Source organism: Benincasa hispida, chromosome 5 (assembly GCF_009727055.1).
Source record: "Benincasa hispida cultivar B227 chromosome 5, ASM972705v1, whole genome shotgun sequence".
Taxonomy (NCBI): Eukaryota; Viridiplantae; Streptophyta; class Magnoliopsida; order Cucurbitales; family Cucurbitaceae; genus Benincasa; species Benincasa hispida.
Genome location: NC_052353.1, coordinates 1695868 through 1767956, shown reverse-complemented (window position 1 = coordinate 1767956; position 72089 = coordinate 1695868). Strand labels below are relative to the sequence as shown.

General features: G+C 34.3%; 5 protein-coding genes across 14 annotated transcripts; 4 read left to right on the top strand and 1 right to left on the bottom strand.

Moving 5' to 3' along the window:
* The first annotated feature begins 3660 nt into the window (after nt 1-3660).
* LOC120077939 (pentatricopeptide repeat-containing protein At2g15820, chloroplastic) lies at nt 3661-8782 on the top strand. Its single transcript, XM_039032062.1, has 3 exons — nt 3661-4271; nt 4635-7310; nt 7930-8782. Exons 1-2 carry the CDS (start codon nt 3762-3764, stop codon nt 6489-6491), a joined length of 2367 nt encoding a protein of 788 aa, XP_038887990.1. The 5' UTR covers nt 3661-3761; the 3' UTR covers nt 6492-7310; nt 7930-8782.
* Nucleotides 8783-42664: 33882 nt separating this feature from the next.
* Nucleotides 42665-48706, top strand: LOC120077940 (ribonuclease P protein subunit p25-like). 9 transcript variants are annotated; one of them, XM_039032063.1, is made up of 11 exons: nt 42665-42978; nt 43260-43316; nt 43520-43596; nt 44920-44981; nt 45918-45998; nt 46077-46165; nt 46391-46465; nt 46594-46697; nt 47619-47810; nt 47895-47957; nt 48252-48706. In XM_039032063.1, exons 1-11 carry the CDS (start codon nt 42911-42913, stop codon nt 48347-48349), a joined length of 966 nt encoding a protein of 321 aa, XP_038887991.1. In that variant the 5' UTR covers nt 42665-42910; the 3' UTR covers nt 48350-48706. The 9 variants fall into 9 exon arrangements, with proteins under 9 accessions (XP_038887991.1, XP_038887992.1, XP_038887994.1 ...); XM_039032064.1 differs by having other exon boundaries at nt 42666-42978; nt 43266-43316; XM_039032066.1 differs by lacking the exon at nt 44920-44981 and adding an exon at nt 43894-43943 and having other exon boundaries at nt 42666-42978; nt 43266-43316.
* A 6402-nt stretch (nt 48707-55108) lies between these two features.
* LOC120078269 (protein SULFUR DEFICIENCY-INDUCED 1) lies at nt 55109-59701 on the top strand. The gene is made up of 4 exons (XM_039032492.1): nt 55109-55299; nt 56723-56935; nt 57853-58008; nt 59044-59701. The coding sequence occupies exons 1-4, from the start codon at nt 55165-55167 to the stop codon at nt 59452-59454; spliced, it is 915 nt and encodes a 304-aa protein (XP_038888420.1). The 5' UTR covers nt 55109-55164; the 3' UTR covers nt 59455-59701.
* A 2998-nt stretch (nt 59702-62699) lies between these two features.
* On the top strand, nt 62700-65883 carry LOC120077076 (pantoate--beta-alanine ligase). 2 transcript variants are annotated; one of them, XM_039030930.1, is made up of 4 exons: nt 62700-63464; nt 64352-64465; nt 64609-64740; nt 64826-65514. In XM_039030930.1, exons 1-4 carry the CDS (start codon nt 62889-62891, stop codon nt 64835-64837), a joined length of 834 nt encoding a protein of 277 aa, XP_038886858.1. In that variant the 5' UTR covers nt 62700-62888; the 3' UTR covers nt 64838-65514. The 2 variants fall into 2 exon arrangements, with proteins under 2 accessions (XP_038886858.1, XP_038886857.1); XM_039030929.1 differs by lacking the exon at nt 64826-65514 and adding an exon at nt 65546-65883 and having other exon boundaries at nt 62705-63464.
* A 1997-nt stretch (nt 65884-67880) lies between these two features.
* LOC120077121 (vesicle-associated membrane protein 722-like) lies at nt 67881-70741 on the bottom strand. Its single transcript, XM_039031016.1, has 5 exons — nt 70422-70741; nt 69252-69393; nt 69001-69121; nt 68752-68814; nt 67881-68296 (listed from the first exon to the last, which is right to left on the bottom strand). Exons 1-5 carry the CDS (start codon nt 70609-70611, stop codon nt 68153-68155), a joined length of 660 nt encoding a protein of 219 aa, XP_038886944.1. The 5' UTR covers nt 70612-70741; the 3' UTR covers nt 67881-68152.
* Nucleotides 70742-72089: the final 1348 nt, after the last annotated feature.

Genomic DNA, 72089 nt, shown 5'->3' with positions numbered 1-72089 from the left:
GGTGGTCGTTGCGGAGAAGAATTGGGGAAGATTGGTATGTGGCCCGGCCTGACTCCCGGTCGGGTACTGGACCGGGTCAAAATCCTATAAACTTATGACATGAAGGCACGACTAGGACTGGGTAGGAGGAAGGGAAGGTTGGTATATGAACCGGTCATGAGCCCGACCGGATATTGGATCGGGCCGAAATCCAGACGCGAGGACTCCATGTGAAGGCTTGATAGGGATCGGGTAGGGGGAGGGGACCGAGTAGGTGTAGGGGGCACCCGACCGAGAATGGGAAGGGTACCGATCGGGCCGTGTCATTCACCCTTCACTTTTGGATTTGGGGTCCCGGCCCGACCGGGCCAAAATCCAGAAGCAAAGGGGCGGGGGACTAGATCGAGAAGGGGGCGGCGGGGACTGGGTACGGGGTATACTAGTTTTTCGCCCAGTACCATACCCGGCCGGGCCAATTTTTTTATTTATTATTTATATTTATATATAATTTTTATTCTTTTTAAATACTTACTAATGATCATGATGTGTTATCTTCTAATTTATCTATTTCATGAAAAATGTATGTCATAATGAAACTAGATATGAAGGTTCATCCTAATGACCATTTTTCGGTAGTCCTTTCACGTTGTTCCAAGCTATCCCTAAAATTAAGAAAAAAACTAATTTCGACACAATTAGTCATGTTTAGACAAACATATTTTGATCCTTTCCTTGACACAAACATCATCTTCAATGGACCACTAGTTCATTATATTTTTTTTCGAGAGGTAGAGGAACCTAGAAGAGATGTTATTAGCTTTAATCTTATGGGGAATAAGGTATTCTTCAGCTAAGTAGAGTTTAACCTTATCACAGGACTAAAATATCAAACTAGAACTGTGAAGGGAGAAAATTCTTTTGTTAGACTTAGAGCTAAGTATCTAAACAATAATGAGGGCATGAAGGCATACAAGTTGGACTCTATTTTTCCAAGTCTTGAGCTTCAAAACAATTTTGATGCAGTGAAAATTGCATTGTTTTATTTTATGTGATGGGTAGAGAGAAGAAAAAACAAATGGATTTTGAAAATTTAGTGATAATAGACGATTGGAATAGATTTTGCAATGAAGACTGGAGCAAGAAAATTTTTGTGAATACAATTAAATGATTCAAACAAGGATTAAAAGATAAAGCACGTTATAAGGGCAATGCAGATGGAAAACAACAGACGTACAGTCTTTACGGGTTTCCCCATGCTTTTCAGGTAACTTAATTAGTTTGATTTAATGAATATTCATAAAAGTACACTACTGTTACACATTTACATTTCATATAGGTATGGGCATATGAAATGATTTCATCATTATTCGGACGCATTGCAAACAGATTGAATGACAATGCGATATCACGCATTTTGAGATGGTCGTGCTTACATTTTCCTCCATATGGAGTGATTAGAGACGAAGTCTTTGAGTCAGATGCAATATGTTCATTTTTAAGTTTTTTGGGTTAGAATTATTTTGATGATTATCCATATGCAGCCATCAAAATGATCATCAGATTTTAACCCAAAAAACTGAAAAAGGAACATATTGCATCTGACTCAAAGACTTCGTCTCTAATCACTCTATATGGAGGAGAATGTGAGCATGACCATCTCAAAATATGTGGTATCGCATTGTCATTCAATCTGTTTGTAATGCATCCGAGTAATGATGAAATCGTTTCATATGCCCATACCTATATAAAATGTAAATGTGTAACAGTGGTGTACTTTTATGAATATTTATTAAATCAAACTAATTAAGTTACCTGAAAAGCATGGGAAACCCCGTAAAGACTGTACGTCTGTTGGCTGCATTGCCCGTATAAGCCTGTGGTTTATCTTTCAATCCTTGTTTGAATCGTTTAATTGTATTTGCAAAAATTTTCTTGCTCCAGTCCTCGTTACAAAATCTATTTCAATCATCTATGATCGCTAAATTTTCAAAATCTATTTTTTTTCTTCTCTCTACCCATCATAGAAAACTCAATAAAATAAAACAATGCAATTTTCACTGCATCAAAATCGTTTTCAAACTCAAGACTTGGAAAAATAGAGTCCAACTCATATGCCTTCACGCCCTCATTATCGTTTAGTTACTTAGCTTTAAGTCTAACAAAAGAATTTTCTCCCATCAGCTCTAGTTTGATATTTTAATCCTCTGATAAGGTTAAACTCTACTTAGTTGAAGGATACTTTATTCCCCATAAGATTAAAGCTAATAACATCTCTCCTAGGTTCCTCTACCTCCCGAAGAAAAATATAATGAATTAGTAGTCTATTAAAGATGATGTTTGTGCCAAGGAGAGGACCAAAACATGTTTGTCTAAACATGACTAATTGTGTCTGAGTTAGTTTTTTCTTAATTGTAGGGATAGTCTTTCTTATGTGGGAACAACATGAAAGAACTGCAGAAAAATGGTCATTAGGATGAACGTTCATATCTAGTTCCATTATAACCTATATTTTTCATGAAATAGATAAATTAAAAGACAATGAGTACTTAAAAGGAACAAAAATTACATATAAATATCTGTCTCTTATACACATCTAGATGTGTATAAGAGACAGCCCATACCCAGCCGAGCCCGAGACTGGGTCAAAATCCAGAAGCGAAGGATGAACGACACAGGTCGGTTGTACCCTTCCCATTCCCAGCCGGGTGCCCCCTACACCTATTCGGTCCCGGTCGAGCCTTCCCGGGGAGTCCCCACGTATGGATTTCATTCCGGTCCAATACCCGACCGGGCTCATGATCGGGCCATATACCAATCTTCCCCTCCACCTACCTGGTCCCAGTTGTGCCTTCATGACATAAGTTTATAGGATTTTGGCCCAATCCAATACCCGGTTGGGAGTCGGACCAGGCCACATACCGATCTTCCCCAATTCTTCTACGCCAGCCACCCAAGCCCGGCCGGGCGTCCTTTACCTTACCCGGTTTTTGTCCCCTCCCCCTCGTCCTTTCCTCTTTTTCCCGCCCATACCCGATTGAATTATACATGGGCCCTCCCAATCTACCATCCATGAAGCCCGGTCGGGTAAGATCGATTTTCGGAAACTCATTCTTAAGCCTAAACTTATTCAGAAAACGTCGAACATGATGTTTTTAGAAAAAAAATTAACATTCAACGTAGATCTAATATAGATTTCAAATAATCATTTTATAGCATCTAACATAAACTAACATTGAGTGAAAAAAATGAAAATTCATACCTTAGTTGAAAAATCCTAAATAATTTTCAATGAAAAGAAAATTGCAAGGAAAATGGAGATAAATGGAGTGAGATTGAGGAAATGGTAGGGATGACCGAAAATGGCAAGGGAAAATAGTGAGAGTGAAGGTTTGAAGGATTTGAGTAACTTTTGAAATGTGAAGGGTATTAGGATAATTTTACTTAATTTTCAAAATTTTGGGATAAAAAAAAACAAGTTTTTTAAAAATGGTTCAAGACTCAAAACTAAAACTTCAAAATGGCTATTTTTGTCAATTATCCAAAAACAAAATGAAGCTTCTAATCGGTCATTTTGCCCAAATTATTTATTTATTTTCTTGTAATGTTGGATTTGTTACATTTTCTGGTATAATGATTTCGTTTATTCTAATTGTGACATTTATTATTATTATTATTTGTAATAGTTGGTCGCTGGCTGATGATTTGAAGTCCTCGCAAATTCGGGTTTGTCGCTCCCAACTCTGTATTTTCTGTCTAACCGTAGTCCTCCCTCCGCTTTCTCCATGTCCATTCATACCTCTGCATTTTCCTCTGTGACCCTTCTCCGGTCTCCCAGTCTTTCCCTCTCTCCATACCATCACTACTTTCGTTGTCCTAATCACATAGTCCGTACTATCTTTATCCCAATATATTCTGTAAAGGGACAACAACAACTTCCGCGGATTCCTTCCTTTGCTTCCAGTTCTTCTGTTGAACAGCTGGTGTACGACCGAGATTCCCTGTTCGAGTCTGAAGAGCACTTATCTTCTCCATACAGTAACGGGGCTGATGGTTTTGCATCGGCGGATTTGAAACATTTAGAAATGCCTGCGCTTGAAGTCAAGGAGCTGGATGAGTTGCCGGATCAATGGCGAAGATCCAAATTGGCTTGGCTTTGTAAGGAATTGCCAGCACAAAAGCCGGGAACATTGATACGGCTGCTTAATGCTCAGAGGAAATGGATGAGGCAGGATGATGCAACCTATCTCACCGTGCATTGTTTGCGTATTCGCGAAAACGAGACTGCATTTAGGGTTAGTGTCTTTTCTCTTTCTTCTTTCTTTTATTATGTTCCAACACTCCTAAATGCTCATACGAACAGGTGTCACAACTCGCAATGCAATTATGGGTTTGTTAAATAATAGGGAATTATTTGGAAGTGTTCAATTTTGGCTATATTGTTGTGCTCTATATGTTTGGACTGTAATACTGTAAAAAAGTTTGGAATGTAACAGTAGGACTCTGAAGATAACTGTAGCATGAACACCATTTGGAATAGAACAAAATTTTCTGTATAAAAGTAAATTGATAGTTCTTTTCATTTGCTATTTTTTGTAATCTATGTTTGTGATATAATTTTCTTTCCATTTTTTAATTTTCTGTATTTTGGAGATTAGGTGTACAAGTGGATGATGCAACAACGTTGGTACCGATTTGATTATGCTTTAGCTACTAAGCTTGCTGATTACATGGGCAAGGAACGAAAGTTCTCAAAGTGTCGGGAAGTATTTGATGATATCATTAATCAGGGATGCGTGCCAAGTGAATCCACATTTCATATATTGATTGTTGCATATCTTAGTGCACCTGTTCAAGGATGCATAGAGGAAGCAAGTACCATTTACAATCGTATGATTCAGTTAGGAGGTTACCAACCACGTCTTAGCTTGCACAATTCTCTCTTTAGAGCTCTTACGAGCAAACCAGGGGATTTGTCAAAGCATCATCTTAAACAGGCTGAGTTTATATATCACAATTTGGTAACAAGTGGACTCGAGGTACATAAAGATATATGTGGTGGTCTAATTTGGCTACACAGTTATCAGGATACTATAGACAAAGAGAGGATAGTGTCACTAAGGAAAGAAATGCAACAAGCAGGAATCAAGGAGGAAAGAGAAGTCCTTTTGTCCATCTTGAGAGCGAGCTCAAAAATGGGGAATGTAATGGAAGCAGAAAGATCATGGCAAAAACTTAAAGATTTTGATGGTAACATGCCATCTCAGGCTTTTGTTTATAAAATGGAAGTCTATGCAAAGATGGGTAAACCGATGAAAGCTTTGGAGATATTTAGGGAGATGGAGCAGTTGAACTCTGCAAATGCTGCAGCATATCGGACAATTATTGGTATTTTATGTAAATTTCAAGATATAGAACTTGCAGAATCGATCATGAAAGGCTTCATAAAGAGTAATCTAAAACCCCTCATGCCAGCATATGTTGATTTGATGAATATGTTTTTCAATTTAAGCTTACACAATAAGTTAGAGTTAATCTTCTCTCAGTGCCTTGAGAAGTGTAAACCTGATCGTACTATCTATAGCATATATTTGGACTCTTTGGTAAAAGTTGGTAATCTCGACAGGGCTGAAGAAATATTTAGTCAGATGGAAACAAATGGAGAAATTGGTATAAATGCTCGTTCATGCAACATCATTTTAAGTGGGTATCTTTTATTTGGAAATTATTTGAAGGCTGAAAAAATATATGATTTGATGTGTCAGAAGAAGTATGACATTGATCCTCCATTAATGGAGAAACTTGATTATGTCCTAAGCTTGAGCAGGAAGGAGGTTAAGAAGCCAGTAAGCTTGAAGTTGAGCAAAGAACAGAGGGAGATTTTAGTAGGCCTGTTGTTAGGTGGCGTGGAGATAGAGTCTGATGAAGAGAGGAAAAATCATAGAATCCAGTTTGAATTCCAGCAAAACTGTAATACCCACTCTCTTTTGAGGAGACACATATACGAGCAATATCACGAGTGGTTGCATTCTGCTTCAAAGTTGAACGATGGTGATATAGATATACCATATAAATTCTGCACTGTTTCACATTCATATTTTGGTTTCTATGCAGATCAGTTTTGGCCACAAGGCCATCCTGCAATCCCTAATCTAATTCACCGGTGGCTTTCACCTCGTGTTCTTGCATACTGGTATATGTATGGAGGCTGCAGGACATCATCAGGGGATATTTTACTGAAGCTAAAAGGAAGTCGAGAGGGTGTTGAGAAGATTGTTAAATCTCTGAGAGAGAAGTCCATGCAGTGCAAAGTGAAAAGGAAGGGCAGCATGTATTGGATAGGTTTACTAGGAAACAACGCCACATGGTTCTGGAAACTAGTTGAACCTTTCATTCTGGATTACTTGAAAGATAGTCTAGAGGCAGACAGTCCTAACTTGGGGAGGGTTTTAAATGAAACTGAAAATATCAACTTTGATAGTCAATCTGATTCTGTTGAGGAGGCTTCTAATTAATTCAAGAGTTTTAGTTGTTAGTCCCATTATCAGTTGGATTCTTTAATTCGCCAAATGATGGAAGCCTTCAATGTTTCATAGTTTTGGGAGGTTTTTTTATTCAAATAGGATCTTCCCTGATCAATTCGGAAGATGTAAATACTTAAATGGATATGTGGTGTTTATGTTCTGATTCTGTGTATTGTTGTAGCATTTTTGTTCACTTTAATATAGGTTATATGTTAGTTTGGAAGTCGTTATGGCTTGTTGTATACATATACATATATATAAAAGGATAAGTTATTACTTCACAAGACTTACCAACTGATTGGTTAGGAGAAATCTTCTATCGATAACCATAAAGTTTGACTGGTAAGAAAGAGAGGAACAATGATATAAAAGAGAAGAGATTTTTTTTTTTCTTTTTTCCTAAAAGAAGATATTAACTGTTAAACTTTTAGTGGTGTTCTTGCGGAATTGGTGAGAGGAAAGTTTTGTTCATTTGATCTCTCAGAATGTTTATGTAAATATTATTTAGGGTACTGTACAGTTATTGTAATAATTTAAATTATTATTATTATTTTTAATAACTATTTTGTAACCTCAGCTGGTCCGAAATTAAAGTTCCCCTGAACTATGGGAAATCAAAGTACCAAAGAGACTCAAATTTTTCCGTAATACCCTGCATACAGGAGCTTAAAAGCACAGAGGAGACATCAGTAGAGACAGTGGGCTTCTCTCTCCCTCGGGTTGCTGTCTTTGTTTCCATGATGGGAAAATCCCAAATCATCTCTTCTGCCTTGGCCAAAGGATGGTTCCTTACTTTTGCGGACATTTTTGGTACGTCTCTTTGCTCCCCTAAAGTTTTGACGATTATTTTGATGAAGTTCTTTTGTTGATCAGTTGATGATGGAAAGCAAAGCTGTACTATGACTTTTGGTTAGAAAGAAACCAAGATTTTTTTTTTCATGGTCTTCTATAAATAATTTATTTTAATCGGTACATGGCTTTTATGGATTATACCTTAGAATCTTTTCTATGACGATACATGGTGCTATTTTCAATCTTGATCCATGGATCCTTGTAATAAATTTTGTTTGGTGGGGTTCCCTCTACCAAGCCCCTAAATGTGTGTGCGCTTGTGACTACAATCGCCCTTCTTTCCCTATCCCCGTCCTTGGATCTGCTGCAACCGCAACAGTCTAATGCATTGTTCGGCTTGTTCCTCAATCCCGCCCCCAATTGTGCTTGTTGCTGAGCTGTCAGGGATTATTTTTTTCCCTTGTTCATTTTCTTTCTTCCATTCAGCCAATTCGAAAATATGGTTAATTTGCAATGGGGTCGAATTTTATGTAAATTCATGCTTAATTCAACCTATTTTATTAGGGATTTATTTGAAGTGTCACTGGGTGTAGCTTGAAACTTTATTTTCTTCCTTCTCTCCCCTCTTTTTTGCCAGATAAAGCTACTGCTAGATCACAGGAGATAGTGGTCTCTGTTCATTGCTGGGGTTCTCAAAGATCAAAGGGATTTGAAGGAAGGAGGTTTGTTCTATAAAGATTGAAGTCGTTTGCTTTGTTATGCTGAAAGGATTTTCCCAACTCTTGCTTCTATAGTACCTCATTGATTTGAAGAGACCAAGAACTCAGTGCTTTGATTATATGCACCAGTATTGGATCTAAAAGATGAAAAAAGAAGATATTGCTGGGGGAATGTGAGAGATTGGTCAAGAGGCAGATTCTTCTTCTGTTCATGCAGGCACTGAAGTTGGCAAGACTTGTATCGATTTAACCCTTATTGAAACTTTCAAAGTTGGCAAGGCTTTCAAACATGTTCGTGTCTTGTGTCTGTGCTTCTTAGTTTGCCAATAACTTATGCCACTTTAGTAGAGTAATGCAGCAGTAAGCCTGAGAAGAAAGTTGTCTTGTGCCCAATGGGAGAGTAAAACCAAAGCCAAATCAAGATTGGAGGAGCTTCTGCGATGGGCTTGGCTTCGAGATCAGAAAAATGAGGCAAGTTCATCACTGGGAAGGTGATTTTCTTAACTTTAATAGCCCTCCCCTTGTTTGGACATCTTGAAATCCTCTGTACACGAAATCAACGATATTTCTATCACTTAGTCTATTGGTTTGAATCATTTACTCAAACCACTACAAAGTTCAATAGCTTAAGTTTATAAGTTGAGGTACATATACTCTTGATACCCTTTTTAAGTATTTTTTTTTAGAGAACCCTCTTTTTAAGTATTGGCTCGAGATTATTTTGACTTGTGGAAATTGAAATGTGAATTGTATCAACATCCGTGAAGCTAAGACCTTTTGTTCTGATACAATATTAAACTACAGCTAAATTCAAATAATCAAACTTTTAGGGATAAATATTCTTTTTTAAGGGGTATTTTCCGACGTTACTTAATCCAATATTGAATGTTGATTTCCATGCTGAATTGGAAAGAAGCAAAGCTCAAGCAATTGGTGTCATTATCACCATTATAGCCATCAGCAGACTAGATTTTTCAAGTGCTTAAATTTGTAACTTTGAAAAATCATTCTAATCAGCCCCGAAAACTATGTACAATATAATGAAGCGATACGTAATAATTCCCAAGACTGGTTTGACTTAAATCATACGACTTCTTTCAGGTTTCATAATTGCAAAATTGAGGAATTTTTAAAGCAAGCTTGGATGATAGATCGAGCAACGACTCTCTGAAATCAATTTGACATTGGAAGGTGTTGAAAACTTCTCCTCCATTTCCTCAGCCAACTCAGGTTTGGCTGTGTCCTCCTTTGAGAACTGTTTCATTACACTGAATTCCACTGCCATTCATGAAATCCATCAATATTATTCAACATAGGTCCAACAGACTCATGAGGTTAATCCAGGTGCGCGTAAATTAGTCTGCACATTCAAGATATATTACAAAAAGAAAAATCAATATTATCCAACAAGGGGAAGCTGGATCACAATAGATTCTGAATGTGTAAGATTGTAATCCCCATTTTCACCAAACTGATCACTTACGAGAATTTGTTATAAAACAAAAGTTTTGAGAACTGAATTGATTTTCATTCTCTTCCTTGAATGGACAGTTGTGCTAGAGCTTTGAAGAAGGAAGACAGATGATCTGCAATGGCTTCATCAATGATGGTATCTGCTTGCAATATGTGAATTGGTGATTCCATGCAAAACCAAAGGATTTGTTTGTAAAAGTGCTTCAAATATCTATACAAAACATGTAATCTGAATTAACATTTTGATGAATGCCCATAAATGTTCAGGCTTCAGGAGCTTAGGGAGTATTTTGATTGATGAGAGAAATCTCTTTAGATCCTTATTGATGAGAGAATTCTCTTTAGATCCTTTGGAGTCTTTAGATGAAGAACTCTTTTATTTATAAAGTCCTCATTGCAGCATGTGGACTTGAACTTAGTTGATTTATTGACTTGGCACTTTGGCCCAATAATTGGAATTTTTTGGACTCAATTGAACTAGGGCTCAAATATTAATATTAAATTGGATGAAATTAGCTTATTTGATCTAATGGTCATGATAACAACCCATGACATCATGGGATTTACTCACTTTAGTCCTTAATTTCAATTTGGGACACATGACAACTTTTAATTTATTTCAAATTTGATAATTTGTAATTTTGTAATTAATTTGATTGATCCAACATTTCTCATACAATAAATGCCATTTTTTGAATTTATGCAAATGTATGGGTGAGAGATTATTGGAAAAAAATAAAGTTGGAATCAAAGTATAAATTATATGTTCTTGATTTTGATTCTATTCAATGTGTCAATTTAATCAAAATATGAATTTGGAACTTAAGTTTGATTTGAATTTTATATTTAATACATACCTTTTTAATTATGTTAACTTGTCAAGACTGCATTTTGGGTTAAAAGTGTTAGGTTGTATTTGGTTCAACTTTTCAAGAATTTTTTAAAATAAGTCATTTTGGAAAAAATGGAAGTATTTGGTAATCATTCAAAATAGTTTTTGAAACACTCCCAAAGTGTATTTTAAATAAATTTTACTAAAAGAGTTTAAATAAAAATGACTTTTTTAAAAAAAAAAAAAAAAATCTCTAATCAATCAAGCGAGCCCTTAATTTTCTTTCATGACATATTCTTTGATTTGAATTTTAGTAGAATTTATGCTCCACTGAATTCAAGATTGAATTTTCTGTAGGGTTGAACGTCTAGTAAAAATGTTTGGAATGATATTAGAATAGAATCTAAAGGGAAAATTTGAATTTCACTCAATTCTGTTTTGGATAAAGTCTTTTGGATTATGCCCAAATTTTATTATTTGGGGTAAAAATTAGATGTAACACAAATTTATTTGGCATGAAATTTTGAATATATCCAAAATTTATTTGAGAAAAAATTGAGGACTTATCCCCCAATTTAATTTACCAAGGATAAATGTCCAAATTGGAATAATTTGAAGTAAATTTGTAATATGCCCCAATTTTTTTTCATTAATGAATTTTCACATGGCAATGGAAGATGATCATGAACCAAATTTCACGATTCCAAACCTTCGTTGATTTATTAAAAAAAATAGAACGATTTAAATTAGGTTCCAAAAATCAATTGGAATGAAAAGATTTAGCCCCAACTTGAATTAAATTAAATTATTTTTAATCTAATTTAATCAAATTCGGATATTTTCTCTAATTTGATTCCAAAGTCTAAATTTAAAAAGATTTTGAGATATGATTTGATTTAAACCTCAATTTTTAAAAAGTGTATCATTTTACATACTTGGCTACATTTATGTTTCAATCATCATTAGAAAGATTCCACACGTGCCCAAAGCCATCATATAATTTTTTTTTTTTTTTAAAAAAGAAAAATCTTATAATAGGAACTTGATAACTCTCCTTCCAAGTGTGTTATCTAGGGGCATTTGATAAAAGGGATAGTTGGGGATTAGGTGAGCAAAAAAAGTTCACTCGAGCCACTGGTAAAACAAAAAGAGTGAGTTATTAAATTCACCATTTTACGTACAATGTAATTCCCCTAATTCGGTGGATTTGAAATTACTCTCCTTTGTCATTTCTCTCTTTCACTCATCATCTCTTCATATTACTCTCGTTCATATATCTTTCATCTTCTCTTTTCTTCATCCATCTGGTTCGTTCTCTTCGTCTCCTCAATTTCTCTTCCTTAGATTTTCTCTTCTTACATCTTTTCTTATTGAATCACTCTTTGCTCTTCTCTATATATTTTTCTAGGGTTGTTTTCATGATTTTTTTCAAAGTTATAATATGTATGTGGTTATTATTGTAAACCTGACCAAGTTTCTTCTTCCTCTTTCGTTTGGTTTTTTTTTTTTTTTTTTTATTCAAATCTACTTTTTTCTGGGAGTTTTTGTCATGGGTTTTGGATTTGTCTTCCCTATGTTTTATTGTTGCACATTCGATGTTCCCACGATTTTCTGAAGCGGGTTTATCTACACAGCGTTTGGCCCCCAATCAGATTTATCTACATGTTAGATCTATAAGATTTTTTTCAATAGCCTTTTTGGTTCTGATGTCCCTAGTAGGTTTTTTCCTTAGATTTTTTGGGTTTCAATTTTCTAAGAATCGGTTAGATCCGTAGGTTTTTTTTTTTTTGTTCAATGAATTTTTGAGTTCGATGTTTTGAAGGTTTTTTTCCTTAGATTTGTAGGTTTTGATTTTTCGAGAATGTGTTATGTAGAGTTTTATAACAGGTTTTTTGGTTTCAATTTTCTTATTAAGGTTCCTTATTAACTTTTTTTTCCCTTTCTACTATGATTTCACAGTCTTTGTTGGTTCAGTTCAACCCACTGTTTCCTTCATTTTTTACAAGCCTCCTATCGCTGCTTCAATAACAAATTCGTCCCTCAAATTTGTTTGCAATTAAATTTGTAGTAGGGGCTACTTACCATATTATTGGAGATTGGTGGGGGAGTTCTTTAATCGTCCCTACAACAGGTTTATCTTCTATTCTTTTTTCCAAAGGCCGATGATGATTATTTTATTTTTTTCATTATGTCACTTGTGTTATAAAATTCATATTGAAATATCTGAATTTGGATTAAAATTCATGTTTTCTCATTTTTTTCACTTTAGCTAATTCATTATATTGTTTATGTTTTGTGCGTTGATATGTATTATTAAAATATATATATATACATCTAAATCATCATGTTTTTGTTTCGGCTTATTGGTGATTTTTTTGTTTTGATTTAGATTGTCTTCCGTTAATGGATCCTCTTTTTTTTTTTTTTTTTTCTTAATCATATATTGAATTTGATGTTGAATTTGTTTGTTGGAGTTGGAAATTCCTGTTTTTGTTCTTCTTTTTTTTTTTTTAGTTTTGATATTGAAATATGCTTTGTTTTGATTTATTTGCCTTCAATATGTTGATTTTGTTTATTGGAGTTGAATTTCTTCAAATGAAAGAGCAAAATCATATCCTTGAGGCCTCTGTTTTTTTTTTTTTTCAATTTTGTGTGATATATTATATTTTAATTAATTCAATATTCATGGAATAATATTTAATAATATGCTAAATAACCCATTTAATATTGACTTGACCCTACTTGCTTTATATCGATTCTACTCTATCTAGTTTATGTGTAAGTGCACCCAACTCCCCCAACCAATTGCCCCTCAATATCCTTTCTATTTATACATGTCTTCCTTCTCCATATTATCTTGAGAAATATCCACTGCCTCCTCTGATACACTTTGTTTGTGAGTCATTCTTTTCATATTCCCTTCTGTTTTTTTCCTCCTCATTTCTAACTTCAATCATTCGGATGCTTTGCCTTTTCTAATATTTTTGCCCCCACCCTTGTTTTTACCTCAATGTTTTTACCTTCATACAAGGATGGTTACGAATCGAATGATTGTGCTAAAAGAGGTACACTTTCATTTCATTCTTTTATAATAAATAAGATATTTCATTGACGTGGTTTAATACTTTTGTTGGATTACATCTCTTGTCTGCCTCCATCTATTCTCGATGTTTATGAAAGAAATCAAATACAAGGATTTTCATGAGCAGCGGAAGGATCATTCCAAATTACAATGGTATATGAACTTTACAATTACAATCACAAACGGAAACATATGGTTATGCTAAAAAACCGAAATTACAGCATGTTATACAAAAGATCAAGAACAAGAGTAACAAACTTTTGCAGACTCATCTTCAAGCTCCTTGATCACGAACGCTCGATCACAGCAACACACGAACGCTTGTCTAACAAGACCACTACACTGCACGAACACCGCGCACTCAAACTAAGTGATCGCCAAGGTCACGAACACCACGAACAGCCTTCACAGAACCTCACCAGTGTCAAATTGAGTATGACACCACCAAGAAGGCTACCTTGGTATTCTCGGTGTGAGAATCCAGAGGGTGGGCTCTGTGTGGACTTGGTTTGAGGCAGAAAAGCAAGAAAGGAAACACAATCGTGTAAACGATTGAGCAAGTGGGCGATGGAAAGACCTATCGTATAGGTCGATGCCCAATCGTTTAGGAAAATCTAAGCAATCGTCTAGCAAAAGCTATGCGATTATTTAGCTCATCGCTTAGCTGAGTGTCTATCACTTAAGAACACTCCACGATTGTTTAGCTAACTCCAAGAATGTCGCTTAGTAAATCTTATTTACTTGACAACTCTCCATGAGTATTTTTTGAGATTGGAAGTCTTAAATCTTTGCTTATTAAAATTAGGAAAACATTTTTTCTTTTCTCTCATGGTTGCCATGAAACTACCATAACCTCCCACTCAATTGGTTATTAGAGAAAAAGAAATAATTATCCAATAATTAATATTATTATAAATATAAATGATAACCAACTTATCATACTATATTTATAACTTATAGTTTTAATATTTTCATCTCATGAAACATATAAACCATAGCTTCTTTTTTCTATTTCATGGCACTTAATGTAAATCTCATTTACATTAATCCTCCACGTGACGTATCTCATACACCATACCGATCATATCATATATAATCGAATTACCTCTTGTCAATTTGAACATTTCAAATCAACACCAAGAACTGATCCTCAACTTAAATCCATTGAGCTATCAAGGGGACCTAATGGACCTATAGCTCGAGCTCCAACGGTATGTGAATAACTAACTAAACTCTTTAGTCACGGGATCTACCATCCGTTAACTGTCAGGCACTCCACTAAAGACCGACAGTTGAACTCTCCTTACCACAGATATATTATGTGTCCATCTTAACAAATCAGCAGTGCGACAACCCTTCACAGATCACTCGTAAGTACAACTCGGCCAATAACCATTATGCCCCTATAGTTACATCTAACTCCTTAAGTACCACTGAATCCTCTAATAAACATAAGTCATAGTTCTACTATGACTGAGTCCTCTCTTCCAAAGAGAAGTTGTGGCCACTATGCTCAAGTCCCGGAATCAGCCCTTAAGGGAGCAATCTCTCTATTTATCCCTACTTCGAGAAATGAGTGAATTTCATCTTGTATATTGAGTTCCCAGCTCCCAAATCAGACAAGTCCCCAAAAAGGTAGGCATGTTGAGTTGGCAATCTGGCCACTTACACCCATACTAATCAAATGACCGCCATCAAAGGTTGGAGTTTCCAAAACACTCAGGATTGAGGTCGTGTCACCTATGATTATTTAGGTGAGATGTAAGACTCCAGTATCAATGACATTATATACAAAGTATAGTCATCTCGTGGTCTGGTCTAATGCAAACTCTTTATATAGGACACCCTGCTCGCATGTCTCCACATGAATGGTCAAGATCTACCATCTGTAGCAGTTACAACACTTGCAAACCTCTACAAAGTGGGTCGTATCCGTAGTGTCACCAGGATTAGGTATCCCACCTTAATCCTTATACTACAGACCTATTTAGGTTATTACTTAAGACATGATTCATTTGTATATCACATATACATGCTTAAGTTCATATAAGATAACCATGATGCTTTGTTTATTGGATATGAATAAATACCAGAATGAAATAACAGTTATTTTATTCATAAAACAATGTGTATCATTACAAATAACAAGACTACGGGAGAATTAGGATACCAATCCCAATAATCTCCCACTTGTCCTAATGCCTCGGGAGACTAATGTACAATACAATATAATACATGTACAATATACAACAAACTAGGGCATACCCCAATATCATCTTCCACTTGCCCTAGACAAGGTGCCGCATGTCCCGCAGACCCAGACTCTCCAGGTGACCTTCGAACACTTTAGTTGTGAGAGCCTTTATAAAGGGATCAACAATGTTGTGCTCCGATGCGATCTTCGTGACTATCACATCACCGTGATGCATAATCTCCTTCATCAAGTGGTATTTTCGTTCTATATGCTTACCCCGACGATGAGTCCAAGGCTCCTTCGAATTTGCCACAGCCCCGCTGTTATCACAATAAAGTGTGATAGGCAAATCCATATTTGGAACAACTTCCAAATCTAAAAGGAATTTCCTCAGCCAAACAGCATTTTTAGCTGCTTCACAAGCAGCTACCTTTTCGGCATCCATAGTGGAGTCCGTGATGTATTCTTTCTTGATGCTTAGCCACACTACAACCCTCCATTCAGAGTGAACACTGACCCCTATGTTGATTTACGAAAATCTCTATCGGTCTGAAAGTCAGAGTCCATGTATCCTGTAAGGATTAGATCCTTATCTCCATACATAAGCATGCGGTCCCTCGTTCTTCGAAGATACTTGAGGATCATCTTGACTGCTGTCTAGTGATCAAATCTTGGATTGGACTGATACCGACTGACAATCCCTACTGCATAGAAAATGTTGGGTCTGGTATACAACATTGCATACATCAAGCTTTCTACAGCTAAAGAATAGGAATCCGTCTTATCTCCTCAACCTCTTGAGGTGTCTTAGGACATTGATCCTTAGATAAAAACGATTCCATACCTAAAGGGTAATAAACCCCTCTTGGAATCCTGCATCCTATACCTGATCAACATTTGATTGATGTACGATGCTTGAGACAGGGCTAACTGTTTGTTCTTACAATCCCGAATGATCTGGATCCCTAGAACATACTGTGTCTCACCCAAATATTTCATTTGGAACTGGGCAGCTAGCCATTTCTTAATGTCAGTCAGATACCCTACATCATTCCCAATGAGTAGGATATCATCTACATACAGTGCCAGGAAAGCTACTAAGCTATTGATGATCTTCTTGTAAACACAAGGCTCATCAACGTTCTAATCAAAGGCAAACGACTGACTGCAGTGTCAAATCTGATGTTCCATGATTTAGATGTTGTTTCAACCCATAAATGGACCTATTAAGCTTGCAAACTTTTGGCTCTTGATCAGGAACAATGAACCCCTCTGGTTAAGTTATAAATGGTCACCTCAAGATTACCATTAAGAAAGGCAGTCTTACATCCATTTACCATGTTTCATAATCATAAAATATGGCTATGGATAGGAGAATCCTGATAGACTTGAGCATGATAACATGTGAGAAAATTTCCTCATAATCAACTCCCTTAACTTGGGTATGACCCTTTTCCACAAATCTAGCTTTAAAGGTCTGCACCTTTCCATCTACACCTCTCTTTCGCTTATAGATCCACTTACACCCAATAGGTCTTACCCCATCAGGTGGATCAACAAGCTTCCAAACGTTATTGAAGTACATAGACTTCATTTCCTGGTTCATGGCCTTTCCATTCATCTTTTTCAACATCTTCCATTACTTTCTTAAAAGACAACGAATCCTCGACCCTATCATTTGAAATGAGGTTTTGGGCTTCAGCCAAACTCATGTAATGATCTGGTGGGTTCATAACCCTCCCCCTACGTCGAGGCAGTCTCAACTCTTGAGCTGGTTGACTAGATGCACCAACATCAACAACTCTTGTTAACCTGTTAGTTTGTTCAACAACTCTTGTTGAACCCTCAGTATTCTCAGTCTCACTAGAAATCTCACACAAAATGAGCTTACTCTGTGGCTTATGATCCTGGATGTGGTCTTCTTCCAAGAACATAGCATTTGTAGAAACAAATATTTTGTTCTCACTCGGATCACAGAAGTATCCATCTCTTGTTTCCTTGGGGTAGCCTACATAGAGGCAAACCTTCGAACGTGGTTCCAACTTCTATAGGTTAGTCACTAGCACATGTATCAGACAACCCAAAATCCTGAAGTGGCGTAAACTACCTTTACAGCCTTTCCACAACTCAAAAGGTGTTTCAGAAACACTTTTCGACGGAACGTTGTTCAGGATATTAGATGTAGTCTCCACTGTAAAACCCGAAAACGAGTCTAGAAGATGAGCGTAACTCATCATAGACCGAACCATGTCCAACAAGTTCTATTTCTTTTTTCTGATACACCATTCTGCTGAGGTGTACCAGGGGCCAAGAGTTAAGACGCGATCCCATGTTCTATCAAATAGTTCTAGAATTGGAGGTCCATATACTCCCCACCATGATCAGATCGTAGTGTTTTTATCTTCTTACCTAACAAGTTTTCAACTTCAGCCTTATACTCCTTAAACTTGTCAAGGGCTTCAGACTTACGTTGCATTAGGTAGAGATACCCGTACCTTGAATAATCATCTATGAAAGAGATGAAATATTCATACCCACCCCGAGCTCTAGCATTCATCGGACCACAGAGGTCTGAATGTACAAGCTCCAAGGCTTCCTTGGCTCTGTAACCTTTTCCAGTAAAAGGTCGTTTAGTCATCTTGCCTTCAAGGCATGATCCACACACCGGCAAGGAGTTTTCTTCTAAACTCTTTAGAAGTCCACTTTTCACCAATTTCTCAATCTATTGAGGTTGATGTGACATAACCTTAAATGCCAAAGATGGGCGTTTTCCTTAGGAGAAACCTTTGGTTTTTTAGCTATTGTTGTCGTATTGAACATTTCATTGTTAGATAAGGTTTTTATGACTAACGGCCTTAGTACATATAATTTACTTTCCATTGAACCATAACTAATCTCCATTTCATTCTTGAAAATAAACACTTTATTCTAAAAAAAAAAAAGAGACGGTATACCATTGTTCAATGAGACAAGAAACTAAGATTAAGTTCCCCTTAATATGAGGAACTACGAAAACATTATCCAGTAACAGATAACGTTTCTTGTCAACAAATAACTTCAGCCTGCCTACAGCAACAACTGAAACAAATTCACCAGTACCGACTCGTAGAGTCATCTATCCCTGTGGCAACATTTGCCAAGAACTATATCCTTGGTAAGAGGAACTGACACGATTGGTAGCATCTGAATCAAGGATCCAGGCAGAATCATCATTCTCTACCAAACACGTCTCCAAGACTAATAAATCATATTTACTGTCTTTCCTCCTCTTTTGGAGAGTTGTGGGGTCAGTGTCAGAACAACGGACACTAATGATTTCGTCATCCATCCCTTTGTGCTCGACAAGTAAGAACTGACGTTCAAACATATCTTGCAACGAGTCCATGATCTCACGTGCAATGACCATATTCTCAACTCTTTTGGCCAAAACATCAGGTATGTTAGCCAAAATGTGAAGTCGGGCCAATGAATTAGCCTTCATCCATCCTTATATGCATTGCGAACACTTCCTGGTACATCAAGTTCAGGACTTGAGAACACTCCTCAACCATGACAAATTCGAGGTTGTTTGCCACAAAATACATTTTACGCGATTCTTTCCACTATATGTATTCGGTCATATTAAAAGCACTAAACGGAAATACTAACGAGTTGCTGAAAAGAAAAACACATTTACCTACATTAGGTTTTAAGCAAATATCCATTGTAAAACAAACAACATCCAATAAGGTTTTAGCAAGACTAATATGAACCCCGTGTGACATCTAGTTTCGCAATGATGCTTCAAAGGTTTAGGATAAAATCCGCCGAAGGGAGGTCAATTATCCCTCCTCTAAATTGAAAAGTTCTTAACCAGTCATTAATACCAGAACAACTCTTGCTCCTATAACGACTAGCCATCATTGATTTGGCCAAGAGATCATTAACTTACTTAACAATCTCTCGTAAGTGTGACCAATCATTTTAGGCCCCAGAGATCCACTCCAAGCAGCCAATTCAAAGGGAAAAAATCCGATTGGGGCAAAACCTAAAGCGACCCTATCCATTTCTAGAGTTCACCTTGATCGTGACCAACTGCACAAAATCCATCCGAAAGGGGGTGCTCCCAGGGCACCACGAGGGAGTACAGAATGATCTCATGGTGTGAACCAATGATAGAGACCATAGGACGTGTTGACACACACCCTTCACCTACTTACTATAAATACTATCTCCGTCCACCTTGATATTGACTCATCCAAACACCATTTGAAGGGGGATGCTCCTAGGGCACCACGAGGCCAAGCATGAATCTCACGATGTGAACATACAGGAAGAAACGTGAGTGGAATCATAGACATATCAGATACATCTCTTCCTCCCACTGAGTATTTTATAACCTAGGGTTTAGTTTACTTAGAAAAAACATGGCTAAGGATTTTAACTAAGTGACTTTTAGGTTTGCCCAAGAATAACTTTTACCTTAGATAGTTAAACAACTTTTGATCATCATCCATTAAACTCTTTAACAGAGTCTTTGACCAAATTATCATATGCTTGTAGAAAATCTATCTAATTCACCTTTCTAAGTAGGTTCCCAGGTAGGGTGATTCGTTTCCGTCAGATTAAGAACCCCAGCCTAGTCAAAACCCGCCTTAGACAAAAGGTCTTTTGTAGATAGATTTAAAACAAATTTAATTTTTATGCCAATCAATTTAATCCTATTAAACCGATTTTAAAAGATTAATCTAGGTTACTAAACTCTTTAGAACCATTTTAACTTAGGTCTCTCTCAATCCAATTTTAAAACCCTTTTTAAAAACTTAAGTTCGCCCAAAGTCTGATGCAACTCTTTCTTATCGATTTTTGTTCTAATTTCCTTTATAACACTTATAAAAGGAAACAACCAAAACCACAATGCTAAGCTAACACATGCAAGACATTCATAACGATTATAAACAGTCTAAGTGTCATACTCAATGCATTGTTCATTCATTACTACTTCTTTTATATAACGCTTATACAAAAACAGCAATGAAACAAGCAAAACATGCTTCCATTCACCCTTAGACTATAGCACTTATAATAAAAGGATGATGCATGATAATGCTCATTGCATTCATGATGCATGTGCATGCTTTCATGTAATTTCTTCATACAATATTATAACAATTATAATACATGATGCATGAATAATTGCACAACCTAAGGTGGGTTTTGAAACTATATGTCAAACACTTTTCCATATAAACACCATATATCACATGTATAATAAACAAATGTTGATGAACCTGGTAAAATTGCCTCAAATCCACAAAAATTAAAACTAACTATTACAAAACCAAGGAGTCTCCGGTTCAAACAGGCGAACCAGGTCTTGAACCGCTCGGGCGAAGGAAAAGTCTCCAACCATCGTGTACCAAACTCCCCGCGATCGTCTATACGAAAGAACAAACGCTTCGCTCTATCGTTTACCAACGCTCCCANCTTCGCTCTATCGTTTACCAACGCTCCCAAAGCTAAACGATCATGTACCTTTTACTAAGAGATGAAGCCCAGGTACGCGATCACCTAGCGCGCTTCGCACAACGTTAGCCTTACGCAATCGTCTAAACAATTACGATGCGGCAAAGCACCATCGCCTACATGGTCGCTTAGCTAGCGTCTTCGTATCGTATACCACGTGATCGTGAAGGTAGTAACTAAGCGATGAAGCAAGTTAACAACACGATCGTCTAGCGCACGCCTTTTACTAAATGATGAGCATCAAACGCTCCCACTACGATCGTCTACCTCCAGCATCTACACGATCAGGCAACCAACGCTATGCGATAGAGTAAATGATTTACCCCATCGTTTAGCATTGATTAAACGATCGTTTAGTAAATACTATACAATCGTATAGAAAAATCTATACGATCGCTTAGATAAATCCCAACGATCGTTTACCTTAGGCTACACGATACGACCAACCCTTAGTCTTCTTCCTCGTTGAGAACCGCACCTCCATGCTTCGAAACTTCATCACAAACGACTTGACAAACTCAAATTCTTTGAATTACAGACTCGATTGCATGTTAATTATACCCAAAAACACAGGAGCCCTTACAAATTAACACTTTGTAATTGAAGAAAGCTTTAACCAGAGGCAATTAAACCCCAAAACATTCATCAACTCCATCCACAAATGTATTTAACAATTAAACACAAATGTATAAAACCCACCAAGACTGTAAAAGAAGTTCAAAACATAATTGAAATTTGGAATATCAGAACAACCTGGCTCTTATACCAATTGAAGGAAATCGAATACGAGGATTTCCATGAGCAGCGGAAGGATCATTTCAAATTACAATCGTATATGAACTTTACGATTACAATCACAAACAGAAACATATGGTTATGCTAAAAAACAGAAATTACAGCATGAGATCAAGGACAAGAGTAACACACTTTTGCAAACTCATCTTCAAGCTCCTTGATCACGAACGCTCTATCACAGTAACACACAAACGCTCGTCCAACACAATCGCTACACTGCACGAACACCATACACACGAACTAAGCGATCGCCAAGGTCACAAACACCCCGAACAACCTCCACAGAACCTCGACAGTGTTGAGTTGAGTATGACACCACCAAGAAGGCTACCTTGGTATTCTCAGTGTGAGAATCCAGTGGGTTGGCTCTGCGTGAACTTGGTTTGAGATAGAAAATAGGATGAAACACAATCGTGTAAACAATTAAGCAAGTGGGAGATGGAAGAACCTATCATATAGGTCGATGCCCAATCATTTAGGAAAAGCTAAGCGATCGTCTAGCAAAAGCTATGCGATCGTTTAGCTGAGTATCTATCGCCTAAGAACACTCCACGATCGTTTAGCTAACTCCAAGCTGTCGCTTAGTAAATCTTATTTACTTGACAACTCTCTATGAGTATTTTTCGAGATTGGAAATATCAAATCTTTGCTTACTAAAATTAGGAGAACAATTTTTCTTTTATCTCACGGTTACCATGAAACCACCAATAATCTCTCACTCAATTGGTTATTAGAGAAAAATAAATAATTATCTAATAATTAATATTATTATAAATATAAATGATAACCAACTTATCATACTATATTTATAACCTATAGTTTTAATATTTCATCTCATGAAACATATAAACCATAGCGTTTTTTTTCTATTTCATGGCACTTAATGTGAATCTCATTTACATTAATCCTCCACGTAATGTATCTCATACACTAAATCGATCATATCATATATAATCAAATTACCTCTTGTCAATTTGAACATTTCAAATCAACACCAAGAATTGATCCTCAACTTAAATCCATTGAGCTATCAAAGGGACCTAATGGACCTATAGCTCGAGCTCCAACGGTAGGTGAATAACTGACTAAACTCTTTAGTCACGGGATCCACCATCCGTTAACTGTCAGGCACTCCACTAAAGACCGACAGTTGAACTCTCCTTACCACAGATATATTATGTGTTCATCTTAACTAATCAGCAATGCGACAACCCTTCACAGATCGTTGGTAAGTACAGCTCGGCCAATAGCCGTTATGCCCCTGTAGTTACATCTAACTCCTTAAGTACCACTGAATCTTCTAATGAACATAAGTCATAGTTCTACTATGACCGAATCCTCGCTTCCAAAGAGAAGCTGTAGCCATTGTGTTCAAGCCCCAAAATCAGCCCTTAAGGGAGCAATCTCTTTACTTATCCCTACTTCGAGAAAGAAGTGAATTCCATATTATGTATTGAGTTCCCAACTCCCAAATCAGACAAGTCCCCAAAAAGGTAGCCATGTTGAGTCGACAATCTAGCCGTTCTCACCCATACTAATCAAAGGATCACCTTCAAAGGTAGAAGTTCATAAAACACTCAGGATTTAGGTCGTGTCACCTATGGTCATTTAGGTGAGATATAGGTCTCCAGTATCAACGATATTATATACAGAGTCTAGTCATCTCGTGGTCCGGTCTAATACAAACTCTTTGTATAGGATACCTCCGCTCGCATGTCTCTACATGAATGGTCAAGATTTACCATCTGTATTAATTACAACACTTGCAAACCTCTACAAAGCAAGTTGTATCCGTAGTGTCACCAGGATCAGGTATTCCACCTTAATCCTTATACTACAGACCTATTTAGATTATCACTTAAGACATGATCCACTTGTATATCACATATACATGCTTAAGTTCACATAAGATAACCATGGAGTTTTGTTTATTTTATAAGAGTAAATGCCAGAGTGAAATAACAATTATTTTATTCATAAAACAATGTGTATCATTACAAATAACGAGACTCCGAGAGAATTAGGACACCAATCCCAACAGTTTGACCTCTGGTCACTCTTAACCTAATCAAAACATAAGTTGTAGTATGTTTAATTCTTATTTCAGTTGCATTCACCTTCATCCTAATCTAGATGTACTTTGTTTTCTTTCTTGTGGACCCCAAACTGATTACAGATTTCCACATTTCATTTCCAATTAGTTTGAGGTTCGTTAGATTTATGTTCAGAGTAAATTTTTTCATCATCCAATATCTGTCTATAAATTTTGGTGAAATGTTTGTAATAGATTGCAATTGTGGGTCATTTCTATTTACATATATTTATTTTCGCATGTACTTGGACATTGTTAAGGACATTATTATTAAGGGAGATGTAGATAGTTTATGTTATATATTATTTAGTGTTAATGTAATGCATATTTAATATGAATTACTTTTTTTTCTTACTACAATCTAAGAATAATCTTCAATTTATATTTTTTACGATATTATCCTTTATACCTTGAAATGTTAAAAAAGGTACCAATGAAAATGTATGATTAACCCATAAAAAAACCTTGATATTTCATTTTCAAGTGTCATTGAAGTACATAAGTTTTCAACACTTTCATTTGAAATGTCAAAAAAAAAAAAAAATGGTTGAATTTGATGTGCAAAATGTAATAAATTATTATTTTATTAAATTTTGTGCAACACGTAAATTTTATCTTTAGGGAAAAGACCCGATTTTAAAAAACATAGCTAGTAAATAATTTTTTTAAAAAAAAAAATGGTTGGTAAATAATTTTTTAAAAAAAGATTAGTTGGTAAATATTTTTTTTTTAAAAAAAGCTTAGTTGGTAAATATTTTTTTTAAAAAAAAGCTTAGTTGATAAATAAATTTTTAAAAATAGTTGGTAAATAATTTTTTTTAGAAAAATAGTTGGTAAATAAATTTTTAAAAATATTTGGTAAATATATATATATATATATAAAAGTTGGTAGATAAATTTTAAAGAATATAGTTGGTAAATAAATTTTAAAAAATAGTTTGTAAACATATTTTAGAAAAATATATTGATCCCTCCTTAGGTCTAAATCCATGAGATGTTTGTCAATCTAAGTTCATTAATGCTAAGTACATTTCGTTCTTTCAGGATCTACTTACTTCCCTCCTTACCCTAGTAAGATAGAGACTGTTGAGGAGTTGTTTACAATCATAACAAATATTACAAAGTCCCAAAGATAGTTGTTCATAAGATTAACCATGTCGCTTCACAATTATCGAAGGATAGAACAACAACCAGCATCTGTTAGACATTACATTTAGCAGTTGATGTTCTTCCGCCTGATTTGTGAGAGTGACTCGGCGTGTCGCTGGATGAGAGTGGCCAGATTGCCAACTCAACAAGCCTACCTTTTTGGAGATTTGTTTGATTAGGGACCTGGGAACTCAGTTACACAAGACGGAATTCACTCCTTCCTCGAAATAGGGGTAAGTAGATAGATTGCTCCCTTAAGGACTGATTTCAGGTCTTGAACATAGTGGCCACATCCTCTCTTTGGAAGAGAAGACCCAGTCATAGTAGGACTATGACTTATTTTTCATTAGAGGAATCGGTGGTACTTAAGGAGTTAGATGTAACTACAAGGTCAAAATGATAAATTGGCCCAGCTGTACTTACGAGCGATCTGTGAAGGTTTATCACACTGTTGATTGGTTGATATGGACACAGAAATATATATATATAGTGAAGAGAATGCAGTTGTCGATCTTTAGTGGAGTGTCCGACAGTTAACGGATGGTGGATCCCGTGACTAAAGAGTTTAGTCGGTTATTCACGTACCGTTGGAGCTTCGAGCTACAGGTCCATAAGGTCCCCTTGGTAGCTCAATGGATTCAAGTTGAGAATCAGTTCTTGGGATTAGTTTGAAATGTTCAAATTAATAAGAGAAAGTTCAATTATATATGATATAATTGGTGTGATGTATGAGATGCATCAAGTGGAGGACTAATGTAAATATGATTTACATTAAGTACCATAAAATAGAAAAAGAACTATGATTTGTATGTTTCATGAGATGAAATATTAAAACTATAGGTTATAAATATAATGTGAAAAGTTGGTTATCATATTTATTTATAATATATTAATTATATGATAATTACTTTCTTTTTCTCTAATAACCGATTGAGTGAGAGGTTATTGGTGGTTTTATGGTAACCGTGAGATAAAAGAAAAAATGTCTTCCTAAAATTAGTAGTTGTCTATTTCTAAAAGTTACTCACGGATAAACTATCAAGTGAAAGAGTTTCACTAAGTGATAGTTGGCAGAGACTAAACAATCGTGCACCTTTGACTATACGATAGTTCATCAGTTGATTGTAGCTAAACGATCGAGTGGTTTTGTCTATGCGATAGGCTACCATTTACTATATGATCGAGCACATTATCTATACGATAGACTGTGTTATCTCCCACTTGCTCGATCGACTACACGATCGTTGTCCTCCAGTCTCTTCCTCAAGCCAAGATCATACAGAGCCCACAACTCCTGGATTCTCACACCGAGAATACCAAGGTAACAATTGTGGTGGTGTCTTCACTCACTTCGTGAATTGAGTGTGACTCGATTGGTTTCAATGGAGGCTATTCATGTTGTTTGTAGCAATCTGTTCGTTGCATTCGAGAGTTGTTGCGGACGCGTTTTAGACTAATCAAGGGATTCGTGAAGAATGTTTCTTCAAAGGTATACATATTCTATCCCTTGATATTTCTGTTAATGATGATATGCAATGCACGTCATCTTAGGCTTTTTATTTAGAATTATGAGGGCTGTTAAGTAGAATATGCGATAATTATGTTAGGAATTCATGAGAAAATGAGCTTGCGTCGTTCAGCATGATGAATCTCGGCTAATCCATTATTATGTGTTATTATGCGTTCAATGTTCTATTTATGTAGCTAACGCAGGAAGTGGACACAAATGTGGAAGCCGGACTACCGCATAGACAACCGCATGTAGAGAAACTCTCCATCGCAAAGGTGAACGCATTCGATCAACGCATGGGTGTTGCGGTAATCAGCTGTATGCGTCTATCGCATGGGAAGTTGCGCTCGTCAAGCAATTGCGGTCATCGTATCGAAGTTGCGATGTTAAGCGAATGCGGTCACTGAACGAGTGCAGCTACACGATAACGCATAATAGAGGGATCAACACAAGGTTGGTGGAATGAACGCATCAACATACATCTCGGGAAAATCAAAAGTTGATGTTGACATTTCACCTACCACGTTGTTAGCCGCAGAGATTCAGAAAGGACTAACACGTCGCGAATGTCAGAATTAGAGCAGTCCATTAATATTGTCGGCAATCCAAGCTCTATATAAAGAAGTCGATGAGTAGAATTTCAAATCATCCAAGGATTTCGCTTGAGGTTCACCTTAGAGCGGATCCATGGTTTTCCCCTGCGATCCAGACTAATGCGTGAGAAGAAAGCTTGAGAGTTCTTCATCTCCTTCCTTCATTCAGAGTGATGACCGGAGCTAGATCTCGGGAGAGTTAGCTCCACCACCCATCCATGGCACCACCGGCAACCTTGACGTACATTCGCTGGAAGAAAGTTATTGCTTCCAACCGGTCATTTCATTTTCCTTTCTTTTCTTATATTGTATTGTATTACATTTTGTGATTAAGGAATTAATACATTATGTGTTTAATGCATTTTTGTGTTTCCTTCGATTCCATCTCCATCTTTCTTTACTTAGCACCCTTAACTTTCATTGCATCACTTAGTGAGATTGCTAGAGTATCGCATACTTAGTCATGTGGATTAGAGATATGAAGCATGTAGCAAACCACCGAGAGGTGTACATTGTGTGAATGTGTGAGAAAACCTTATTTGTTTGGTGTGAAGCTATAGCAACGCCTTTCTATAGGCTAATGCAATGCTTGTCTATGAGTAAAGTCAGCAACAACCAACTAACTGGGAGGGTAAGTGGTTGGTCGCATTAAGCAATGTAAGCTATTGTTCACTAAAGATAGGAATAATCTTACGTTAGCCAAGTTTGTGTGGTTACCTTGTCTTATGTATGCGCTCATCACACCTTTAGAGCTACTCGAGAGAAAGTTCAAAGAAAGAACCTAAGACTCGAGAGAGCTAGGTTAGAATCAATGCTCGAGAGAGCTAGATTAGGTTTGAATAAGCAAGAATAGAGACTTAGGAATAAGCTCCGTTTGTTATTACACAGCGTATGCACCCTATGGAGTGGACAATGGCTGCATCTAAGAAGTAGGATATGGTGGTTGTATGCGGTCATCTTGACACTTATGCATACACACCGTATACATTCTAGATTTAGGCTTTTAGTGTGTGTAGCATGATCGCATAGCTTGCGTTGACTAAGGTTGCCCTTACGATCACTCTTAAGGGTTGCAATGAAGACATCTCCACATTTTATCTATGTTTCCATCCATTTACTTCCTGTCAATAGTTGTCATGTCTCTACCTCTCATTCATATTCCCATTGCGTTGTCTGTTAGCTAGGAGTAGGAGTAGTGTTAGCTTAACAACCCCTCCATCATTCTTTTATTCAAACCGCCGCATGCACATTACCACATACATCTAGCTACAAGTTCCTGAGTTCGAACTCGGATCACCCGAAAAACTTGCGTTCGTGTTATACTTGGCGTGAGCGCAAGAAAACTTGTGACAGGAATGCATGGTCATCGCATACATTTGTTAATGCAAAGTCATTCTAACGCATGACCATGATGCATGATAATCAACACATACATTAAGGACATGCATCGCATATTGCGTCCACAGAATTTTAGTTATTGAGTAATTGACATCTAATTTCCCGTCATCAAGTTTTTGGCGCCGTTGCCGGGGACTTGGCAGCTAATTGTTTGATGAGTTTTGTGTCTCTGCAGGCAACCTTTTTACCTTAGGAGTATTGCAGCTTGTGCAACCAAGTTACAACCAATATTGAAGTGTAGGCGATGCGCCGAAAGCCAGTATTGACCCCAAGGTAGAAGGGCAATCAGTCGCATGAGCTGAAGATAATTCTAAGCACATGGTGACCAATATGAGCTCAACAATTGCTGGAAGTTCCAATGGTCAGGGTAGGCCCCTTGACCCAAGCAGTTGAGAGTAATCTTCTGCATGGAAGACTCCTTGCGTTGACAACACTTCTATTTTTTCAGGGATGTCTTCTACTCTATCTTTACCTTGCTTTCATAGTTTAGTTTATTTTTATGTTTATTGTTATTTTAGATATGTGGATGCTTCCTTGGTTGTGGTGTGTTTGCTCTTTATAGGTGCAACAATAAGTCTCCTCGGTACGCAATACGACGGAAGAATTCCTTTCATCCTTCAACGCATGGCTTCGATCGTGTGAATTCCAACGCATGATCGCACGCGTTATTTCGCCTAAGGTTATTTTCTTGTTATCCTTTATGCATTATCCTTTTGAAATTCTTTCTTTCCCATTCGCGTTGCTTTGCGGTGTTTCTATGATGGTACGTATAATTCACCGTATCTTCTAACTAATCATCGCAAGACGCTCATTGCTTTTAATAGCTTCTTTAAATTTTGAAAGTCTTAAGTTTTATTTTGTGTAAACCTTTGCTCAAACATTTATTACACTCCTGTGAGTTTGTCTTTAGCTTTGTGGTGAGAATGCGCCAACCTCTAAGTTTGGGGGTGGCAGCAGTCTCGAAGAATTACGTTCATTACATTGCGATCAATGCAAAAAAAAAAAATGGTGTGGATTTTGAGAATCATAACTCCACTATCAACGCAATGGGGAAACCTATGTTGATAAGAGTTAAGTCGTGAAAGACACTTACCCGTAGTTGGATGTCCGCATGCACACGTGGAGGCAAGCCAAAACGAAAGTAAGTCGCCAGGATCAACGCATAAGCGCAACTCCTCTGTCTGGCGCAAGCCAAATCAAGCAAGACAAGAGTTGAGTTGAATATGGAATGCAACCGAAGTTGGATGCCCGCATGATACACGTAGGGGTAAGCCAAAACGAAGAGCGTAACCAAATTCAACGCCGCATTTGAATAAGTCATCGCAAATTTTTGAAGTGTTTTGAACGAATGCATTCTCGAAAGCTAAACGCAAAGTTGCAGTGAATGAATAAAAAGTTTTTTAGCAAAGGCTTGTCGGATATAAACTTGGAAAATATCTTTTTGAAGAAGCAGCCAAAGTGGAGGGGAGCATTGTGGCGATAGTTAGAATTATGAGGAAATTATATTCTGAGAAGCTGGTCATCGCAAAGGAAAGTCGGAAGGTGAGTTAGAATTTCTTAAGTATAACGCATGCTTGAGGACAAGCATGATTCTAAGTTTGGGGGTGTGATGACATGCAGAAATGCATGTCATCTTAGGCCTTTTATTTAGAATTATAAGGGCTGTTAAGCATAATATGCGACAATTATGTTAGGAATTCATGAGAAAATGAGATTGCATCGTTCAGGATGATGAATCTTGGCTAACCCATTATTATGCATTATTATGCGTTCAATGTTCTATTTTTGTAGCTAACGCAGGAAATGGACGCAAACCCGGAAGCTGGATTACCGCATAGACGATCACATGTGGAGAAACTCTCCATCGCAAAGGTGAACACGTTCTTAACACATGGGTGTTGTGGTAATCAGCCGCATGTGTCCATCGCATGGGAAGTTGCGCTCGTCAAACAGTTGCGGTCATCATGTCGAAGTTGCGGTATTAAGCGAATGCGGTCACTGCAAGATTGCGGCTACACGATAACGCATAATAGAGGGATCAACGTAAGGTTGGTGGAATGAATGCATCAACGTACATCTTGGGAAAATAAAAAACTGATGTTGACATTTCACCTACCACGTCGTTAGCCACAGAGATTCAAAAAGGACTAACGCGCCGCGAATGTCAGAATCAAGCAGTCCATTAATGTTTTCGGCAATCCAAGCTCTATATAAAGAAGCCGATGAGCAGAATTTCAAATCATCCAGTGATTTCGCTTGAGGTTCGCCTTAGGACGGATCCAGGGTTTTCCTCTACGATCTAGACTAATGCGTGAGAAGAAAGCTTGAGAGTTCTTCATCTCTTTCATCCATTTCGAGTGACGATCGAAGCCTTCGACCGGAGCTAGATCTCGAGAGAGTCAGCTCCACCGCCCATTCATGGCACCACCGATAGCCTTGACACACATATGCTGGAAGCAAGACATTTCTTCCAGCTGGTCATTTCATCTTCTCTTCTTTTCTTATATTGTATTGTATTACATTTTGTGATTAAGGAATTAATACATGATGTGTTCAATGCATTTATGTGTTTCGTTCGATTCCATCTCTATCTTTCTTTACTTAGCATCCATAACTTCATTGCTAGAGTATCGCACACTTAGTCATGTGGATTAGGGATATGAAGCATGTAATAAATCACCGAGAGGTGTGCGTTGCGTGAGTGTGTAAGTAAACCTTATTTTCTTAGTGTGAAGCTAATGCAGCACTTGTCTATGAGTAAAGTTAGCAACAACTAACTGTCCGGGAGGGTAAGTGGTTGGTCGCATTAAGCAATGTAAGCTATTGTTCACCAAAGATGGGAATAATCTTAGGCCAGCTAAGTTTATACAGTTACCTTGACTTATGAGCGCATCAATCATCATTTAGGCATACTTGAGAGAGTAGTCTAAAACCTAAATCTAAGACTCGAGAGAGCGGATTGGAACGCATAAGCAAGAATAGGGAACTTAGAGATAAGATCTGTTTGCTTTTACACAGCGTATGCACCCTACGGATAGGATATTGCATGTGTCCAGGAAGTAGGATATGGTGGTATGTGGCTATCACACTCATGCGGCGAGAGCACGTGAGTGGGTTATGGAGGTTTAGGCAGGCATAGGCTTCCCAGCACTATCACATATACATCGCATACGTCCTAGAGTTAGGCTCAAATGTGTGTAGCATGATCGTATGGTTTGTGTTGACTAAGGTTGCCCTTACGGTCACTCTCAAGGGTTGCAATGAAGACATCTCCGCATTTTATCTATTTTTCCATACATTTACTTTCTATTAATAATTGTTGTGTCTCTACCTCTCATTTACACTCTCATTGTGTTGTATGTTACTTAGGAATAGGAGTAGTGTTAGCATAGAAACCTCTCATCCATTCTTTTATTCAACTGCCGCATGCATATTACCGTATACATCTCACTACAAGTCCCTGTGTTCGACCTCGGATCACTCGAGAAACTTACGCTCGCGTTATATTGGCGTGAGTGCAAGAAAACTTGTGATAGGACGCATGGTCATCACATACATTTGTTAACACAAAGTCATTCCAACGTATGACCACGACGCATGATAATCAACGCATACATTAAAGACATGCATCGCATATTGCGTCCACGGAATTTTAGTCGTTGTAGTATAGTGGTAAGTATTCCTGCCTGTCACGCGGGTGACCCAGATTTGATCCCCAGCAACGACGCCAAAAACTTGATGACGGAAAATTAGATGTCAAATACTCAACAACTAAAATTCTGTGGACGCAATATGCGATGCATGTCCTTAATGTATGCGTTGATTATCATGCGTCATGGTCATGCGTTGGAATGACTTTGCGTTAACAAATGTATGCAATGACCATGCATCTTGTCACAAGTTTTCTTGCGCTCACACCAAGTATAATGCGAATGTAAGTTTCTCGGGTGATCTGAGGTCGAACATAGGGACTTGTAGCAAGATATATGCAGTAATGTGCATGCGACAGTTGAATAAAAGAATGGATGGGAGGGGTTTCTAAGCTAACACTACTCCTACTCCTAAGTAACAAACAACGCAATGAAAATATGAATGAGAGGTAGAGACACGACAACTATTGACAGGAAGTAAATGGATGGAGAAATAGATAAAATGTGGGGATGTCTTCATTACAACCCTTAAGAGTGACCACAAGGGGAACCTTAGTCAACGCAAGCTATGCGATCATGCTACATACACTTGAGCCTAATTCTAGGACGTATGCGATGTATGTGCGATAGTGCCGAGAAGCCTATGCCTGCTTAAACCTCCATAACCCGCTCACGTGCTCTCGTCGCATGAGCGTAATAGCCGCATACCACCGTATTCTACTTTCTGGATGCATGCAATATCCTATCTGTAGGGTGCATACGCTGTGTAAAAGCAAACAGAGCTTATCTCTAAGTTCCCCATTCTTGCTTATGCGTTTCAATCCGCTCTCTCGTGTCTAGATTTGGGTTTTAGACTACTCTCTCAAGTATGCCTAAATGATGATTGATGCGCTCATAAGTCAAGGTAACCACATAAACTTGGCTGACCTAAGATTATTCCTATCTCTAGTGAACAATAACTTACATTGCTTAATGCCAACCACTTGCCCTCCCGGAAGTTAGTTGTTACTAACTTTACTCATAGACAAGCGCTGCGTTAGCTTCACACTAAGCAAATAAGATTTACTCGCACACTCACGCAACGCACACCTCGCAGTGGTTTGCTACATACTTCATATCCCTAATCCACATGACTAAGTGTGCGATACTCTAGCAATCTCACTAAGTGATGCAATGAAGTTATGGATGCTAAGTAAAGAAAGATGGAGATGGAATCGAAGGAAACACAGAAATGCATTGAACACATCATGTATTAATTCCTTAATCACAAAATGTAATACAATACAATATAAGAAAAGAAGAGAAAATGAAATGACCAACTAGAAGCAACGTCTTGCTTCCAGCGGATGTGCGTCAAGGCTGCCGGCAGTGCCATGGATGGGCGGTGGAGCTGACTCTCTCGAGATCTAGCTTCAGTTGTCACTCGGAATGAAAGAAGGAGATGGAAAACTCTCAAACTTTCTTTTCACGCATTTGTCTAGATCACAAGGATTTGCTCTAAGACGAACCTCGGGTGAAAACCTTGGATGAGTTGAAATTCTGCTCATCGGCTTCTTTATATAGAGCTTAGATCGCTAGCAGCATTAATGGACTGCTCTGATTCTGACATTCGCTGCGCGTTAGTCCTTTTTGAATCTCTGCGGCTAACGGCGTGGTAGGTGAAATGTCAATATCAACTTTTGATTTTCCCGAGATGTACGTTGATGCGTTCATTCCATCAACCTTGCGTTGATCCCTCTATTATGCGTTATCGCGTAGCCGCAATTGTTCAGTGACCGCATTCGCTTGATACCGCAACTTCGACACGATGACCGCAACCACTTGATGAGCGCAACTCCCATGCGATGGATGCATGCGGCTGATTACCGCAACACCCATGCGTTGATCGAACGCGTTCGCCTTTGTGATGGAGAGTTTCTCAGCATGCGGTCGTCTATGCGGTAGTTCGGCTTCCGTGTTTGCGTCCACTTCTTGTATTAGCTACAAAAATAGGCAATTGAACACATAAAAACACATAACAATGGGTTAGCCGAGATTCTTAATGTTGAACAACGCAAGCTCATTTTCTCATGAATTCCTAACATAATTGCCGCATATTCTGCTTAACAGCCCTCATAATTTTAAATAAAAGGCATGAGTTGATATGCATTTCTGCATGTCATCAATTAGCATGCTGTAATTTTGTGTTGTGCATGACCTGTTAGTTTTCGTTCTTGTACTGTAATTGTTTATGTTCAATCCGAATGAAATTTGGAACGATCCTTCCGCTGCTCATGAAAATCCTCATGCTTGATTTCCTTCACACAATGTCAAGAATTGAGTAGCACACACATTTTTCAAGATCTGGCGAGATGGTCTTGAAATATTTCAACGCAACTCTCAGAGTAGTAATACAACACACAGTCTTGCTAAAAACCCTCAAATTGATTACAAGTACATGTATTTGAAGGACCTGTGAGGTCAACTGCGGAAGCAATGATCATTCCCAATTTTCAAAATCACATAATTAAATACATAGAACATAAATTATGCATTATAAACAGAATTTTACAGCATGCTTTGTAGATGAGGAAGAAGGGTTAGAAATTAAATACTTTTGAAGCCAAAATCTTCACGAAATCCCTTTCAATTGGTCACAAACTCTCCAATTCTCCTCAAACCACAACAATCCAATATGGCCACCACCAAAAGGTAATCCTCTGTATTCCCCTTTGGGTAGAGAATCAAACAGAAGGTGTGGACCCTGTTGGTTTTTGGAGAGGGAGAGAATTTTGAGAGAGAAATATTTCTCTAGAAGGATTACGTTGGGAGATCGATAAACACACAGACTGTATGTGTTCTCTCGTGAAGAAGATGATGAATACATAAAAAAAACCAACTCCCAGATTTTCCCACGATTCGGAGTGATTGAGAAAATTAAAGGGAGAGAGTTACAATTTCCTCCTTAATTAAAATTAAAATTTATTATTATTATTATTATTATTATTATATAAAATATCTTATCATATAGTATATATTAAACTATATGTTATATCAAATATAACACATAACCTATAGTTTTTATATTGTATCAAATACAATATAACTTATAGTTTGAATTCTCTCAATCAATCGTGGTATTTAATATACATCACATTTATATTAAATTTAATTATATGAATCCAATCCATATAATTAGTATTTGAATCATATTCAAATACTTAATTCCCCTCAAAATAAACTTTATATTATAATGTATCAAATACATTATATTAATTATATCACAGTTAATTTAAATTAATTATATCATATATAATTAATTCTCTCAATTAATTTGAAAAATTCAAATTAATCCAAAATTAATTCTCAATAATCTCAGTTGAGCTCAGAGGGGATCTTATGGACCCGTAGTTTGAAGCTCCAATGGTACTTGAATAATTAATTAACTCCTTTAATTAAATTACTCAATATCTATTAACTGTCGGTCACTCCACTAGAGACCGACAGCTCCATTTTTCGCACTACAAATATATTTATGTGTCTAATAGATGTAACCAGTCAACAGTGGATAACTCTTCACAAATTACTCGTAAGTACAGTTGGACCAAAATTACCATTTTGCCCCTATAGTTACATCTAATTTCTTATGTACCACTGATCCCTTTAATGAACAATAAGTAATAGTCCAACTATGATCAAACCCCTCTCAAGTCAAATGAGAGTGTGGTGCCACATTGTTCAAGCCCCAGAATTAGCCTTTAAGAAAGCAATTTATCTATTTAGCCTGACATTAGGGAAAAAGTTAATTTCGTCTTATGTAGTTGTGTTCCCAACTGCCCAATCAAACGAATCCCCAAAATGGAAAGCATATTGAGTCAACGATCTAACCACTCTCACTCATGCAAATCAAAGGACTGCCTTCATAGATAGGAGTTCATAACTCACTCAGGATTCAAGTCATGTCACCTATGTCACCTATGTCATCCTGGTGAAATGTAAGTCTATATTATTAACAGCTTTATATAATAAGACTATTCATTTTGTGGTCTGGTCTTATACAAACCTTTTTGTATAGAACACCCCAGCTTACATGTCATTATATGAATGATGGGGATCAAATCATTTGTAGAACTTTACAATAATTGTAACATTTATAAAGCGGGTCGTATTCATAGTGTCACCAGGATAAGGTACCCAACCTTATCCATCTACTACAAACCATTTAGGTTATCACTTAAACATGATCCACTTGTATGTCTCTACATACATGTTTAAGCTACAAAAAATAACCTTGGATGTTAGTTTATTGGTTTTGTGGGCTAATGCTACTAAATGTTGAATAAAGTAGCTCATATTTTATTAAATAAAAAAAAAAATTGTTTTATACAATACCATTACAAACTACAAGACCTATGAGATTTAAGGCATTAACCCTAACAATGTCGATGGACGATGGAAATGGTTCTAGTACAATAAGTTTTCAATACTATTCTTTGAATACATCTGAAATAACTTATGCTGGCATTATCTCGAATTATCATGATTAACACAACTCCAACAGAATTTCCTAGGAGCATTGGACGACATGTACATTAAAGTGAATGTCAGTGCCGTTGATCGACCATGATATAGGACGAGAAAGGGAAAAATCGCCACAAATGTTCTTGTAGTCTATGATCATAATGGAGAGTTTATATTTGTCATGCCAAGATAGGAAGGCTCAACCGTCGACTCTAGGGTTCTCAGGGATGCAGTTGCTCAACCGCTTGGACTGAGGGTTCCAAAGGGTATAAGAATCAATCATGTACATTATAAAACTTGCGTAAATACATTAATACACATGTATGACAATCTAAAACTTGTACATGATACCATTATTTGTGTAATGTTGGCTACCCCAATGTTGAAGGATTATTGGCTTCATATAGAGGGGAACGCTACCATTTCTTAGACTGGTGTGGTGCATGCAACGCACCAATAACTCATAGGGAACTTTTCAATACGAAGCATTATTCAACAAGAAATGTTATCGAGCGAGCATTCAGATTGTTGAAAGGGCAAGGGAAAATTCTTAGGGGGAAATCCTTCTACTCAGTACAGGTTCAATGTCGAGCAGTAACTACGTGTTGTCTGATTCACAACCTGATCGCAAGAGAGATGGGGATGGGTGTTATGCTTGATGAGTCCATGGACGAGAATTATGCATATGTTCTCATATAAGGGAAGAATACCAAATTTATTGAGATATCAGACGAATGGACTCAATTTAGAGATGATTTCGCTGCTGAAATGTTTTCCCAGTGGCAACAATCGTGATTGTATTTCTGATTAAAAAAAATGAATATATTATCTACTTGTTAAACAATATTTACGTAATTGAATTATGGTGTGAACATGTTTAATTCATCTATTTAACTTCATGATTTTTTTATTATAATATGGCGCACAATGTTTTAAGTTTGAATAACATGTTTACCATGTACACATGCATGCATCAGAATGACAGGTAATAGAAACAGATCAAAACACACATGGATGAAAGTCGAGGATGTTGGTTGGTGAATGCCCTAGTCTCTTTAGTGGAGTTTGGTTGGAAGTCTAAAAATGGAGCGATTTGACTAGTATATCTATAATATTTGGAACGGATGATGAAAGAGAAACTGCCCGGTTGTGGAGTAAACCAGAACACCATTGAATATAAAGTTAGGAGTTTGAAGAAGCAATACATGGCAATATCAAAGATATTAAATCAACCAGGGTTTAGATGGAACAAAGAGTTCAAGTGTATTCAGGTGGACAGGGAGATCCTTGGCATATGGGTTCGAGTAAGTTAAAAAAGAAAAAATTAAACAATGTACGCAACACCTATTTTTGTATAAATTCTAATATTGCTTCTATATACCAATGTAGAGTCATCCCAACACAAAGGGATTGTAGAACAAGCCATTTCCCGATTACGATGAACTACAAAATGTATTTGGGAAAGACAGGGCAACCAGACATTCTTGTGAGCTTCCGATGGTGATGGTGTCAAATTTGTTCCGATGAATGAAAAACGAGATTCGACTAGAATCACAGGAATACCCTAACCTATATAATGAACAAACCTAATTGCCTAAAGATGTAATGGAAAAAGATCAAGGTAAATATGTCTATGGGAAGAGCAAATGTACCAGATATATTCACGAGGTGAGCAAATGTACCGGATATCTCCATAAGCAGAGCAAGTGTATCAGCATAGCCTTCTAGAGATAATAAGAGGAAACAACTAACATTCCAGAATGAAATAATCGACATCATGTAATCAATCACTGATATGCAGTCAGCACACATGGGCAGACTCTTATTGTGGCAAATAGATAAGTACGAGCTAGAATTTGGACGTTAGATGAGGTAGTTGACGCAATATTTGCTATTGATGGGTTGACTGAAGATGGTAGATGCGACCTTATTGATATCATTGGCACGGATATACAAAAGATAGACTATTTCCTCGTTGTACTAGAACAAGCGTGAAAATGATAATGCATCTGCCTACTCGCCCGGACCCTTAAGATTAACCACTTAATATTTCAACCCAACACTATATATTTTGTGAACTTGTTTTTTGAAACGGGCACATGTTTGGCTGTCATATATTATTGTGACGTTTTAAAGAATGTAACTTTACTATACTAGCTCCTTCTGAACATCATTATGATATGAAAGGTAACTATTCTATGCACACTTTTATTTTGACATAGACGATGCATATTATATAAACATAAACTGTTAAGTTATTGAGTGCTTGAACATTTATGTGTAGAACATGTTAATGATTTTATAATAATATTAAATCAGTAAGATGATTATATATATATATACACACACACACAATCAATTCATAAGAAATTGAGGGTTAAAAAGTGATTGTCAAATAGAAGGAGATATGTTCATTTTATTGAAATATGATATATATTTTGGGAAAATATATAATCGTTTCGCAATTGGTGTTTAAATTGTGTGATTAAAATTAAATATGTTACACTTTTCAAAAGAGAGAAAAGTTGTTGTCTAATTTTTAAGATTATTCGATGGTCATGCGTGAGTGCTATGTACTTGTGTTTAGTTATAATTTATTTGGAATGTGTTTGGTGTTTAGAAATGAAGAAAAAACATGTTGTGTAATTGAGAGGTTGTTTTGGGGCCCAATATGAGATGGTATATCCTCACATCTTATATCATCTCAGTGTTTGGAGGTCCATTATCCTATCTCACTGATTTTGATTGTTTGTGGCCCATTTTCGTAACGTGTTTCGTATCTCACTGTCTTTTTCCTTCCGTGTATCATATATCATCTCGGTGCTTGAGCATGCTCGATCATACTTGATCGTACATACTCGATTAGAACTCTCTAAACATTATAACTCTTCAGACATCAAAACTACCCACATCCTATATCATCTCAGTGACCCAAAAAACCCCCGAGTGTTCAAAAATTGAATTGAAAATTGTGTGTTTAGTATATGAATACTTTGTAGAGAATCGATTATGTTTTAAGAATGAAAAAAATAAAAGTTTTTTTTTTTTCTTATAAAAAGTTAGGAAAATATGTGTATTGTTGACAATTAAAATCAACAATGGGGAAAAAAAAAAAAAGACATAATCAATTTCATTTAGAAAACTGCACCAAATACTCAACTCAACTTAACTCTACACCTCAAATACAGACTTTCTGACTCAACTCAACTCAGTACCCAAATACAGACAATAATTACCAGCTCAACTCTGCACCCCAAACACGGATAATTTGGTAATACATAAATGTCATGTTATAAACTAATATTTATATTTTAAAATGCATAATTATATTAAATAAAGATAAAAACATTTAATAATACAATATGTCAGGTTATAAACTCGATTCATTTATTAAAAATATAATATATATTATGTATTGTATTGTAAATTATATAATATTACAACATAATAATTATATAAATGTTTTTAACATAAGTTATATTGATAACAAAAGTTAATAATAATTTATTGACAACTAAATATCAGTGGGTAACTACAACAAGTTTTATGGTTTATAAATATATAGAAATAAGTATATTTTAAATAATTGTTTAAATTAGAATATCCAATTTCTGAAACTGCTGCCAAACACATCTGGAAACATGAAATACAACTCTATTTTCAAATGTCTGATTTCAAATTCTCTATCAAACATGATATAAATATATATATATATATTTTTTATTATTATTTTTTACATTTAAACGCCTGTATTGTTTCCATCCATTTAATAATGTGGGTCCTTCCATTCTTTACACTTTATGTTCTTTACTTTATGGTAGGAGCTTAAAAATCCTTCTGGAATCCAAAGATGTAAATAGCCTAATGATGGAATAAAAACTTCATATGTCCCCTATTACTTGCTCAACACTTAATTTATGTTTTCTTTTGTTAATTTTGAGCTTATCGTTAACTTAGATTGACTACTTAGGAGAAAAGCCCAAAATAGGATTTCGTCTAATCCGTCGACAAAGGGCAATACCTATAGGATCATTGGATTACGTGCTTAACTATCTAAGTTTGAATTACCCATAGAAATGTGTTAAGGGTTAAATTTCATTCACATGGTTAAGTATCGATTAGGGTAGATTGCAAATGCAATCTGATCGCATACAAGCTTAACCCCTCTCGACTTGAAAGAGTAGAGATGTAGGTGCATCTGGATCAGTTGAGTAGAATAATTGCAGGTACATAATGGGCGCAATATTCGTTTTGCAAAATGAAATATTTTTTAGAATCCTATCTTTTTATCATATCTTTTCAAACCACATTTTCTCTATCAGTTTCTACTCTTTTCCTTATAGTTTCCTAGTATTACATTTCCTTACTTTCAAAGCACACCACAAATCAAAATAATTTTCTTGGTCATCATTGGTTGAAAATTTAGAGGAGGTTTTTCTTTATTCAAACCTAATTACTTATACTCCATTCTCTTGATATTCAATATTTGGACTTGTCCATTTTATATTACTTGTTTGTAGTGTAAACTTGCATCTAAGGGCCTTTGTTTCGCATCCCAATGAGTTTTTAGGTTGTAGTTGCAAGGGAACGATGATTTTTAGCAAAATTTTCAGTTTTACAGAAGAAGATTGCAATCGGTTTGCGACCCAAAGTCTCAATTTCAGGAACAAGCTTGGAACTTCATTGTTTTGCAGGTTATATGTAGTGCATGAATATAATGCCTCAACAACTTGAGTTTGATCCATTCCATAAGGAGTAGAAGAGGTAGTGAAGAGAGTAACATGAGTTGAGCGCACATGTTAATTTTGTTGGTATCGTTGCAAGACAAGACACGATGGATCAACCTGGATCTTCTCGCTTTCAACAAGATACAAGAGGTGCTAATGGTGCTCAGCAACTAGTAGCTCCTTCGCAGAATCTCATCTTCATTGTTGAAGAGAGGGATAGAGTTATATGTGATTAGGCCACAAACACTTATGAAAATTTGAATTCAGGGATTAGGAACCCAACCATTGAAGCCAGTCAATTCAAGCTAAAGCCGGTAATGTTTCAAATGCTTTAAACCATAGGACAATTTTCAAGGTTGCCGAATGAAGACCTTCATAAACACATTAAGTTATTATTTAGAATATGCTAACTCTTTTAGGTTTTACTAGAGTGGGTGTATATAAGTTTGAACTCATACTAACTTAGAAGAGTTGCATATTCTAAATGATAACTTAATAAATAGAGTCTTAATTAGACCATCTTACTATGTTTCAAATAAATACAGTTAGTATTTAATTATTATTTCAGAATTAATTAGTTACTTGTTTGTTTTATAAATTGCCACTTTAATGTTCTAACGGGAAGCTTCTGAAATCTCATTTGAATATTGAACTTTTGTTATTGGAGGGCATTCTCTCATATTTAGAGATAATTTTCTATTTTTTCCCATGTATTTGACTTAATGCCTTTTCCATTGCATCAAATTTTCTTTAGCAATTTTATTGCTTAATGGTGATCTCCTGCCTAGGATTTAATATATTATGAGTTTTCCTGACATCTAAATGTTGTAGGGTCAGCATATTGTCCCTTAACTCGTAAGATTAGCCAAAGTATACATAAATCGACTGAGACACTTACAAATATAAAAAAAATAGTTATTTTTGAAAAATAACAAACAAGTTCCTACTACGAAACAACATGTGACTTTGGGTATATATGGAAAACTTGTCTATTAGAGATTGAAACAAAACTCAATTAAAGGTATAACCTATAAATTAATAGAGTATACCAAAATATGAGGTTTAAATTGATAGTATCGGAAGTTTATGATTAAAATTGATCCAACCCCAAATTTTGGTCAAAAAAGATTTTTTTTTACCAACAAAAACCAAGGGTGTTGGCTGTGTTTGTTGGGGGGTTTAGGCTTTTAGCCTCCTTTCCCCTTATTCTTTCTTTCAGCTCAAAACCACACTCACAAAACACTCTGAGCTTTCTCCTCTTGCCCGTTAGGGTTTCTGTTTTCATCTTCATCATCATCTTCTTCTTCTTCCCTCTCTCTCTTCCCGCCTTGTCGAAGAACCGCCATGGATAGGTACCAGAAGGTCGAGAAACCTAAACCTGAATCTCCGATAAACGAAAATGAAATCCGCATCACGAGTCAAGGCGCTATTCGAAACTACATCACTTATGCTTCCACCCTGCTCCAGGTATCATTTCACGGCTTCTTTTATTGTTTTCATTAGCCATTGTATCTCATTTCATTTTTTTCTTGTTTGTGTATACATCTTATTGTTCTTTCTGCTTGTGTGTTGCGTCTGTGATATTTTGTTTCATGCTGAATCTGTCTTATGAGGTTAGGTTTGTGCTGTTTGAATTACTTTTTACTTTTTTTTTTCTTTTTTTTTTTTTGTCATTTTAGCCGACATTTATTGATTTGCTACATCTGCTGGTATATTGATTTTATTTCTTCTACTTGTGACTTTTTGAGGAATAGTTGCTCGCTGGCTGATGCTTTGCGGCATATGCATTGTATGTGGAAGGGTCTGTAAGTTTAATCCACGAGCTATGGTACTTCTTAACATGCGATAGCTCGTGAAATGTCATCTGTCCTGATGATTATCTACAGTGCATATAGTTTTTTCTTCAAGCCTATCGAATTAGTAGCTACGTCATTTTTTTCACCTTACCTTATAAAAGTAATAAATATACGGTTGAATTTATGGTTTATAGTTTATACTGTATTCTCAGATCGAGTAATTTCGCTAAGGCAGTGATCATGTGGAGCTTGGTGTTTGTATATTATCTTGACGTGATTTTTGGCTCAGGTTTCTACTATTTGTATACATTTTTTTTAATATATAAATTTTCCATCCAGATATAGCCACGTAGTTCTCTTTCTTATAAAAACAATCATATACACTAGAGCTTATGTTTCACAATGTATTACCAAATGTATCAAGTATGCTAATACAGTGATCATGTTTAATGGTCATTTCTTTATTTTTGGCTCATGGGTTTCTTCGATTTGTTTAGTACTATTTTTTGTTCTTTGAAGAAGTCAATTATTGATGTTATTCATGGGATCAAGTTTAATATCCTATATTTATATATTCAATTAGCAGATGGGTTCTTCTCAATATTGGCCAGCCTGAGCATAGCGCACCTAGTCGAGGCACTGTATCCTCTACCATAAGGCCTGAAATTTGAATCTGCACTCTACACGCCATTGAATATTTCAAATCATGATAGGCTTGGAATGCAAAAGTTAGGAATATTTAATCTGGGCCCAATTTAACTATCGTGGACAATTTAATTTAACTGGAGCAACAAGAAACTTCTTTTTCTTATGTTAGCATATAGTTCTTGAAAGTTTATATTCTTTTGGAGAATGTGTCAGTTTTGTCATCTGCTTTTGTGGTTGTTCATTTTGCTCCATTGTTTCACTACTTAAGTTGAACCCCTGGGTCCCCAAGTCTGGTCGTTCTAAAAGTTAGGTTCTGTGATGAATTCTTGCGCAGCAGTTGGTTTTTTCTGTTTGAGGGCTCTATATAATACCAAATCCTTCAAAGACATCAGATTAAAATAAATTAATGTGGTTTTGAAATAACATATGATGTTAAATTAATTTTAACTTTTTGTGAATTGAGTAGCTTTGAGCTTTAGAAAATCATATGAAGTTTTTTTTCTTCGTTTCATAAAACCTGACCTATTTCCTCCCTCATTTCAAGGCTGAGCAAAGTTTTATTCCTTTGGTTTTTAGGCTGAACCTAATCCTTACAAACTCAATTATGTGCACCCAAGTAATCAAGAAATTTTCTCAAATGTCTATCCATGTTCAAAAAATGTCCTGCATTATTCTTCTCTCTCTCCTGATGAGTTCCATTTCTGGGGCATCTTGATGAAGGTTCTAGGATGTGCTTAATAGGTTTTGGGATTGAGGATTTGTCTATATATGTATTATGCCATTTACTTGATCAACTAGTCATTTGTTTGGGGAGAATGGATTCCAGATCTTGGCTTGTGTAGCCCTCTTACAGCTTTTCCAGCAGTTATTTTTTTTGGATTCTTTGTACCCCTTCTCCCCCTCGGGGATCCTCTGCATTTTTCTATTGAAGGTTAAAACTAAGAAAATGAAATTTTTTGCACAGAAAGTTTTACATTTGAGAGCGAATACTCAAGATCAAATCCAGAAACTACTGCAGCCTCAATGGTGTGTCATTTATAGGAAACACGAAGAGGATCTTGACCATTTAATTTTGATTTTGATTTTGCTACCTCTCTTTTGAACAGGTCCTTTTGGACCTTTGGTTTTGCGCTTGCTTGTAATAGAGGTTGTTCACTGTTTGAGGAGGTTCTTGAATTTTCCTTTTCATGTCAAAGGAAAGATTCTTTAGCAGTCTTATTCTTTTTGCTTTGTTGTGGGACATTTGGCTTGAGAGGAATATTTTTTGTGGGGGTGGAGCGGCCTGGGGAGGAATTTTGGTTTGCACTTGGGTTTAATGTGGTTCCCAGTTATGTTTCAATTTGTTTGGAAACCAAAAGTTGGAAGACTAGCTTGGATCATTCTCTATATTTTGTTTTTGTGATTTCAAAATTGCAAAATAAAGTTTTATGATCTTTAATTTAACATAGTCAACAACTCAACGATAGAAAAAATATAGAAAGAAAACTAGAGAAAGTGAGTTGCTTAGACATGGTTTTACCAGCACTTGAAAGTGTATTACAGAGAGTATATAATAAATGCAGAGTTATTCAGAAACTCATATAGAGAAACAGTTACTTGAAGACTCTTTATTCTTATTTTTTGTTATTTATTTTTTAAAGATATGCTTAGACATTGAAAATATTTTTAAAAAATCACACTTGATGAATTGATGTCAAACCGGTATGATTTTGAAAAGGAAAAGAAAAAGAAAAGAACATGTACCTAATCAGTCAGTTCAATTTTGATTAGATTAATTTTACGTCTCAGCTTGTTTTAGATCCCCCTTGGTATCTCTTCTGGTTAAAAAGAAATCTAGATATTTAAGTTCAAGGCTTTTTTTTCCTTGTTTATTCATATGTTACTAAGCATGTGCTTACTGTGGACCGAGAATGAATCTTTTGTACTTTGGATTAATATATCATGTTTTCACTTTTAATCCAGGACAAACGTGTTAGAGAGATAGTGTTGAAAGCCATGGGGCAGGCAATCAGTAAAGCGGTTGCCATTGCAGAAATTTTAAAGGTTTGAGTCCTTTACATTCTGGAACTGTGCTTATGTAACCAATTTTATAATTAACAGGCTAGTTTCATTCTGAAACAGAAGAGAACTCCACGATTGCATCAAGAAACTTCCATCAGCTCAGTAAGCATAACTGATGTATGGGAACCTATTGAAGAAGGTCTTGTACCGTAAGTTTTTAGTCTCTAGAATTATTCTCTGTTATTTGCCTGATGAAGACCTATTCACTTACTGCTGGTTGGTTGCATTATGCACACACTCACGATTTTGCCTTTTGTGGGTTGGTATTCTTTAGTTTGCAATTGCAGATTTGCTTACTGTTTCTGCTGTAGGTATGTAGCTTTAGCATACTCTTTTGCAGATGTTTAAGAATTAACGTCTGACATATGATGCAGTGTGGAGATGACTCGTCATGTCTCAATGATATCAATTACCTTGTCAAATCGAGAGCTAAATAAAAACTCTCCTGGGTAAGAAAATTTGGAAACTGTTGGCTGTAGGATGTGAAAATAAAGTCTTTGATGAGCTGCTTTCCATTTTTTTACACTCAAGTTCCTTATTACAGATGTTTTAGGATGAAAAGTTTTATTATTTGTAGGTATCAAGCATCACAATTTGTGGAGCAGCCAAAGCAACAATATAATCAGCAGCAACACCAACAGCCCAGACAGTCTCGTCCATATTACAATGCTGTTAATGAAGGTGGTCCTTTTGTCTTGAAAAATATAATATACTGTTATTGTGAGAAGATTTAGAGAATGTGATATCTTCCACCCTATTTTATAGAGCAGGCGTGCGGCAACAGAAATACATTTAAAAAAACATGAAAACAGAATCAGGAAAATTTAGAATCCTTGGGATTTACAATACTTCCAGGAATGGCAACCCAACCTGGGATACACTTCTCATCCCCATCCCTGCAGGGATTTTTCATCCCCTCCCCCACCCAATTTCCCGTTTTTCAGGTCTCCCCACAGAAAAAACTCCAATTTTTATTTTTCAATTTTTATTAACTATTAATAAAAATTGATAAATATATTAAAATTGTAGTTCAAGTCAGGTTCAGGGTGGGGATCCTCTCCCCATTCCTATCCTGTCCCCCAATTGGGACCTGAATTAAATCTCCGGTTTGACTCCCATTCCCAGTCAAATTGGGGGTTCCCCTGACCCCTTGAGGAATTTTGCTTTAATTTTGCTTTCCCTAGTTATATCGTCCTATAGTCTTCTGAGTCTGTGTTCAAATGCTTTTAGTATCCCATTGCCAATGCCCCTAAGCTCTAACTCCTAAGGCGGTGGACATGTTTAATGTAGACTAGATGTTGGTTGGGTTTGAGATACTGGTTGGGAATCTAAAAGAATGGAATCACTTTGATGGTAATGAAGAATAACATAATTTCATATATCAATGAAATCGTTTCTTATCCAAAAGGAAACATAATTTCATATGATAAGCACACACCACAGGTTTTCCAGAGATTGGTAGCACCCATTTAATTTTAATTCATTGCGGAGGTCACTATTAACGTGTCTGGGAAATCTGTAAACAAATTTTAATGAAGATCATATTACTAACTGTTGGATTATGTCCTCTCTTGAACTCCGAGACATTCCTGCATTTGGCAGATCTATATGGCCAAAGCCAAGGTCGAGGTAGAGGGAGAGGACGTGGTTGGGGCAGAGGTGGATATGGAAACTACCAAGGGGGATATGGCAACTACCAGGGTGGTTATGGCCACTACCAAGGCGGATCCGGGCACTATCAAGGGGGATCAAGCTACCAAGGTGGATCCGGTGGCTACCAAGGCAACTATCAAGGTATTTAAGGTTTTCCTCTTTCGGTTTTAGTCATGCCAATTCTTGAGTAAGACCTAATCTTTAGTTTCTATTTTGTCAACATAGATAATGGTGGGTACTCAAATTGGAGTAGAGGTGGTGGGCGAGGCAGAGGTTGGACATATCGTGGTAACTTTCTTTCTCAACTTTCTTCTCTTGTACCGAATCTTTGTCAATTTTTGGTGCCACCTAACTCTTGAATTAATCTCATGGGGTATGATCTGTATTTTTTAGGATATTTTAAGAAAAAGAGATGGAATGTTTTCAAAGTGACCTCTTAACTATTTCTTGGTTTAACCAAACACATCAATTTTTTTTAATATATCCCAAATCCATATCCTTCTAGAATGAGTTGAAAACGATCTGTGTGGTTAGGATGGATCAAGCTGAGTTGTTCAAATAAATCAATTGCATTCCTTTCAGGAACTGGCTATGATAGAGGCAGAGGGAGTAGGGGTTACAGTCGAGGTCGGGGACGGATAGGCGGACGAACAAGCGGCGGTGGTAGAAACCAGGTTTAGTTAAAAAGTTATTCGTTTTCACTGTTCTATTTTCTTGAGCTAAATGCTTTGCCTTGGCCAGTGAGATGCTTTTTTATCAGAATATACTGTTTTTAGTAGCGTGGTAATTTGGCTTCTTACAGCGTTGTTGAGCAGTAATTTCTTCTTTTGCCTTTGATAACGTGGTGGGCAAGGTTGTTTTTGTTCATGTTTTGCGTTTAGCTTATAAGAGCAGTCAATTTGCCTTGGCCAGTGAGATGTTTCCCAGTACTCAGTAATTTTTTTTTCCTTTCTTTTTTGTTATTATTATTCTTGTATTCATTTCTACTTAGTTGAGTTCAATTTTGTTCTCCGTTAAACCATTTGAGGTTTTGACTATAGTCAAGTTTTGTACTCTTTAGTTGATAAGAATTTTAATGTGATGGAAATGTGAAAAAAAACTTAGATTATATTAAAAAAATTTGTAATTTGTAATTAACTTATTGATTAATCTTGGCCGATTTTTTCTTGCTATTGGTGAATGTTTGGGTTAGCTTATGCAAACTTAAACTGGCTCTACAATATTTGGGTGAATTAAGCCCTTGTGTTATTTTTTTAAATAATTATTCTGAATTAATTAAGACTAGTGATTTTTGTCTCCATATTTCTCTCAATTTTTGCTTTCAAAGTTCCATTCAAATCAAGCAGCCTACATTTTTTTTATAAATAGTGTGAAATGTAAATAAAATAGTTATTAATATTTAATTAATTAAAATTAGTAGGTTGGTTCCTGGTCTTCTAGCCAATTGTCACCAGCTTTTAAAGTTTTCAAATTAATAAATTTGTTAACATATTTAGATATGATATGCCACTAATATTTAATCAATGCTTGAAACTCGTGAATTCGAACGAACTTGGATGTCAATAAAATATAATTTTAAAATAAATTAAATATATTATGTAAATAACAAAAGTAAATAATATAAAAATAATGGATTTTTTAAAAAGTTCTAAAAACCTTCTCGGTGCAAAATCTTTGTCCTGTTCTAAAAAGATGGAAACGAGCGTGTGTGAATTGGGGAGATTTTGACGTTAAAGTCATTGGATGGGATTAGGTGAGCTGCCTTGTTCTTCTGCGTCTAGGCAATATAATCGAGAATGAGCAAGACTTTGTGTTGTAAGTCGTTGAGTGACTCCGATTTGCAGATGTTTTCAGGAACCTAGGTCTAGTCCTTTTCTTTTGCTATTTCAAATGGGAGGAAACCGATCGATCACTTGAAGTTCGTAGGACGCCGCCGTTTGCTAAGACCCTTTTATCTATCACTTGTGATGTGAAGCTGCATATCATATATATATATATAATCAATATCATTAGTGAGTATTTTGAGATTGGGTTGGTGTTCCGTGTATTTTTCCAATCATCTTGGATTTTGTCCATTGTATGCATATATTTTAAAATCCACTAAATGTCACTATTTATAGGTAATTTGGTAAGTAGGAGATGAATTATATGGATACTAATAATGTGTAATATTGAGACATATAGACAACACTTTGGGAAATGAAGGTATGACACATGAAGTATGAGCATATATTTTCCTTAAGATGTCCATTATATATATATAAAATATGTCTTGTTAAAACTTTGCTAGAAAAAGACCTATGGGGAAAAAATCCTAGTGAAAGAAAAAGAGTATATATTTCATATAATCTAATACTCATAAAAATAATACAGTATATTTACTCATTTCATGGAAACATCACTTAAAAATATCACTTGAGATCTCTGAGTCATCGCATTCCAATATTGTGTACCAATTTCTCAAAGGTTGTTGTTGATGATGATTTTGTAAATAAGTTTGCTAGGTTATCCTTCAAACAAATACAAATTTGTTGGACAGTGTCGTCACCATTTGATCGTTGCCATCATTTGATCATGAGTGTAGAAAAGCTTGTATGTTGGACAACTAACCTACATCCTCACAATCAATTAGATCAAAATTAGATTTATTATAATAAAATAAATCAATGTAAACTAATTCTCAAATAAAACGTTACGTTTAACTCTACTCCAATATCCTCCTTTTAGAGGAATATCATATATATGTAACAAAACTGCTGAAAAGTACTACAAAGTGCAGTGTATAAATTAGTCAAGCTATACAAGTGCACTTATTTCTCAAAATTTATGCTTCTTCAGGACCTAACATTCTTCTCATCTTTCTGAGATATGATATATCATTTTCACATCGAGTGAATGAACCACTATAAGAGTATACAATGATATACATAATCCACAAGCTTTGCAAGCTAAGGCAAAATTTATCATCTCAATTTCTTTCTTCATAAATTGATGCAATTTCTTTCTTTAAAAATTTATCATACTAGTTCTCACGATTTGAAAAATGAGCTTATTTATATTGGATTGTTTCTTTCCACATAAGTCAGTTCATTCCATGTTGATATTTTTCATACTCATTTTCTTAAAAAATATCGTGAGTAACATTGTATGCAAAAATGTTACCGACTTATATGGTTCAATAATTTATTGTTATATCATTAATATCCTCATTTACTTCAACATCCTTATGAGTACTCATATTTAGGATTTCTTCTAGAACATCCATATTCTTAATTGAGTCATTTATTGACTATTTCTTTTTCGAGGATTCTTATCTTTAGAACAGAATTTAATGGAACATTTGCAGCTGGTATATGTGACTTAGTCACTTTCTTAGCATTTATAAATGCATCTGGTAACTGATTTACTATATTTGCAAATGAATTATTTTCTAAACTTCAGGTTCATATTGATGTACGGAGATCTAAATGAGACAATAACAATGAATTTTATGTAATTTCTTTTTCCAACTTTTTAATTCCTCCCCCCTAATGTTGAAAAATATGTTTCATTAAAATGACAATCAGCAAATCGTGTAGCAAATACATCACCCGTCAGGGGTTCAAGATATTTGATAATTGATGGGGAATCATATTCAATATATATTCCTAACCTTCTTTGAGGACCAATCTTAGTACGTTGTGGTGGAGCAATGAAAACATATACCGCACATCTAAAAATGATGGAAAATATTTGGCTCGTGGCCATATGCTAAATGTAATGGTGAGTACTTATGATAAGATACTGATCTCATGCGTACAAGTAACATTACATGCAAAATAGCACGTCCTCATACAGATGTAGGAAGCTTAGCTCTCATAAGCAATTAACTGCAAACGTTTTATGAATGATTCTCCAAACCATTTTGTGTATGAACATGAGCTACAGGATGTTCAACAGTTATCCCAATTGACATACAATAATTATCAAAAGCTTGAGATGTAAATTCACCAACATTATCAAGACGAGTGGTCTTAATCGTATAATTAGGAAATTGTGCTCTTAACTTAATTATTTGAGCAAGTAATCTTGTAAATGCAAGATTTCGACTTGATAATAAGAGCACGTGTGACCATCTGTTGGATGCATCTATTAATACCATAAAATATCCAAATGATCCACTTGATGGGCTAATATGTTCACATATATCACCATGAATTCGTTCTAAAAATGTAGGAGATTCAATTTTCACTTTAGCTTGTGATAGTCTAATTATCAATTTACCTTGAGGGCAAACATCACATGATAATGCATTAAATTGAAGAATCTTCCGATTCTTAAATGGGTGTCTATTTGAATTCTCAATATTTTTTCTCATCATTATAGATCTTGGATGACTTAATCTATCATGTCAAATTGTAAATGTCTAGATTCATGAACTTCAGGTTTATTGTTGCATATGTCTCAATTACTCGTTTATGAGTATAATATAATCCGGAAGATAAAGCATGCAATTCTTTCAATATATGTTTTTCATATGAGACAGTAGATATGATATAAAGATGCTTTATATTATTCTTTCTATCAGTCTCAATATGATAATCATTGAGACATATATATTTAAAACTAAGTAGATTTATCTTTGATTGACTAGAGAACATATTTAGATAATGTGAAATGTAAATATAATAGTTATTAATATTTAAATCATTAAAATTAGTAGGTTGGTTCCTGGTCTTTTAGCCAATTGTCACCAGCTTTTAAAGTTTTCAAATTAATAAATTTCTTGACATATTTAGATATGATATGGCACTTTAATATTAGTAATGCATGAAACTTAATTATTACCAAAATTCATTTTTCTGCAAAGTGACATGCCACGTGTCCAAATGCGAATAAGAAGATAATCTAATGATAAAATTACATTGAGGATAAATTTTTGAAATTTTTGAAAAATTAAATACTGAAGTGAGAGAACTTGGGCTCATTTAGAGGATTCAGCAAATTTAATAAATGGAGATATAGCAGCAAAATTAACACAGAAGAAAAATATAACTTCCTTTAATTTTTAATACTGAAGAAAAATATAATTTCCTTTAATTTTTAATAATTGTATATTGCAAGTATTCCTTTAATTTTGAATAATTGTATATTACAATTATATGTATTAAAATTTCCTTTAAGGTCAAAGTATGGAGTCAGATATATTTTTGAGGTATAAAAAAGGGAGAAAAATTAAAATCTAAATTCTCGTACATGAGATTAATTTCTGAATTATGGCTGGCCAACTATTTTAGATTAAAATTAGATTTTTTAGCCAAATTAAAAAAGAAAAATTGAAAAACTAAAGTCTCATTGGTTAATAATTTGATTTTTGAAAATTAAGACTATAAATAATACCTTCACTCATAAACTCTTATGTTATTAACTTTTTACTTCGTGTTTTCAAAAAATTAGTCTAAGTTTTGAAACTTAAAAGAAGCAAAAAGTTTGTTTTGTTTGGTTTTTTTAAGAATTAGCTATGATTTTAACTGTTTTTAAACAAAGGTGAAAATTATAATGGAAAGTGGAAAAAAAACGAACAAAAAAATTTGAAAATAGAAAATTTAAAACGAAATAATTATCAAACATAACCTTTTATCTTATTACTTTATTTTTTTCTTTTAATGTTTTAAAATTTGACTTATTTTGAAAATATTTTTAAAAAGTAGACAAAAAAAAATATGAAATCTATAGGTGAAAGTGATGCTTAAACAAAATTAAAGTCTTAACATTTGAGTTCAATTGAACGTAGTTATCAGTACACAAAATCGTCCAGATTCATTGTAGGTGTTTATTAAAAATACAAAATTAACAACAACAAAAAAAACTTTTTGTTTTTTTCCTACTCTTTTATTCAACAACTAGGAATTAGAAAATCAAACCATAAATCTTAAAAAAAAAAAAAAGGGTTATTGAATATGTTATCATAGAACAATGCTCAAATTTGCATTTTGTTTAAGAACATTGTTGGTGGACAAATTTCTAATCTTAAAAATTATAAAGTTCACAAAGTCGTAAATTTCGAGGCTTTATTTTTATTTTTGCCCCCAAAATATTCAAAAAAAAATTATTAGAAAATATAATATTTGATAACTATTTTAATTTGTAAAACTACTGAAAAAATATGGCAAAGTATCAATATCTATCCATGAAAGATCATGATAAACATTTATCAATGGGTGATAGATTGCAATAGATATCAATGGATGTTTATCGCGGTCTATCATTGATAGATAATAATATTTTGCTATATTTATAAATAAGTTGGTTCATTTTCATTTGTTTTTGTTTGAAAACATTCCTATAATATTTTCAATTAATTGTTTAATTATATTCATCGTGTGAATCTGACGGTAATAAAGACTATATTCAGTCCGTACAGTTCCAAATATGATCTACCTTGGTTTGAGACAAAGTTCTCATTTATTTTAAGGTATTTTGTTTTCACTATGTGCTCTCTCTCATTAATCTCAGGGCTTTGTTTGGAAATAATATAGATTAATTCTTGTCCAATTTAAAGTGATCATTAATAATCAAAACATGAATAAATATGCCAAATCGAGAATAATTCAACTATATCAAAAACTCGATTTTTTTTTTGTATCTTCCAACCTTATTGTACTGAAACAAAAAAAACTATGATTAATGTTAACAAGAAAAAGTAAGAGAATATTTAATAATGTTGGGTATAGAACAATATTGGTTTGATGTATTTAAGATTGAACCAAAATTTTATAGGTACAACCAACATTAGTTATATAAGTGATGATAATTACAAGTAAGATGTGCCTTCATAAAAAAAAAAAAAATGAAATATATATTTAATTGGAAATCTCGACAAGTGATATAAAAGTTAATATCCATAAATAATGTGGTTCAAATTTTACCTAACGAGAAGAACCAGTTTCACCCGACAAGACAACTAATTATATAAAATAGGTGAAATTATTGAAAATATCAAGATAATCATCAAAGACAGGGTGGTACTATCTCATCCTTATAATCATAATGAAGATAATTGTTAGACGGAATCAACAATCCAAATTCAACAATTACTAAAGAAAATATCAAGACACGAATTAATACGATAATGGATAAATCGATATCAATTTGGTACAGAATGAACTTCCAAAAGATTCTTGTCTATATACATAATCTACTAACTAACATGGTGTGTGAGTTTAGAAAGAATCAACGATCGAGATTCAATCGTAAAAGACGTCACAATCGAAATGCCATGAAATGAGAGAGAGATTGAAAAAATGAGTGAGTTTGGAAAAAGAAACATAAAGGGATGGTTGAATGTAGACGGAAGGGCGACCTTCTTCATTGGTTAGAAAATTTAGAGCCTTTTTTTATTTGTTTGTTGTCTTCATCTCTTTTGCTTTATTTATAAGAGTTTTCCATTTTCAAAGGAAGAGAGAAAGCTTCATTTTTGCACTTAAATTTAGGGATTCCATTGAAGAAGAAGAGAATGGTTTTAGAAGAAGAAAAATCAAGAGAGAAAGAGGAAATAAAAAGGGGCTCAAAAGGGAAAGAAGAACCATTTCATGTCACTCATAAAGTTCCACCTGGTGATAGTCCCTACGTTAGGGCAAAATATGCTCAGGTAAATTTCTTTCCTTTTGTTTTAGGTCAATAATAGTCGTATTTCCAAGTAAAAGAATGAACCATCAATTTTCGAGATTATAGTAGATATTTTATCCTACTCGAATTATTTATCTTTAATTCTCGATTTACTATTTCTTTAAAATTTTGACTCTTTCTCCATTTCTCTTCTGTTTTAGTTCAATAGACTCCATTGCTGGTAAAAGATTGAACCATGATCCTTTAGTAGATGTCGTACCTACACGAATCATCTCTCTCTAACTCATAATTTGTTATTTCTATTAAACTTGACATTTTTGTAATTTTTTTCGAGAAATTTTTAGTACTACAATAGTAACGTATTCTCTTTGTTTATACTATAGATTTGTCTTCATAAATATTTGTGGATCCCACATCAACGTCATTATTTTCAACAAAAAAAAAACATGTTGATGTGGCATACAATAAATAGAGAAAATATGAGACGATTTTTCTCAAAAACTCCAAATGTCATAAAATGTAGTGGTTTTAATTTCTATTTATATTTTTAGGATTTTTTTTTCTCATCCCTTTTTCAACAAACTTTTCTCATCCCTTAGAAGAATGATATTTGCTACTTGTCTTTCATTGTCTCTAAAACATAAAATTCTTTTTGTTTTTTTTTTTTTTCTTCAAATTCTTTGCACACATGAAGAATGGTAACATAGTTAATTATAACTGTGTCACATTGGTTGAAATTACATTTTTTTTCCCTTTATTATTTTTATATATATTTAAACAATATTTTTTTATACCTATTTTTAAACTATAAACTTACAATGTACTACTTTTTTAAACCTTTTACAAAGTTCTACAAAAGTTGAAAAACTCACATAATCACTATAAGGGCAGAATTTGACAACTTTTAGTGGTTACGAGAGTTGGTTGCATCTAACTTTCATCTTCCACATTTATTTATTTATTTTTAAAATGATACCTTTTATACAGAATATTTACAACTCATGATATTAGAATAATAATTTATTCTATTTTTCGTATTTTTAAAACTAATTATTATACCGATCGACCTCTCTTCTTCTCCGACCAATCAATTTCGATTTGGTCAGTTGACTTGACTTTTTGGTCTATTATACTCACCCCTAATCTTACGTAACGTCAATCTTTTTGCAGACCACTCAAATTAACAACTCAATTTTTTTTCTTAAAAAAAGGGTAAGAATTATTTGCCACGTATTGACAAACTATGATTGAAAAACTAAGATAGACGGCAAAAAAATAAGAGATGTACTGAAATGTTTTTCTTTCGAAAATGAACATTAATTGTCTTAAAATTTACTCTTAGTATCATCAACTTATCCAAAAATTAAAGTTTCTATTAGAACAAAATTTAAAGTGTAAATAATGATAACGTGAACTAACAAAAGAGAGATAATGTGAATTTTCAGTTGATAAAGAAGGATCCTGAGAGTGCAATTGCATTGTTTTGGGAAGCAATAAATAAAAGGGACAGAGTAGAAAGTGCACTAAAAGATATGGTTGTGGTTATGAAGCAACTTAATAGAGCTGAAGAAGCCATTCATATCCTCAAAACCTTTAGATTTCTTTGCTCAAAAACCTCTCAAGAATCTATTGACAATGTTCTTATCGATCTGTTTAAGGTTCGTGTCTATTTAATTTCTAAATTTTTTAAGTTTTTTTTATTTATCATTTATTTATTTCGTGTCAACTCAATTAAAATTAAGATCTTGATTGATAGTTATTTGATTTTTGTTTTGTTATATACCTTTTAACGATATTTTCAAAAAAACAATGTCATGTTTGGATAACAATTTTGTTTAAGTTTTATGTTTTTTTTCAAAAAAAAATTGGTTGTAGTTTTTTTTTCCTAAATTTCATATTATGGTTCTCACATTTATTAGAGAAACATTTGGATTTTTAGTTAAATACTAAAAATAAAAATTACTTTTTTGTATTCCAAAATTTGGGTTTGTTTTCCAAAATATCAGTGGAAAGTAAATAATAAAATAAATAAACTTGGGAGTAGAAGTTTAATTTTAAAAAATTAAAAACAAAAAACTTAGACCCCATTTTATGACTATTTCGTTTTTCGTTTTTCGTTTTTTGTTTTTTTAAATTAAGCTCATTTCCTTTTATTTTCTTTCAATGGTTTGCATATTTCTTAGCCAAATTTTAAAAACAAAAATAAACTTTTAAAAACTACTTTTTAACATTTTCATATTTTAGCTTGGTTTTTGAAAACCAGGGTAAACAGTAATAGTAACAAAACAAGAAATTTAGAAGAGGAAGTGATGTTTGTAGGGTTAATTTTCAAAAATTAAAAACAAAAAACCAAATAGTTACCAAACAAAGTTTCAATGGTTATCAAATGAGGTCCAAATAATGAACAGTTTGTTATTGCATTTGAAATTTGACTAAAAATTCAATTGTTTACCTTATAAAAAACGATGAATAAGAACGTTGTAATTAAATAATTGCTCATAAAATGAGATCTAAATTATTGAGACTCGTGTGGATCTCGAACATTATTATGGTTTAATCTATTTTTGGTGGATAGAAATGTGGGAGAATTGAAGAACAAATAGAGCTGTTGAAGAGAAAATTGAGAATGATTTATCAAGGAGAAGCTTTTAATGGAAAGCCCACAAGAACAGCTCGTTCTCATGGCAAGAAATTTCAGGTTTCTGTCAAACAAGAAACCTCTAGATTATTGGTAATTTTCTTTGCCTTTTTTCTTTTTTCATTTTTTTTAAAAAAAAGAAGAAAAAAAAAAGATCAGTATGATTGTCTCTATTATAAATAAAGTTTGTCTAAATTTTATTATCCCATCTTCCCATTTTTCCAAATTTTTCATTATTATCTTCCCACAGTAATACATGCAATTTTTTTCACTTTTAACACTATATATGAAGAGGTAAAATTAAATCTCTCCCTTCAAAGTTTGTAGTATTTACTTTAAATCACTTAAACTATCTTCATTTTAGTAGGGATAACTTATTTAAAAATAATTAAAAAAAGAAAATTAAATTTATTCTGAAAGTGAAACGATACTATATATATATATATATATATATTTAATGCTAACTCAATTAAAATGTAACTAAGATTTAAAATATCCGTGTCCACAAAAAGTGACTTATTCATTTTTATAAAAATGTCAATGAAAATATTGATAAAATATTATTGTGATGGATATTTTTAGAAAAATTATATAAACCGATAAAATCAAAAAGTAATAATTAATCATTAACTTAAAAAAAAAAGTTAAAATGTTTTTAGTTAATTATATTCGCATTAACATTTTGTTTCTTATCTTTTATGTTTCTTAGATTTTTTTGTTTTACGATAGAATAAAAATATTGATTCAGCACTCATGTCAATGTCAAATCTATGAATATCTAAAAACACCCACAAAAATGTCGACATGCAAATATAAAAGTTTATACCATGAGTGTAACTAGCCTTTTCTCTAAGTCAGAGGTGTAGACTTTACAATTTTGAAATTTTATTTTTATAATAATAATAATGATAATAATAATAAATAAAGAGAAATTCTTATAAATAGAAAATTTTCAAAAATATTTACAGCAAAAAATTTCAAAAGTGCTACTTTTGGACTTTTTTGGACTTTTTTGTTTAAATATTTTTTATATTTAAAAAAATCCTTAAAAAACCCCAATAATAAAAGAGAAATAAATAAATGTGGATTATAATTTTCTGACCCATTAATGGGCCTTGAATTTGATAGGGAAATCTTGGGTGGGCCTACATGCAAAAGCCCAACTACATGATGGCAGAGGCAGTGTACAAGAAGGCCCAAATGATAGATCCAGATGCGAACAAGGCTTGCAATTTGGGCCTTTGTTTAATGAAACAGGGCCGCCTCCATGAGGCCATTTTAGTTCTCGAACAAGTCCAGCAAGGCCTAATTCCGGGCTCAGATGAAACCAAAGCCCAAAAACGGGCAGCAGATTTGCTGACCGAAATCAGGTCAAGGCAATCTCTGCCCGAATCTATTGAACTATTGGGCCTTAGTATTGATGCTGATTTGCTTAATGGGCTTGAGCAATTGGTCAACAAAAAAGGCCCATTTAGGTCCAAGAGGCTTCCTGTTTTTGAGGAAATTTCTTCATTTAGGGATCAATTAGCTTGTAATTAATTAATTAATTAGTGAATAACTCTTCTTTTTTCTTTTTTCTTTTTTCTTTTCCTTTTTTTAGGATTTTTTTTTTTTTTAGTGGATGGATTGGTTGGTGTTTGGAATTAGAATGATGTGTTTGGTCTCTCGAAATATGGAGCTCAAGTGAAATGGTCAGAAGGAAATGTTTGTATTATTTTGTTAATTGTGTTTTTACAATTTGGATAAAGATGTAAATATAGTTTTAGGGTTTGGAATAAATTTCTGTTTTCTGTGTATTAGATGAATAATTTGTCCTTCTCTTTCTAAAAGAACATGTTAAATTATACAAATATCTTTCAACATTTGAGTAGATTTCGAATAGGAGCTTTGCAAAGTCATGAAACATCGGAAAGTTTCATTTTTTAATTTTGATTATTTTCTATAAAACTAACTTCAACTTTGAAATTGTTTCAAAAAATATCCTTTCAATTAAAATAAATTATAACAATTGATGTGACAATTTGTGTGTAAAAAATTAGAATGCGTGTTGGTTACTATTTACAACTGTGTGTACTAACATACATATGTATGTATAAAAGATTAATATTGTTGTTAATATTTATTTCATCTTAAAAGATATCACCAAAATTATATATATATATTGGAATCTAAGTCGTACTCCTTCCAAAGTTGTACGCCTTCCAAATTTTACACATTAGTCATCGTGTCTACTTCAACTTATTTTATCGACAAAAAACCTTCTAAGGTATTTATGTAATTTCAAAGTTTAAGTGCAAAAAATAAAGAATTTAAAATTCTCGAAGCATAACTAAAACATACCTATAGAATTAAAGATATTGAATATATTCTAATTTTAAGAATATACAAAAAGAAATAAAAAAATATATATTAGATTTTATTGTAGGGTATTTTAACTATAGATTTTATCAAACATCGACTAAAATAAAATATAATTGAAAGTATATAGATCAAAATGATATTTTAACGAGCAACGTACTATTTGTTTTGAAATTGATGAAGAAGTTACCTCGATTGAATGCTATTCAAATAGTAGAAAGAAGTTTTTTGGATTTTTCTTTCATACAATCTTAGGTCCCCTCCATAACTTTATTGTTCCATAAATACCAAGGGATAAGGACGAGAATCATGGGACCATGCTTCGATAGTATGAAGAAGATAGTTTAAGAAAGTATGTGCCTAAAAAACATCATCAATCTTTTATCCACAACTACTCCTTATATACATTTTGTTCTTGAAATTTTTTCTTAAGAAATATTATTACGTCACGTGAGGTAAAGAATTCAAATCTATAATCTCTTACGTCATGTAATACCTTGACCATCGAGCTTTATGTAAAGAATGTGATTTTATTCAAGAAATTTACGTTGTCTTTTTAGCTCTTAATCTAGAATTAATAAATTAATTAATATTTTATGATAACAAACCTGATTTTATTTAATAGTAATTTGAGTTTTTAGAAATGTGAATTGCATGGAGCTTGAAATAATAGTTGAATCATCAGAAACAAGGATCGAATAAAGAAACATATAGCTAAAACAAGTTTTTAAAAAATACTTGTGGCATTGATGTGACCTTTAAATCATCAAATTGGACTAATCAAATTGTGACATGTGGATAGTTGAGAGAGTGGCACATGGTGGATTTTTTAAAATGTTTTAAACAAGATTGTTAGTTTTGTGAGTTTCAATCATTTCATATGTTTTGATGATAACAAATCTTTAACTTCGTGATTATTTTATTATTTTAACATGTTCATAGCATGGAGCTCAAAAGATGATACTAATGTGTTTGGAATCACTTGAAGCAAATGTTGAACAAATAACTTTTGGAAGCAAATTATACATGGTGACGATATGACACGCATGGACCTGCCAAAAGTAACATGTGTCATTCTTTACTAATATGGAAATATGCATTAACGCAGATAGATCGACGGTTGAAATTTTAATACTTGGTGACTTCTATAAGTTTAAGTTAAAATTATCCATATAATCAAGGTAATAAATTTGTGTGTATGATATATTCATGCATAATAAAAGAAAGTTTTATACACGTGTGAAAGTAAATGCAATTTTAAAGAAATTCTAAAAGATGGTTTAAATGAATTCATTTTTTTTTTAATAATAATTTGCATCCACCCCCAACTAACATTAACTCTCGGTTAACAAGGGAGAAGATACAAATTAGTTTTTTTTTTTTTTTTTTCCTTCCATACAAAAAGAGCCCTTAAAGATGATGTCAAATCTGTAAAAGAGTGGGGCAACCTTTTTTCTCTTCTCTACAAGCGAAATAAAAACGCTTAACATTTGCAAAGGATGCAAAAAAAAAAAAAAAAAGATTTCACCAATAAAAATATCCAATTGATAGATTCCTAGAATATGAACATCAAAATCCATAATTTCCACGCTTAAACTTCTAAAATCGCTTCAACTTCGAGAAAATAATGAGCCAATTCTTTTTTATCGAGTTATCCAGAGAGTCTCGAATAAGCCAACCGAGTCCTCCCTCGCTCAGTGTCACAATCGCTCTTTCGGAAGGTTCTCTTAGCGATTGTGCGGCACTTGTTCCCGCTCACGAACAAGTCAGCCAACTCGAATACGGACTGCTGATGGCACACCGAGTGCCTCTCGCAACCTCCACCCCCGTTTTAGGGAAAACGGTTTTAGAAAACGGGTTTAGAGAAAAGGTTTTCGTAAGAAGTTTTGTGAGTGTGAATAAAGAAAGAAAGATTGTAGTAGACTATAAAGCAATAAGCAACAACAACTGCTTTATAGAGTACTAGTCCGGGTATGAGGAAGTGATGGTTAGTCTTATCCCCATATAGTGCATTCTGAACAAAAAGCCAACTGGCGCCCTTGCATATGCAAAAGGGCGAGTGGTCACTTACAATGAAAATGTAAAGAAAGCAAGCTAACTAAGCTAATACAATACAAGATATGAAAGTATGCTAGAAGGGGGTTGGATTGGGCATGCGGCCATGGGCAACAGGCCCTGGACAAGCATGACCGTTACACTCAGCATAGCACGAAGTTTCAATACTCAATATACGAGAGAGACTTCTAAGAACGTAAGAATTATGAGTTCAAATTGATATAATTCTAAAAGTTTAGAAATATAAATTGATATTAATAAGAGCATGATACAACAAATATAAACATACAAAATATGAACAATGGATTAAGAGACTTGGATCTTCGATTCCTCACCCCCATATTTAATATTGTTTTCCTCCCTTTTTTTTTTTTTTGGTTTTTTCGAGAAAATCTCTCTCTTATTTGGATGCATATTGAATCAGTTGTTTGGATTTGAAACGTTTCTCGAGTATCCAACCGCCATGGCTTCGTGTTTCCCTTATCACCTTCGATCATAAGCTTTTGGGTTTTCTCATTTTGATCAGCCGGTTCGATTCAAGGTTTCAGTTCGATTCTCCAATGGCGGGGAAGGAGAAGCAGCCAAAGATAATTACAGACAAGAACCAGATGAGGACATGGACCAGAGCCATGAGAACTCAAGGCAAAACCATCGCCCTCGTTCCCACCATGGGGTTCCTTCACGACGGCCATCTTTCTTTAATCCAAGAAGCTCACAAGCATACACAACTCGTTGTGGTCTCAATCTACGTAAACCCTAGCCAATTTGCCCCTTCCGAGGACCTCTCGACCTATCCTTCAGATTTCGAGGGCGACATTCGGAAGCTCATGGCTGTTCCTGGAGGAATTGATGTCGTTTTCCATCCTCATAATCTCTACGATTATGGAGTAGAATCAGCTAGGGATTGTGCCGGAAATGGCGGAATGGCGGCGGTTTCTTGCTTGGAGGAGTCTGGTTCTGGGCATGAGACATGGGTGAGAGTCGAGCGTTTGGAGAAGGGGATGTGTGGGAGCAGCAGACCTGTTTTCTTCAGAGGGGTTGCTACCGTTGTTACCAAATTGTTCAATATTGTGGAGCCTGATGTTGCAGTGTTTGGGAAGAAGGATTATCAGCAATGGCGGATTATCAGGCGGATGGTGAGTCTCTGTCTTCGTTTTGTTTCCGTGTGGGATAGAAGAAGGTGATTGGTTTTAATTCTGATATCTGTTTAGAGCTCAAAATTCAGGATCACCTTCTCTAGAGTGTCGGATTGACGTCTATGTGAAGTGTTTCTTTCAGGGTTTGATTTTGTGCTATCTCGAGGGATGTTCGTTTAATGATCGGAGAGTTTTTTTTTCCAAAAGAGAAATGTTTGATGATATGATATTAAATTTTCCCTCTCCCCTAAGCTTAAGCCTTTTGGTCAAAGGTCGCTCTTTGTAATTGGCGGGGGTGTGTGCTTTGTTGTGAGAATTTTGGGAGGAAAGGAACAACAAGTATTTAGAGGTGTGGATAGAGACCCTAGTGAGTTTCCATGTTTCTCTTTAGATTTCTGTATCAAAGACTTTTTATAATTATTTCATAGACAATCATACTTACTTGGAACCCTTTTTCAATTATAGTAGATGTTTAATCCCCCCAAAAAAATCATTGTTTGTCATCTAAATTTTGAACTTGATTGCTTAATTCTAAGATTTATGAATTTAGTTTGTAAGACTATCTTCAGATTTCGAAAAGCTTCTTCGATTAATACTATTAGATGAACTGGTAGTTGAGTTTTCAAGAATACTAATTCTTTCACGTTTGCAATATGCCCTGCAGGGTATGACTTTAACTCCTGTCCCTTGAACTTCATTTAGATCTGATCTTGATAGTTTAAAATTTGGGTTGGGCAACAAGTGGATGATATATATTTCTCTAACTTCTTGCCTTACCATCTTTAGTTCTAGATTGCAACCAGTTATCATTTGCTATCATTGGACTAAGAAAGGCACTTGTTTATTTACCGCTGGTGACAATATTTCTCACTTCAGCTCCTTTCCAGGTTCGAGATCTTGATTTTTCCATAAACATTGTGGGGTTTGAAATCGTGCGCGATGCCGATGGTCTTGCAATGAGTTCTCGCAATGTGCGGCTCTCACCTGAAGAAAGACTAAAGGTTCTCTCCTTCATTGATCTATCTATTTCTTTTCAAATTATAGTGTAGTGTCTTCAAAGTGCAAAGCATATGGCCTTATTGTTCATAATCAAATGATTACTTAGATTCAGAAACTGACTGACTTCTTATTTCTCGTCTAATAGGCATTGTCTATAAACAGGTCATTGTCAAAAGCAAAATCTGCAGCAGAAAGAGGTGAACTCAATTGCAAAAGATTAAAGAATTTGGTCGTCGATGAAGTACGGGAAGCTGGTGGAGAACTTGATTATGCTGAGGTTAGCCCTGAATTTTTTAAGTTAGGAAGTCTTCTGACTTGAGCCTATATTAAGCTTTTGATGTTCTGTCTGTGACTTTGTGCAGCCTTCAACTTAGTTGAGAGATAGTGTGGAGTTGTAGCTTGTCCTTTTTCATGGTTTTATTGGATAGCCATTTTTGCTGATAAGAGTGCAAATGTAGGGTTATATCAATTTAAACCTTGAGCTTTCGTGAGTATATTAATTTATACCCTCCATTTCATTCCGATTAGATAAACGTTAAGTGAGACTTTTAATTTTATCAATTAAATTCACGAATTTTTAGGAGAGAATCAATTTAGACTCTCGTTTAGATAACCTTAATAAATGGTCTAAATTGATTCGCTTATGAACAATTTAAGAGTTTCAATGAAACAATATATAAGTCTCACGATATTTTTTTAATGAAAATTGGAGTGTATAAATTAGGGAGTTCTAATCGATACAACTTCTAAAGCTTAGTAAATATAAATTGATTTTCTTTTTAAAGCTTCTGGCCATTTTATGGACTGGAAATGGGGCTGCTCAAAAGTTTATTATGCATAATTGCGAAATCATGGTTCATTACTAGTCTTCCAAAATGGAAGGAAAAGCAACTTCAATTCTTCTCAAAACCAGAAGAATCGAAGATGTCTTTTTTATCATAATGTTATTGTTAACCACACTTGTATTTACTGATTTTTTTTTTTTTTTTTTTTGTTTCGGAAAGAATGGACGTTATTTTCCGACGATGCCTCGAAACAACAAGAAAGTTTAAAAGTTTAATGTGGTTCTTTGTTGGTGATAGATTGTGGAACAGGAGAGTTTGGAGGTGGTGGAGGAGATCAAGAGTCCAGTTGTGATATTAATTGCTGCTTGGTTTGGCGAAGTCAGACTCATAGACAACATGGAAATAAACATTTGAGTATTTACCTTCTTTTCCCTTTTGCTCATTCTTCCCCCCTCCCCTTTTTGTTAGAAGTATAATATGGCAACACCATTTGAAGGCCACCCATATATAGAAGTTTAAACCCCTATTTATGTGTACCAAAATAATTCAAACTCAAGACTCCAATGGAGATGAAAAGAATAATAAAAAAAGGGAAAGTGTCAATTTATACTCTTAAACTTTGAGGGTTGTATTAATTTAAGGGTGTATTTGGATTAAGTTTTCAATTGTTTAATTTTGAAAATAAGTCATTTTGGGAAAAAAAAATGAAGTATTAGGCAATAACTCAAAACAGCTTTTGATACACTCTCATAATTCTTTTTAAACATTTTTTTTTTATCAAAAGAGTTTAAATAAAAAATTAAAAAAACATTTTTTTCTTTAGTCTATCTAAATGAGCTTTGAATCCTGACCTAATAATTGTATATAAATTTAAACGTCGAACTTTTGTAAGTCTATCGATTTGCACATTTCATTATGTTTTGAGGGAAAAAAAGCCTTGTATGAAGCTTATAGTTGTGTAAATTTAGACTCTTAGACAAAACTTTCTTTTAAAAACGTTTTATGCATTTACTTTAATTATCTATTTTGTAAAACCAACTTTAAAAAAGTCTACACGTTTGAAAATCAATGCATTAATGATTTACAAAAGTAATCGTAATGAAATGTCTAGATTAGTTGGTCTATGAAAAATTAGGAGTTTAATTTACTTAAATTATAAGTTTCACATGATATTGATTAAAAAATTTGAAAGATGATACATATTGAGTCGTAAGAGTTCCAATTTCATCATATGGCACTTCAGATCAAGATAAATAAATCTTAAAGTTAAAAACCCTTTTAGAAAATCGAAAATTCGTTTAAAAAGAAAAGGCATTTCCATATTCTATCAATGAAATATCAAATAAATATGGCATCATAATTCTGGTTAAGGATTGTGAATTTTGACAAAATTATTGTTAATTTGTGAATTAATAAAATTTAATATTGTATCTCGATAATACTAAAATTAGTGAATTAGCAGAGTGAATTTAACTTATCTAGAATCGACTTACTTATCCCCACATTTGTTATACGAAAAAGATAGATTAAAGAATTAAAGAACATCAATGAAAATTATAACTAAGTCTATTTAGAGGTAAAAGTTGAAATTTTTTTAACATTCTCGATTGCATAGATTAAATTCCAAATTCAAGAAACTTGTATCTCATATTCTGAGTTAAATTGCACCCCCAAACCTTTTTTGTAAATATAAACCTTAAATTTAAAAAAAGTTGCAATTTTAAACCTCTAACAAGTTCTTGCTTCAAATATTGTTATGAACAAAATTGTCGTCTTTATGCGTTCAATTAATTATAAATTATATGTACAATATTAAATCGATGACATTCTAGAAAAATGCAAGATTGAAACTAAATGACTGTTATTCGTTAGTTTGTACATTTGGTTAAACTTATTTTAGTGCAAAACTTATATTATTGAAATTAATGAGTTTATGAAGATATTTACCCTCCTTTTTTGCTAAAATTAGTGTGTGAATTAATGGAAATTGAACCAAAGATTGCAACACTTGTTGAGTCTAGAATCGAAGTTGATAAAATTGATGGTTTACCACCTAATAAATTTAGGTGTCAATTTATTTTTAGGATACAAGAGTCCTACTAGAGATGGACAATAAAGATCATTTTCCATAGTGCATATCATAGCTAGGTGTTGTGGATTTAAATACAACTACTTTTAAAAAAATATCGAATTTAAATGATTAAAGACCCGAGATAAAAATGACTTTTTTTATAAAAAAAATTTTATTAATGATTTAAAACACTTTGAAATTGTTTCAAAAACTATTTTTAGTTACCAAACACTTTAATTTTTTCCACGAGACTTATTCTAAAAATTAAATACTTAAAAAAGTGAAACCAAATACACCATAAATACGTATTTTAAAAGTGATTTTTTGAATATGACAAAAATAAAATTTAACTACCACGAATCGGGAGGCTCTAGCACAAGTAGGTAAGAGCGACCTCATACCATTAGTTGACTAGTCGGCCAACATCTCTCAGATTTCAAAAGGCTAAAATTTTACCCTTCCTGCAACTTCAAATAGGACAAGTGAACAACTGAACCATATATCACAATATCCAAAAAGAAAAAAGAAATAGAAGATATGCTGTCAAATCTATCTTGTAAATGGACCAAAAACCAAATATGCATAATCCATGCGTTATTGATTAACCAAGCGTGTGTATTGTTTAGCAAACGAATGATGATATATTTCCATACAAAGCATGTCAAAAGAATATAACCGCACAATCTATACAAAGCAGGGTCCTTAGGTAAACGTATGGGTAAGTGGAACTTGGAACTGAAAGATTTGTACAATAAACAAGCATGTATAAAACTGTCCGAGTAAGACCGATCCCATCACCAAAATCCTAATGCTGCTGCAAGGAGAAGAATCCATCAACATTTGAAGCCGCCGCAGACAGACAAAATGATAATCAGAATCAACGCGAGTACGATTGCAAGAACTATCAACTTTATCTTCATGTTCTGATACCACATCTTTCTCCTCATTTTGGTTCCTTGCTGCCTAAAATCTTGTGCCTGCAGATACCATTCTCAATTCAATTTTGTATTCACAATATAAAATATCGTGTGTTTCCACTTTTGTAAACATAATCTTCTGTTTTTTTATGACAATTAAGGCCAATAATCCATTGGAATCACAGAAGTAAGCATAGTGCTACGTCTAAATGAGACTATTACACGAATAAGCTAAAAAATTAGAAGCATATAGCACAGATACGCTCTATAATGTTGCTGCTCACTCTAAATGAGACTATTTTCCTTAAGGTATATAGCTTAGTAACAGCTCAATATATCCACAAGTAGTAAATAATTGCAAACAAATATGATATTAGTCATTCATTCATGAACTAAATTTCCTCTAATTCATATAGCATCTAGACTTGGGCAATATAGAAAAGAATGCATCATTTCTCAGATCGCCAATCGGCAATCATAGTTTAGTGAGTCATGCAAAAGGATCTGACAATGACCTGAGATCGAAGGTTTTCTGTCTTATCCACTAGAAGCTCAATCTTCTCTCCACGATCAAGAACCTGTAGAGAGAACAATTAGTGAATAAACCCAACATTTGGATATCCAGTAAAATAAAATAAACAATTAAATCAGATCAAATGTTATAATAATCAGAATATGGCCTTTTCCTAGATTTTAGATTGAAAGGCAAGGCAGGATGTAATGGCTGTAGGTAGCAAGCGTTAGATGGCAAAAATTTCTTGTACCTTTTCAATGTTTTCCATCATTACTCCTTTGACTTCAGAAACCTGTGCTTTCACTTTGGCAAGCTTACTGATCTCCTCTGGGTGCTCCACACAATACTTCATATGCTCCTTCAGTTTAGACCTATATAAAAAATATAATGTTGTTGGAATCAAAATCCAGGTAATGGCACATTCATTCTGTATATATAATGTTAGATAAGATATAATGGGATATTCATTTAATAATTTCCATGAAGCAACCAACAAGGTACCCAAATTCTTTGTTCAGGCTGTTGGCAGTTGCTGTCATGGCCTTTCCACCTCCATATCTCTTCACAAAGTCCTCATTAACTCGTTCAAGGAATGCAATAGGGATCTGTCGGCCAGCAGCTTCAACTGCAACCACACAGTAAGCTGCAACGTGGAAGAGATGGTATCAATTAGATTTACTTATGTAAGCAATAGAGACAGTATGGAGCACAAGCAAACTCAGAAATTTTTAGGATCCACGTCCAGTAGATTTTTAAGCATCGTCTTTCTCATGGAAGTACATAAATAATCTTGGTTCTTAATTATTTCCTCCATTAATTTGAATTGAAGGTGAATTTCTTGACTGGACCTTAAACTGAAATAGTAATTAATGACAATGATGAAACACGCTCAGGAACCATGTCCATGAACTGAGATGAGAAACATCCTCAGGACAACAGAATCTTCAATCAAAGAACTCAAATAGTAACTTACAAAACGAAGAGAGTGGGTGATTAACATAACAGGAGAATCCTAATTTTACAGAACTGTTAATAGAGAAATGAACACCGAAACTGAAATTAGTATAAAAGAACTTGTTGTCCTCATAAACAGAGGAGATTGCAGTTTAAAGGCTCCAGAAATATTGATACGAAGACTGACAGTTTTCGGATACCACATCTGCAACAGTTCTCTCGCATTGACGAACTTAAGAAATAACTTCAGAAAAAGACAAAAGCGAAACAGATCTCCAAGGAAACGGTTTCTAAAACGATAACGAGGTGGAATAAATATCGAGTTGTGGCATAATTGAAGGACTCGTTCAAGAATCCACCAAGGAATTTTCACGATCGTTCTTTTCAATACGTAATATCTTTCAAAATAGAATGATATCTACAGAACCGAATCCTCCATTAATGATCTCATCAGCGTAACACAAAACGATGCTTACGATACTAGTTTCTTATTACTTCCACTCCGATATAACAACGCGTTAAGAATCGAATCTAACGCAAATATCAATACGGAAACACGATTTAAACTAAACAAGAGAATCGGAAAGAATCGCATAATATACATGCATAACAGTTGTATCGATATGAAACAAACGATCAAAAGACGAAAGCCATGAAAACCATAGGAAAAAGGATGGAATCGATGAAAAAAAAGGAAGAAGAGACGGAGAAAGTTACTGAATCCATTGTCGACGAGATAGTTGAAGGTGTGGCCATCGCAATTGTAAGTGAACTTGTTGTTGGTGGCGGGAAGCTTCTGGAGGCACTGGGAGGCTATACTGGTGAAATTGCCGGTGAATTCTGTATATTCTGCGAGAATAACAGTTCCACGAGCAACGAAGCTGTAGATCAAAGATTGTTGCCCCATGGAAGACGATGAATCTTTTGCCCTAATCCGAATCGGAGGAGAATTAGAAAGAGAGAGAGAGAGGGAAAATTTGAGAGAAAATGAAGGCTTTGCTTCAAGGGGAAGCTCGAAAAGTTAGCATGTCTCTGTGTTCTCTTTGAGTTAGTTGTAGCTACCCTTTGATCTCATCGAAAATAACGGAAATGCCACGCAACTTTTCTTTCTTTTTTTCCGTCATAATTAAATATTTAATGGGATTTTTAAAAATTAAAAAATAGACTAAAATATTTACCAAATAACAAAATTTAATTATTGTTATGATAGTAATATTGATAGAAATTTATAAGTGTCTATCAGTATTTTTTTATTTCTATAAATAGTTTTTTTATATTTGATTGTGTAAATTACATTTTTAGATTTAAAATTGTAAATTTTACTTTGATGACCATTTAAGCCATAATTTGGTAACCATTTAGTTTTTTATTTTTGTTTTTTAAAATTAAGTCTATTTCATTCACATTTTTTACCATGAATTGCATATTTCTGTAAGTATAATGGTTAATTCTTAACCATTTTTTTAAAAGCTATTTTTAGTTCTCAAATTTTGGCTTGGTTTTTTAAATAATTGGTGAAAAGTAATAAGAAAGGAAGAAAATTGGAGGTGAAAGTAATGTCCAAAGACTTAATTTTCAAAGACAAAAACAAAATGGTTACCAAAAGGTCTTAATTTTTAGATTTTATATTTTTAGAATTAATCTTATAAACTATAAATTCTAGTTTTAATCTACTTTTTTAGGGGTTTTTTTTTTTTAAAAAAAAAGATAATTTTCATTTTTTTTAAAGAATTTACATATTTTGTTAAGGGAATGGTTATTGGTTATGTGAAGAGAGGCTAAATTTTTAATTTTGTATTTTTTAAAAAATTAAAGAAATATATATATATATATATATATATATATATATATATATATGTATAATTAGTTGGTAGAGCTAAAAAAAAAGGTCAGAACATTTATAAACTTTCAAATTCGCGTTCAATAAATATTTTGTGTGTTATGTTTACGACCTATGGGATTAAATTAAATGGTCATTGATTCTACCTTTGCTGAAAAAAATAATAAATTTGATATCTAACAAATTCGTAAATTTTAATGTACGTGAATATAGTAAAATAGTTAAAAAATTTATACTATCAACTTTATCAACTTTAATACTGAATGTTTGATTTCCCATTCATATTGTAAAAAAAATATTAAAAGAAAAAAAATTAATAACAATAACTTATTAAATGCAATGGTTAACATTTCAATAATTCAAGACAATTTTACATAGAACTTGATAGACTAATAGAATGATTTCAATTTGTACTTATAATTTCAAACGTGTATACTAATTTATAGATTAGTCTTTGAATATTTTGTTTTGTGTCAAACAGGGTCATGAATTTTAGAATAGTTTCTAATGAATCCTTCAATCATAAATTTTGTGTCTAGTCGAAA

Coding starts and splice junctions, on each gene's coding strand:
- LOC120077076 (XM_039030929.1), top strand. CDS start 62,889: ATGGCGGGGAAGGAGAAGCAGCCAAAGATAATTACAGACAAGAACCAG. Junction 63,465..64,351: donor GGCGGATTATCAGGCGGATG/GTGAGTCTCTGT, acceptor GCTCCTTTCCAG/GTTCGAGATCTTGATTTTTC. Junction 64,741..65,545: donor GAGAACTTGATTATGCTGAG/GTTAGCCCTGAA, acceptor TGTTGGTGATAG/ATTGTGGAACAGGAGAGTTT.
- LOC120077940 (XM_039032063.1), top strand. CDS start 42,911: ATGAAATCCGCATCACGAGTCAAGGCGCTATTCGAAACTACATCACTT. Junction 43,597..44,919: donor TGACGTGATTTTTGGCTCAG/GTTTCTACTATT, acceptor TTTTTTGCACAG/AAAGTTTTACATTTGAGAGC. Junction 47,958..48,251: donor CAGAGGTTGGACATATCGTG/GTAACTTTCTTT, acceptor CATTCCTTTCAG/GAACTGGCTATGATAGAGGC.
- LOC120077939 (XM_039032062.1), top strand. CDS start 3,762: ATGTCCATTCATACCTCTGCATTTTCCTCTGTGACCCTTCTCCGGTCT. Junction 4,272..4,634: donor AAAACGAGACTGCATTTAGG/GTTAGTGTCTTT, acceptor TTTGGAGATTAG/GTGTACAAGTGGATGATGCA.
- LOC120078269 (XM_039032492.1), top strand. CDS start 55,165: ATGGTTTTAGAAGAAGAAAAATCAAGAGAGAAAGAGGAAATAAAAAGG. Junction 55,300..56,722: donor TTAGGGCAAAATATGCTCAG/GTAAATTTCTTT, acceptor GTGAATTTTCAG/TTGATAAAGAAGGATCCTGA. Junction 56,936..57,852: donor TTCTTATCGATCTGTTTAAG/GTTCGTGTCTAT, acceptor TTTGGTGGATAG/AAATGTGGGAGAATTGAAGA.
- LOC120077121 (XM_039031016.1), bottom strand. CDS start 70,611: ATGGGGCAACAATCTTTGATCTACAGCTTCGTTGCTCGTGGAACTGTT. Junction 69,394..70,421: donor TCTCGTCGACAATGGATTCA/GTAACTTTCTCC, acceptor TCCACGTTGCAG/CTTACTGTGTGGTTGCAGTT. Junction 68,297..68,751: donor CAGAAAACCTTCGATCTCAG/GTCATTGTCAGA, acceptor TGGTATCTGCAG/GCACAAGATTTTAGGCAGCA.